Source organism: Parasteatoda tepidariorum, chromosome 10, assembly GCF_982258835.1.
Source record: "Parasteatoda tepidariorum strain Cologne lab strain chromosome 10, Ptep-v5.0, whole genome shotgun sequence".
Classification (NCBI taxonomy): Eukaryota; Metazoa; Arthropoda; class Arachnida; order Araneae; family Theridiidae; genus Parasteatoda; species Parasteatoda tepidariorum.
In genome coordinates this window covers 68157603-68229691 of record NC_141764.1, presented here as the reverse complement: position 1 = coordinate 68229691, position 72089 = coordinate 68157603, and the positions used below count along the sequence as shown (strand labels likewise).

Genomic DNA, 72089 nt, shown 5'->3' with positions numbered 1-72089 from the left:
GCGCATGCTGAACAGGACTTCAAAAGTTGCATCTGAAACTTTAGCGTCCAAATACTTGAAGGAATGGGGCTTCCATGGTCGAGCGGTATCGCCTGCCCAAAGCTGTGTGAAGCGCGAAGATAGCGGGTTCGAATCCCGCTGTTTCCCTGGATATTTCTCCATGCTCTCCTTTTCTGTATTGTGCTATCTCTACTTTTACTTGAAAAAGGTTCATAGGCCTTAATTGGGCACATGAGCCTGTAAATATGTGTTTTATCAATAAATAAATACATTAAGGAAGATGTAAATTACTTGGAAACATGTTATGATTGTACGCAATTCACAGAATATTTTCCGAAATTATTAGACAAATTCTGGAAAATCTTTGTCACACCTCGCATGAAATGAATAGTTGTTCCATGAGTAACTTACCAGTAATAAACCATACAAATTGAAAAACTTCGATGATATAAAAACAGATTAGTTTTGGCCAAAATATCAGGCACTTTTGAAGAATTCCAAATGACCCATAAACTATCAGGAAGATAGGAATGTATCGTTGAACAGGACAATCATGCATGAATATGATTCCTATAAATAAATAATCCAGTGAATTTTCCAGTTTAGAACATTGATTCCTAGAAATTCTGCTGCATTTTTCACTTACGACATTATCTGCTAAGTGCGCTGCACATACTTTTATTTATTACTAGCAGAATACTCTATTTCCGTCCACTGTTAAAATTTCCGCATCAAATTACAGTTTAAAATATTGGCACTCAAGGTGTCAATACATTTCATCGGGCAATCCATTCTCACAGTAAAAATTTATAAGAAATTCTGTCATACCATAATTTTTAGAGTAATATTTTCTGTCTAATCACTGAATCACTTTAATAAATTTTAATGGGAAAATTATAAAGTGAAATTTTTCAGTAAAAAATAATTTCACGGTAAAGGGAAATTTTCCCCATGCTGCCTTTAGGATGCCAGTACTTTTTACCATAATTTAATCTGGAATTTTTGACAGTGTTCTGGGGAAAAAAAGATATTATCACTGAATCGGTATTTATCAACACTGCGAAATCATGTAGAAATGTGGATTATATACGAAGAAAAGCAAGAATTTTAGCTTTACCTGTTTCTCCCAATTATTTTTAAAATTATTATTATCTTTCCTGACTATTGCTATTTCATGAAAAAAACACATAGATAGAAGGCTATCCCATCAAAGTTTAACTATACTTAGTACCTCTTGATAAATTGCTCAAAGACAAGAATCACGTTAGTTGAATTTTACTTCCACAATCAAGAAATTTGTTTCTTATCACTTTTGGGAAGCCATAAAAACTTATTACATCTGTAGTTACATACTTTTTTACTAATATCAAATATATTTTTTATTAATATTAAATATATTTATTAGTTTATTTTGTACTAGTCAAACAGCGTCATTTACAACAATACAAGCAGGACCTATTAGAAAAATTAATGAAGGGCCTTTGGCGTTAATAATAGTACTTAGATTTTTATTTTTTTTGCGATTCTCAGAAATAAAAAATACCTTTTCTCAATTAATTCCAATTTTTAGTACCTAATTATTTTCATATTTAACTCTAATTATATTATTATTGTTAATTTCAAATTATTTAATTTTATAAAAATACGCTTAAATGTCGTAACTTTAAAAAAAAATAATTAACAAAAAAATCATGAGTTTAGATAACTTTAGAAATGCAAGTTCGCAGATTCAGCAGCATATACTACCATATTTGTTTACATTTATTACTTAACTCGCATATAATAAATGTCAGCAAGCTAATAAAAAATATTAATTATCAAAAATCAACAGTGCAGTAAACTCCTCTTATGTTTAAATAGAGCTGCATCAGTGATGTTAACAAACAGGGCAAGCGTGACTGAAATTATCTTATAAATATTTGAATAGTCTATAGTTTAATTTATAACGACGGCTAATGCTAAATCAATGAGAAATATACATTTTTACACGTTTGTTCTGAACATGTGCATAAATTTATCATTACATATAGTTGCTAAAATTAGAACGAACACAAAACATTGTTATTTTCTTACCTACAGCTATCATTGCTAATTGTAGAATAAAAGGAAGGCAGATACATAAAATGTCTAAAAAAACAACTCCTAAAATTTAAGAGAAGCAGAAAAATGAAACATTAATTAATAATGTAATAATAATAATAATCGTTATCATGAGATGAACAAAGAATCATGATTTTATGTACAAAGAGTAGAATACAGGACAATGTACAAAGAGTAGAATACATGTACAAAGTGTATATGTACAAAGAATGTGTACAAATAGTAGAATACATGATATATTTGCGCATTTGAAATTGTTTAATATCCAAATTAAATTTTTTTTCCTGTATGCTTCCTTCCCTCCAAACCAAATGAGTACAAGTACAGGACAATGAGATTAATATTTTGAAGTTTGGACTATTTATATGTATGAAAATTACCGTATTTAACTTTGTACATATTTACACTTTACTCTAAACTAATTATCCTAGATCTTATTCAATTTAACGTGAAAAATAAGAATAAAGAAATAAGATATATAAAATTGTGTAAGTTACTTGTAAAGAACATGCCCGACATATTGATGCCATCTTTGCTTCTGATATTCACATGCATTCTATCTGCTCCTAAAAATTTATGAATACAATATATTCAAATAATGTATGTTTTTAAAAGCAAGACTGGTATAAAAAAGAAAACATTGGGCAGAAAATAAGAAATTAAAAAAAATGTGTTGACCTCATACTTATTTCTAATTTCTTGTTATTGTGCTAGAACATTTTCATATAGACACCATTTTAAAACTTTGATGTTTAAGTTTTGTTTGGTTGTAAACGTTACCGCAGAGCTACACTGATAAGCTAGTTTCCATAGTCAGATGTTCACCCTGTTTGATGATCGGAAAACAACATTGGACCAAGCACGTACAGTACCTGCCACATTTAATATCGAATGGTTCAGCCGGTAGTAATCAACCAGCCTCCGCACCTCGCTCTCCAACAACCAAACTATATGTGGACAATTCTGGTTCAGAAATCACCTTGGACATCATAATTGAATTCCAATCCAATAACGAGATTGTACTGGTTGTTCAAAAAAGACTTCCTATTTGAAAAATTAATAATGAAAACGGGGTGGTGGCTCAAAGTACATAACATTCGCCTCCCAATGAGATGACCCAGGTTCGAATAACATTGGTGACTGGTTGATACGAATACTGCTCCTGGTTCACACCGACCGCTGTGCTGACGTAAAATATCCTCACAGCCATAGACGAATCATAGGTTAGAATCCCCTTGCCAACAGATTAACCTTGGAGGTTTTTTCGTAGTTTTCCTCTCCATGCAGCGCATTTGTGACTTAGTTCCATTAATAAGTCTCTAAAGAAGGCTAGTTAGTCTCATTGCCTGATCTAGGGGTTTTCTTGCCTTCTGTGTCGGGTTACAAGGCTGCGGAATTAAGCATTGACAGTCGCAAACTAAGAATTGCGTACGCTGTTCAACACCGGTATAAAACAAGAAGAAAAAAAAATTAAAAAACGGAAAGATATATAAATACATTCGGTATACATTCGGGTACGTATTTGACATCGGAAACTAAATAGTTTATTCCTACTAAAGTTAAAAACTAGTTAAAAGTTTAACTATAGATAGTAAAGCTGCCTTGATTATTATAAAATAATACTTTCTGTTACACGCCAGACCATTTCCGCTGAATTGTTCTGGTATTTTTAAATTTATCCTCCAACTGAACTCCCCACATTCTTGAAATTATAGATATTTGGCAATTATTATTTTGTAGTTTTTACTATTGACATTGCCATCTATCAACGAACTTTTCAAATAATTTTGAAAAGTGTTCAGAAAGAATTTTTAGATACTTAAGCTAATATTTATCTTCTTCTGTTTTTCCACTTTAATTTCTACAAAGTTAATTGAAAATCGTCACTTTCGGTGAGATTAAGCTAAAAGTTCCGAAAGCGTTAATTCCAAGGACTAAATAAAATTATGTTTGGCGAATAGCATTTTTCAATGCATCGAAGAATTTAACACATCTGCTGATAAGTTTCCGGTCTGACATACAGATGGTGCCCTAAATGCAGAATTAGTATTTTGTTTAGCAAGTCCTAACCTTCAAATAAAAGGTGTCGAAATTTTATAATGATCTGCCGATTGATTTTAAAGTTACAGTGATTTTAATCGAATACCAATTTATATTATTGAAGCAATGCATAAAAAAGAACTTCATGTTCTTATTAAACATTGTTATTTGATGGGAAAAAACACGGTAGAAACTAAAGCTTGGCTCGATAAGTGTTATCCGGGTTCTTCACCAGAAAAATCGACCATTCTTGACTGGTTTGCTGATTTTAAACGTGGTCGTACAAATGTCGAAGATGCGCAACGCTCTGGATGCCCTAAAGATGTGGTTAATCCGAAAAACATATTAAAAGTCCACAAAATTGTTATAGAAAACCGCAAAGTGAAGTTGCATGACATAGCTGATGCTCTAAATATATCAAAAGAGCGTATAGGCTTCATTTTGCATGAACATTTGTTTGTGAGAAAGCTGTTTTTGAAGTGGATGCTGCGTGTGCTAACAGTTGTCCAAAATCAACAACGAATTGATGATTCCGAGAACTGCTTGACGTTGTGTCAGACACCCCCTATTCACCCGTATCCACCCTATTCACAAGATTTGGCTCCAAGTGACTTCTACTTGTTTGCAGACTTGAACAAAAATGCTCGCAGGTAAGGGATTCAGCACGAATGAGGAAGTGATTGCCGAAGCAAACGCCTATTTTGAGGCCAAAGATGGTTCTTTTTTTAAGAAAGGTATAGAGATGTCAGATAGGCGAAGGAGTGATTGTATATCTCTTAAAGGAGACTATGTTGATGAATAAATTTGAATTTTACTAAGAAAGTTGTGTTTACTTCATTAGACCGGGAACTTATCAGCTTACGTGTTATGTTCATTTACTGGATTACCTGAAAGTAACCTTCGTTGATGGATATGGACATAAAGTTTAAATTAAAAAGAAGAAAAAATACCTGTTTCAGGTTCCAGGGTCTTTGTTGATGGTGATAGTTCTATAATAATAGACGCATCACGACATACTGGGCAATCTTCTTGTCTAGTATCCTCGTTATTATTTGACATCATTGCTATTTTCGCTTTAAACAGAAATAAAAATATAACTACAACATAAGTGTTTTACTCTTTAAAAATAAACACACCTTCAAAAAGTTCGAATAATAAGAAAGAAATATACTCTTTTCTGGTTCCGTGGTCTCAGCTGAAGGGGGTAGATCTTTAACAATAGACTCATCACTAGACTGCAGGCTATCTTCTTCTTTTCTAAGATCATCTTCACTGTTAGACAAAAATTTCTATTTTTATTTTTAAAAATAAAAGGAATAAATATAACAAAAGCATTTCACACACTTTAATAATCTACCCACTTTCCATTACGAAAATTTAAATTAAAAAAAAAAGAAAATACCTCGTTGTAGATTCCGAGGTTTTAGTGGAAGAAGGTTGTTCTTCTTTAACAATAGATGCATCATAAGATCTTGAACTATCTTCTTCTTTTCCAAGAATTTCTTCACCGTTCAATATCATTGCTACTTTCATTTTTTTTTTAAAAAAATGGAAGGAATAAATATGAAAAAAATATGTTTTTACACCTTTTAGCAACATTTTTTTTAAAGTTTAAATAAAAAAGAAATGTACTTGTTTCTGGTCCCGATGTGTTATTATCAGGAGGATATTGTTCTTCATCATCACTAGATTGTGTACTATTTTCTTTTTCTTTTCTAAGATCATCGTCATTGTTTGACATCTTTGCTATTTTTATTGAAACAATAAACAAAAGTATATAAAATAAATAAAAATTCGAATTAAAATAAAAAAAATAACGTGCAAGATAAAGTTTAAAATGTACCCTTATGCTGCTGGATAAATTTTTTAAAACGTGGTTATTAGATAATGAGATGTTTACTGGGTCAGGTATTATCAATTTTTTAAACATGACGACTTTTTAAAAATCAATTCTACAGTCGAACCACCTCCAACTCGGCGCATTGAGTTTTTTATGCGACGAACATCATTTGCTTTTTTCTACTAAAGAGGTTATTATAAATTATTATTGAAGAAATAAATATGGAACTATTACAAATTTTTGAGGAATTTGGTACTGTGGCGTAACTACCACTACTATTATTAAACATCAATTCACTAGTATATAGCAGGGCTAAAGAGAATAGAAGGGCTGGTTCACTCCTTTGTAGTATCTCTTGCCGCGCCGATCCTCCGACGTCACTCTAGTGACGTCATTTTGGCGCAAAGCTCGCACTTTTACTTCAAGAACGGAGCGTTTGGCCTTACTAGCTCTAACTAATATTGGATCATTTCTTTTTGCGAGATATTCTAAGACATTTGTTATTTTCTATAATGACTTTCCTCAGTTTTCGCAGTGAATTTACAAGAATTTAAAACTATTATCGAAATGCCAGTTTGCGCGATTGCAACTTGCAAAAATTCTGATATAAAAACAAAAGGAAAAAGTATAATTTTTCGCGTGTTCCCTAAAGTAAATGAACAACTATGTAAAGAATGGATTCCGAAATGACGCAGCTAATATAAAACCGCAATACGTTTATTCTGTCGTAAAGAACTTTTATAAAAATTCATTATCTAAATAGAAACCGCCTCGCTACTTCATAAAGAAAGGCAGGTGAAAAGAATTAAAAAATAGATAAAGTCAAAGAAAATTAAAATGTAAGTAAAAAGTATAAATAAAATATATAGTATATAGTTGAAATTCTCCTAATTTCATAACATATTTTTTAATGTAGTTATTCTAAATATTTATGATTTTTTTTAAGAATTATATTCTCTTCAATTTAAATATCTATATATTATATCATCGTAAATTTAAATATCTGAAAACAATTGTAAAATTTCTAATGTCATTATGAACCTAAATTATTATTTTGTTTCAGTAATTAGCGTTTAAGGTTGATGTTTCCTAATGATTAAGTATGAACAAATTGCTATTAACGACATATTTTAAAATCAGGGATTCTAAATTTAACTTAACTTATCTTTATAAAAGAATATGTAGATAAAAAAAGTGTCGATATATGCCTTCATTTTTCTTAATAGTTAAAGTTAAAACTGAACTTTTTAAAATAAAGTATTTATCGTGTCATTTTCACCAACTAGCAAAACATTTTTTATAAGTTTAAAATGGTATTTTTTAAATATAATAACCAAGAAAGATTTTTTGAACTATGTTTATGAACGGAAATAATGTGTTAATTACGTAAAGTTTGAAGGCTAATAACCAGAAAAAGTCTAACTTATTTTTACAAGAGAAAGATGCAAAGTTATCATATCTTTGCTTGCGATCTCCGAGATCTGTAGACACAGTGACGTCATGAGGAGGGAAATCGTAGCTTCAGCTCTAAGAGCGGAGTGAACTAGCCCTTGTATTCTCTTTAGCCCTGAGTATATAGGACATGCTAACTTGATTCAATCTTGAGGTTTCTTTTGATAGATGAAGGTTGGCATTGTCTAATGGTCTTTTCCTCACATTGGTGACTTGCGGACGTGATATGATCACACCTACTTCGATGAATGGTCCACATTGAAAAGTTGTCTTGCTACTTGTGACTGCGTCATTCTCCTCCTCTCGCTGTTGCTTCTCAGTCACATTTACACACTACTGATTTCTGCACACACTCGACTGCTAATAGCAACACAGGAGTGCCCACACACACAACCATGAAATTAATATAGCTCTCCTGGCTAGAGCTCAAAATTCGGTGACCTTAATCCAGCTCTCCCGGTCTTTTACAAATACAGCAACTAGTGGTATCCGTTCATCAAATTCTGTCCCTTATAAAATTCCGATCGGGGAGTATTGTGGCGTAACTACCACTACTATTATTAAACATCAATTCACTAGTATATAGGACATGCTAACTTGATTCAATCTTGAGGTTTCTTTTTATAGAAACACGATCGGATCTAGTTCTTCCTCACTGACGATTATTTTTTGGTTGTCATCAGCATAAAATTAATAAAACTCTATTGAAGAGATATTGTTTTCAAATAAAAAAAATTTTATTCCTAATTTCAGGGAAATTACCTGCAGTATTCATTTTCCTTATTCATTTCTGCTATTCTTAAATCTTGAATTGTTTTCGAAAAAAAGGGCATAAAACTAAATGAGCCAAACAAGGAGTTATAAAAATCGCAATTCTATGATAGTAAATAATTACTCAACATTTTAAGAAAAAGTTTTTTGAATCGATATCTAAACTTTTTAACTTTTTACAGTTAGCATTATTTTTTATGTAAATTACATTAATATGATGTTATAAATCATCCTTAAGGAGATGTTATGTTACAGAACGTAGCGATTCGTTTCTTTTCTAATGTGATAATGCATGCAGAAATTGTATTTAATATATCCATTCGTTTGGTAAGCGAAAATATGAAATGACGGTTGTGAAGTAACCAAATTGTGTTTTAAATTAATAATAGGAAATCAAAAAAGTTTTTTTTCAAACATGAAGCATAAATAATTTTAATGATGTTACTCAAGCTTTTTTCTTCTCTAAAGAAAATAATCTACTTGTCATTAAATAAGTACCACTTATTTTCATAATTATTATCATCTTTATAATAATAATTTTTACTACCATTTCGATATTTTTTGAAGTCAATGAAGTTTTTAAAAATGTGTAATCAGCTTATATTTTTTAACTATCGAAGTACAAGGAAGTGATGGGTCGGTGGATAAAAACATTTAGCTGTTATTGGGAAGGGCTGAATTCGATTATCAATGCTGGCTTGAAGACAACTCGGCTTTAGATCTAAGGGTTACTTGGCTAGTCCCAGAAGAAAAATTGCCATCATGTGAAATAAAGCCCCTATTTTTCACTAAATACCCGTTAGTCTTAAATCGTGGAGTCTTTACATCTATGACCCTTTTAGCATAATACATGCTGCAGCAGTAATACTTTATTTACAAAACTGCTGATAAAATTCATATATTATTAGGTAAACGCGGGGAAAAGTTTACAACTTCTATAAATAATGGCGAAGAAAAATCACATAAACGGAATAAAGAAATATGGTAATTAAATAATAACAATAATAATATTTTACCTATGAAACTTTTAACAAGTTTATACACATTTGGTTTAACATTTTAACTCAGAGGGAATAGTTGAAGAAAACAACTTAATGTTTTTAAGGACATAGACAAATATAGCTGTTCCATTAATTTTGTGCTGATGATAGCTCAACAGAATAGTACTCGCTTGGCTTTCAGCATTTATTTTTGTTTTAAAGGGAAAATTTTGCACAAAAAATATTAAAAATAAACACGATTAGATATCGTGAATTATTCCACAATATTGAAAAGTTACATAATAAGTAACAAGCTCGCTCACTGTACAATGCGAATTCAAAATAGATTCGACTGTGGAAGGCTAGTTCTTTCTATTCATATTTCCCTTTACATTTATGATATTGCACTAGGTAAATAAATTTTTTGCTGCGTTTATACAAATGCTTAATTTTGTCTGATTCAATTCTGGGGATTTCACATCATAAATTAGTTTTGATCTGAATGCTAAAGATTTTGTTTTAACTGATGATTTATTCTATTTTTTACATGTTTAAAAAAGTTGTGGGGGAGTAGTTATCGACAATGTCATCCTTCATCTAACAAACCTCAGGATACCTCAAGATTGAATCGAGTTAGCATGTCTTATATACTAGTAAATTGATATTTAATAATTGTAGTGGTAGTTACGCCACAACGTTATATATAACTGAAGGTCACATAATTGTTGCGAGAAAATTTTAGGAGAGTTAGAGAACACCATCAGAATTGAAATTGCAAAGGAAAACCTGTCTTGAAATGCCATTGTACTTGCCTAGGGATGCTTATCCTACTCTAACCATTTCAGAAGAGCACCAAAAATATATCATGATAGGAAATATATCATGATATACGGGGTCCTTTGCGAGTTTAATCCTAATGACCCTATAGAAGTTTGTCGCAACATTTATGTGACCTTGTAAGGGAAGGTTTTCTATATTCCTACTATGTGCGATTTTGGATAAATAAAAACGAAGTAAATTGGAGACATCACAACATTTAATGTACACAGTTATTTACAAGTTAATATAAAATATATAAATCCATTAATACTTTTACATCCCAATGTCTGGAACGTCAATATAGTAATTATTATTATTGAGTTGTCTTAGCAACGTTGTTTTTATTTTTCATAAAACTAAATATAAATGCTTGTTATGTTATTGCTCTTGCGCACCACAGCACTCCCCCCCTAGTGAGGTACTCGAACGATGAAAAACCTCATGTGTAACGTGCTGGAATGCGCACTGTACGTCCAGATCTAGTCACTCTGGGTGGAATAACAAGCTTCACTCTTTTGTTTCCGTTGCCTTGCTCTGTAGCAGCTTTAGAAATTGTAGACGATGAAATAGGTCCACAATTCTTTTCAACCCGTAAAGGTGTTTCTGAAGTCTTTTCAGATTCTGTAGAAATGTCCGAAAAATAGGGCTTTATTCTATCTATAGATACATTAACTTCTTTTTGCTTCATTTCAACAGTGAAAATTTTATCGGTTCTCTTTAAAACTTTATATGGTCCATGATATGGTTGTTGCAAACTATGACGAACACTGTCAGTACGGACAAACACGTGTGAGCAAGTTTTTAAATCTTTGAATATAAATGGTTTCTGCTTCGAGTGATGACGAAATGGGACGGGTTTTAATTTTTCCATGGTGCTTTTTAAATTCTGAATGAATTCTGATTGCGCTTCAATGCTTGAATTTTCAAAAAAGTCATATGGTAGTTTTATATTTTCACCATACAAGAGTCCTGCTGGGGTGGCTTGACAGTCATCTCGCAAGGTTGTGCGTAAACCAAGTAGAATAATCGGAAGTGACTTTGTCCAGCTTAGATTTTCATGACACATTATGCTTGCTTTCAAAGTACGATGCCAACGTTCTACACAGCCATTAGCTTGTGGGTGATATGCAGTAGTTCTATTTCTTTTAAAACCAAGTAATTTCGAAAGTTCTTGGAACAATTGAGACTCAAATTGCGCACCCTGATCAGTTGTAATTACGTTTGGAATACCGTAGCGAGCGATCCAATTTTTCAACAAAGCATCAAAAACTGTGTCTGCTCGAATATCAGGTAGAGGAATGGCTTCTGCCCATCGCGTGTAGCGATCAATTATCGTAAGGCAATAACGAAATCCTTCTGATGATGGCAAAGGTCCAATCAGGTCTAGATTAATGTCTTGAAATCTTTGACCAACTATAGGATATTCTTGTAATGGAGAATGATTATGTTTAGAAATTTTGGATTTCTGGCATTTCAAACAACTCTTGGTCCAATCACGAATGTCTTTGTTTATTGATGGCCAAATAAATTTTGATGTAACTAATCGAACAGTCGCTTTAATTCCAGGATGTGAGAGATTGTGCACACTTTTGAATACTAGTTTTCTAAAGTTAATTGGAATAAATGGTCTTTTAATTTTTGTGGTTGTATCGCAATATAATGAATGATTAGAGCCAAAAATAGGAACTAGCTCAAATTTCAAAGAAGAGTTTTGAGATTTCATTAAATCTTTTAACTCATCGTCAATTTCTTGAGCTTTGGCTAGGGATTCAAAGTCAATTTCGGAAGTAATTCTTATTTTTTCCAATCTTGAAAGAGCGTCAGCAACCATGTTATCTTTTCCAGAAATGTGTTCAATTTCTAATGTGAATTGGCTAATGTACTCCAAATGTCTTTGTTGTCGGGGTGATGCTTTCTCCAAGTTTTGTTGGAAAGCGTATACCAGTGGCTTGTGATCAGTAAATAACGTAAATTCTCGACCCTCCAACATATATCGAAAATGCTTAATAGACGAATATGCAGCTAGCAGCTCACGATCATAGGTGCTATAACTCTTTTGTGTAGGTGTTAGTCGAACAGAAAAGAAACCTAGCGGTTGCCAATCGTTATTGACGAGTTGTTGCACCACTCCACCTATCGCTGTATTGGAAGCGTCTACCATAAGGGCAAGTTTAGCAGATGGCACTGGGTGAGACAAAATTGCTGCAGATTTTAACAATACTTTGGATTTCGTAAAAGCATTTGAAGCTTCGTCTGACCATTCGATAGTTCGATTATCATTCTTCTTGCTGTTTTTTAAATAATCATATAAGCAAGCTTGGTGTTGAGCCGCTTGAGGAATAAATCTTCTGTAGAAATTTATAATTCCCAAAAATCTTCTAAGTTGTTTGACTGTTTTGGGTTTATTGAAATCTTCAATGACTTTGACTTTTTCTTCTGTTGGACGAATTCCTTTTAGAGAAGCATTGTGGCCAACAAAATTCACCTCAGGCTTAGCGAAGTTGCATTTACTGAGATTCAATAATAATCCAAATTGTTGCAATCTCTCAAAAACTATTCTGAGATGCTGTAGATGTTCCTCTTTAGAGCGCGATGCAATTAATATGTCATCCAGATAGACGAAACAGAATTCTAGACCACGTAGAACGGCGTGCATAAATCTCTGGAATGTCTGCGCTGCGTTACGAAGTCCGAAAGTCATCAAAAGAAATTCGAACAGTCCGAATGGTGTACTACAGGGTAACAAAAAAATATAGGGATCATTTTTGAATGCTTTTATTTCCAAAATTTATTACAGAAATTCAGCGATGCTTCTCAATATGTCGACCTCCAGCATAATAGATTTGTTTACAACGCTTCGGCTATGATTTTAAAGCCCGCAAAATGATTTTCTGGGGGATTTTCTTCACCTCTTCTCTAATAGCTCTTTGAAGGTCTCTCAATGTAGAAATTCTTCTCTTATTCAGTTTGTTTTTCAGATGTCCCCATAGGAAATAGTCGCATGGTGTAGCATCAGGACTGTTTGGAATCCATTGTTCTGGTCTCAGGAATTGCACTTGCTGATCTGTTAGGAATTTCTGGGTGACCTTAGATGCATGCGATGGGGCAGAGTCCTGATGGAACACAGCATCACCATTAGGGTACAATCTGCAGTAATCATCCTTAAGAAAGGGCTTTAGTATCTTGTCTATGCAATACTCAGAATTTATTTTGGTCCCAGGTTTCAGAAACCGATGTTTGGTCACACCATGGGCGGATATGCCCATCCAAACCATTGCGCCTTTAGGATGAGACACCGTGGTTGATGGTGTCAAGTCTCGCCTGTTCTGCCCTCGGCTCAGTTATTGAACTTTAGACTTAGCATTGATATCAGATAGATAGATCCAAGCTTCATCAGTTGTTATGAACTTTCGCCATCTGTCCTTACAGAGAAGCTTGTAGAGGGGCCATAAACGTTGCCTCCTAATCTGCACCAATCTCTCACTTAAATGATGACATTTAGGTTTTTTATGGCATTTTTTCTTCAACTTTTGTTTTAGTTGATAGCTTACAACTTGCTGACTCACGTTAAGAGCTTTAGCCATGCTTGTCTGTGTTGGTGGATCCGGTTTTGATGTCATCTTATCAAGCTTCTGCAAATCTGATTTCTTCAATTTGCTTGGCGGTCCACTTCTTTTCGGGTTTGCATTATTTTGCATCGATCCAAGTTTTGAATTCTTGATGCGACTGATATGGCTGAGTGAAATCGCAATACCTTTCTCTTTAAAATGGGTTTGTATAATCCTGTGGCTCCATCGAAGTTCTAAAAATGCTTGTACTTGACCAATTAGCTTTTTGTCAAATTTCTTCAAAGGTATTTTTGCGATTTTATTAAATAGCATTGCAATTGAAAGTCCAATAGCAGAGCTTTATATCAGTATGCTATATATGTAAAAAGTTTTTAAAACTTTAGTGGTAGATAACCACAAAAGTGATCCCTATACTTTTTTGTTACCCTGTAATAGCTGTTTTTTCTATATCTGCTGGTTCCATGGGAATTTGATGATAAGCTCGATGAAGATCCAATGTGGAATATATAGTACAACCTTCTAATTGGTGTGTAAAATCATTCAGGTGTGGTATAGTCCATTACATCTGGTCAAGAAAAAAAATGGCGAATGGAGACCGTGCGGAGACTATCGTGCTTTAAATGCAGCCACATTACCGGATAGATATCCTATACCACAGCACTCCCCCCCTCGTCTCGTCTCGAACATTCACACAACGTCTACACTCTCAACGCCTGCATACTCTCGACCGCTAATGGCAACACAGGAGCGACCACGTCTGTGAAGTTAATACACCTCTCACATTCAGCACTCAAAAAATCCGGTGACTCTCTCCCGGTCTTTCACAAGTACATCAACTAGTGAGATCTGTTCATCGAATTATATCCCTGATAAAATTCTGGTGGGGGAGTACTGTGGCGTAACTACCACTACAAAAGTTTAACGTCATTCACTAGTATATAAGGCATGCTAACTTGATTCAATCAAGAGGTACCTTTTGATAGATGACGGTTGGCATGGTCGATTAACTCCTCCCCCACATCCTCTCCCAGTAAATGCAAGTGATTTGGTCAAGGCAGGTGTAGGAAGCTTATGTACATGGGAAGCCTTTTCTGATTAAATTTCGGTCCTCTTTTGGGTACCCAGACGGCACCCAAGAAGAACATAAATAATTGGGCCAAATACGGTTTTCAATAATATTTTCAGTGACATACAAAATGCTGCAGGCCTGTTTCCGTATTGCCGTGTACGAGGCTCAGTGAAAATCACATGACTGAATAAGCCCAATCAAATAGTTTCATTATTGACCAAACTCGTGTCTGTTTACTAACTGCAACTGTATCCATTGCTCAACAACACTTCGATTTGATATTTATTATTGTTATTTGATATTATTATTTGATATTATTATTTGATATTATTATTTGATATTATTATTATTATTATTTGATATTTGTACAGACTATCAACACGCGTTATTTGATGCTTATTATTCAAAATTAAAGGAAATCCTGTCAACAAAAGCTTGATACATTAGGGTAAGTAAAAATAAATATTTCCTTTTCTTTTTTTCTTCTTCAACAATCTCGTAATATTATTCGAATCAAATGCATCTAGCAAATTAATCTAGTCTTATATATTGCGGAATTATTATTTCTCATTTTTAAATTAATAGTAATATATCATGAACAGAACAATAGTTTAATTTGCATCTTCTTTCATAAGTTACAATTTATATACTTTTATAAATAATAAGGATAATTCCGCATCGTGATGCGTCTCGCCGACTACAATCGCCAAGGTGCCAATGAATAGTTAATTTTGAAAAATTGAAAATTGTTAAAATTTGATTGATAAAATTAATGATTTATTATTGCCCAATGACGGTTGTGTTAACAGAACCAAGCGCATTCGTTACACAGTCTAATGTCTAATGAATTCATCATGTTACCGTGGGTTATGAATATTGTATTAGATATATATATATATATATATATATATATATATATATATATGCGCCGACCGGCCTGTGTAAGGGGCGGGGAGCTGTCCTTGCATCAGAAAGGTCCTGGGTTCGAATCCCGGGCAATCCATGGATGTTTCTTTCTCTCTCTCTGTGTTCTATGTCCTCTCTCCTTTGTGTGTGAATGTGACCCGCCCTGTAAACGGGTTGTGGTTGTGTGAATGGCGTGGAAGAAGTCGAATTCCTGGGTATAAATGGCGCCACTGAAAAACAGGAACAATCGCACCCCCACTGCCTAAACAGGCATACAAAAAAAATTATATATATATATATATAGATAGATAGATAGATATACAGAGAGAGAGAGGTGCAACTTTTTATGTAACCTCTGTTATATTTAACGTTTTTAAACTTGCATATTTTGTCTTGCTTAAATACAGACTAAAAATGACAATTAAAAAAATTGTAGCTTGCAAAGAGTAACCGATTTCAGATTTGCATTTTGAGATGCGAAAGTATGAGATACGATCCGTTAAAAAAATCTCACGGAAAAGAAAAAAACACTGTTTCTTTAGTATTATTGTGGCGTAACTACCACTACGATTATTAAACATCAATTCACTAGTATATAAGACATGCTAACCTCATTCAATCTTGAGGTACCTTTAAATAGATGAAAGTTGGCATTGTCTACTAGTCTTTCCCCACATTATTAATTCATTTTATTAATTACAATTCATATACTCGATGTTTAGCCTTATTGCCTATCGTAATTATTTTAATCGTAATTATTTAACTATTTTCATAATTTGAAAATATATTAAATAAATATATATGGGATAAATATTATATCGTAGAGGATGCAGCAACTTAGAAAAACTTCAGAATCTCTGGTCTGATAAAATGTTGTAACAGATTTACTGTTGAAACACATTTAAAACTATGAGCGCTTTACATCAGAGTACTTTAAGGGGTCACTTAAGAACTGTTTTTTTTTCAATTTGACCAAAGCTGAAAGCTTATTATTCTGTTTCTGACCAAAAATATAATGTTAAAAGTTGTTTTTTTGTAGTAGTAGAAGTACTTTATTTACGTCGCACTTGAGCAGAAAATGGGTCATTGGTGACTGTGTGGGAAACGTACCCCAGTATGATTCGAAGATGTGCCATCACAATTTTGATCCACTGCAATGTAAATGGCTCTCAAGCTTTATTAGTATGACAAACTGAGCATGATGTCGAGTAGTTTATAGTAAAACAGTCAAACAAGGTTTGATACCTCTTACCATCATTCCTTTCGCAGGTTGATCAAAGTGGTCACCCACCTGTTCACTTATCTCAGCTTATGATGCTTGACTTTGGTGATCTAGTGGTTACCGTGTTTCGCAATAAGTATAATGTGAGTCAAGTGTAAGACCGTGATAGCCAGGCTGGTAGGGCATTGGGACCATTTATGAGAGGTCGTGAGTTCGATTCACACTGACCGAAGACTTTCCGTTTTCAAAATGGTGACTGGGGCTTGCTAAATCTGTCCAGGTCAAGAAGTCCTCCCAGTTCCCATAAGAGAGTAGTATCTCTGGAGGTACTGGATCGAAGATTGATAGTATTCTAGTTCAGTTCAAAATAACCATCTGTGGATTGATGGATGGCTTATGAATAAGCCTTTTCTGTGAAATGGGACGTGACGTATGCATGTTGTTTCCGGGGTTTTCTCAGGAATGTATCCCCAACAGTCGGGAATAGCCCGTAGTGTGATGCAAATGAAAGTACCATACCATGAGACGAGTGTTTTCTGGAAATTCTTCAGTAAAAAATTCTCAAAAATTCGTCTACTTAATTATTTCCTCGGAATTGATTTCAGAGTTTAACAACTTGCACTGAAATGAATGATATTAGTGAGCTCTGTGTCTTAGATAAAATTAACTACAAGAATTTTAAGAAAAGGCAACTAACGCAAAAATCTATTTGTAAGCTTGATTATCAGAAATATCATCAAAACTTAAATGTGTCAATGTTTTATTTTAAAGTTATTGTCATAAAATGCTATTATTCTTATAAATGCTGACTTATTTCCATATGAGTTTTTGTGTTACATTAAATTTTCATAGTATCTTGAAAATAACAAATAGCTCCTTCCAACAACGGTTTTTATGAGTGTTATATCAGTAATTTAACTTTTAACCATCTGTTTGGCCTCAACGTGTGGTCATTATTATGATTGATACATATATGGGTTCAACATAAGCTAATTTACAATCGAACGGCCTTTCTCGCTTTTTTGTTAGGATATTTTTTCTCTTGATTGTTGTTCGCAATTGTAATACCAAACTTTTATTTCTTTTAAAACCTGATACCTGATCCAAAAAAAATGTAAAAAATTATATTTTTCTCTATTTAAAAAAGCGCCAAGCGGAAGGAAGCGAGTTGTTAAGAGTTGCTGGATTGAAATATCACTTACCGCAAAGCTGAGAAATTCTTCAAACTTATCTAACATACTGAACTTGCTGCGGTGAGCAATATGGACAAGTTAATTGCAAATATTTCATGACTTTCGACACACCCACCATGCTTTTTTTTTAAAAAAAAGATAACAGTTTGTATATTTTTAATTAAAACTTTTTAACGTGATTTCCAACAAACTTAACGATGGGTTGAAACTATTTTTATGAGAATTGAACCTATTCTATACAAATTTCCACGTTTTCGTATATTTTGACTTGTCTTTATAATTAAATAAAATCCTTATAATCCTTATATATTATAAAATCATTATTACAACACTTACTGAACTATTGTACCATTTTACTTTTACGTGTTCAAAGATTTTAAGCAATATAAAATATTTTAGCAAATGAATTGATTCAGATTACTTTAAGCAACGAAAAATATACTTCAAAGTTATTTAATTGTTAAATAATTGATGAATTAATTGTGAAATGAATTGCAAAAATTTTTTTTATCTTAGTATTTGGTGGAAGCAATTTTTCGATTTGCGCAAAATCCACGCATTTTAATACTTGCATAATTTCAACATTCTAAATATTATTTTTAACTTAAGTACTTAACTTAATGTTCAGTGTTAGGCTACAGAAAACAGATAACAAATTGTACATTTTTAAACAAAGCTTTTTTCGCAGTTCTAAACAAACATGAGGGATTAAAACTATTTTTATGAAGAATCAAGCTATTCTATTCATATATAATGATTTCTCTAACAGTATTTTTACAATAACTTTTTGCAATAATTATTACTTATTATAACATATATTGGAGCATTATACCAGACAACTTTATGTGTTAAAATATTATGAACAAAATAAACGATTATAGTAAATGGATTTTTTTGGTTTACGCTAAGCAACAAAAAAAGTTATGTTATGGATGGTATATGACTGATTTATTTTTAAATTAATTGAATGAAAAATAAACATTTCGCGCAAAACGTAAATGTCACATTTAATTTTTTCTTGTTAAAAGTACTTTCTCAACTTGCACAAAATCTACGCATTTTAATATGTGAATATTTGTAACTTTCTAAACATTCTTTATAACTTATGAACCTTACCTACTGCTAAGTGCTATGCTGTCGAAAAAAAATATGTTCCTTTATTAGATTTTTTTCGTTCGAGGATGAAATAAAAAAAAAGTTTTCTTCTATGTCGACTCTATTTTAATTTTCTTCATAGTTGAAACTTCGATTTTTTATTTCACTCCGTCTCTGAAAACGGTGTACACAATAGAATTCCTGAAATTTAATTTTGAAAATTTTACTGTACACATACAACGCACTTTATCGAGAAGACTTGGACAATATTTTTTAAAGTACTCTTATGGAATAGAGAACAGGGCAGAGTTACTCAAAAGTGTAAAAAAAAATCTATTTTTCGGCAGAAAATATTTATTTCCAAGACATTTTTGCAGCTTATATTTGTCGCAGCTCTGAATTTCTTTATTCAAGGAAAAAATGTTATACTTTATTAAAAAGTAACTTAGCATTTCGTATTTTAAAGACAGTTATTAAATTAATTTTCTTCTTTTTTATTGTAAACTGATTGAAATACTTGTTTTGAAATTTTTAATTTTAGATCAGTTTTTATAAATTGTTCAGATAATTAAACAGTTCAAATAATTAACAGATAATTTTATTCATTTAATAAAGGCATATTACAATCTACAAGAAACAATCTATCAAAGTAAAGTAAAAACACATTAAAATTTCTAAAACTATTTACAATGTCCTTTATACAATATAGAAGAATTACCGCTTTTTATAGCTGTTTGTTTTTTGAAATTTATACATTTATATTTATTCAGATTTTAATTTAGACACTATGTTATGCCTAGGATATAGGCAATAACGAATAAATAGGTATGTGTTTTTAAAAGTATTAACTACTTTAATAAAAATGCCGTATATAAGTTTTTTTCTAAATATTTTTGTTTTCACTGCTTATTTTTTAATAATTATTCCAGAACAAAATAAAAATAGAGTGAAATTATACTGATATTTATTTTATTTTAGACAATGAATTTATATTTTTGATTGGTGTTTCTTGCACTATGGTTTAAGGGTGAAACAATTTTTCTGATTTTAAAAGAGTTTAATCTCAAATTCAATAAAATAATAATTTCGTTTTAAAATAGTGTTTATAATTTAACTTTCATAAATTCAGCTTATTTCAAAAAAAAAATTATAAAATTTTTTACTGTAATATTAAGTTAACTGCATACTTTTGAATGAAATAAAATTTAGTTCGATAAAATTACCATTTCTGCAATTATGCTTATTATTATAATATGAACTTGATTACTTTCTTTCTTTTTACGTTTTATTTTGTTTTATCTTTTGACCATACATTTTTAAACATATTAAATTTTAAAAAAAAGTCTAATGATTTCGTAATGACGGCAGTAAAATAGTTTCTTTTTTAGAAGTTTCAATAGTAAACATTTAAATCGTATCTAATTGTGTAAATACGCAACAAGAAATTTTAAAATACGCATCTTTTTTTTCTTCTTTTTTTCGGCTTTGTCGATTTTTTGAAATGTTTATTCATAAATTGATCAACTGTCCCTTTTATGCAATTTTGTCTAAAATATATATAATTTGTCTGTAATATATAGTTTTTTAATTTTTTTAAATATTTCATAATTCCAACTTTTATAATTTTATAATTTCTGACAAAAATGAAGTATGTACCCACTTTAGGTGTAAAAAAAGGGAGCAACAGCCATCTCGGAATACACGTGCTTTCATTTTCATGCTAAAAATACGTAAGTTTTGAGTATGTTTGTATCATTGTCCTAGTTCTATGTGTAGTCGTTTGTTATAATAATTATACTAGAACTTATTTTAACACGTTGATTACACGAAATGAACAATTATCTAAACATGAAATAAAAATCATGTGAACTTGACCAAAAAGTTTAATCCAAAGAACACTGATTGTGTAACTGATTAAGAAGGTTTCAAGTGAGAAATAATTTTGCTCATTGACGAAAATTCAAATATGAAACAGCTCTTATCGTTCGTTATTATTTTCTATTAATTTCACTATAAATATTATGATTTTAATCTGTCAACTCGTAATCTCTGTTTTTGCTACTTCTGAATCACATCTACTCCAGAGGAATTGCGCGAGGGAAAAATTTATTTTTCACAACAATGGATAAATAGTCAATATTTAGAGCAAAAAACTGAAAAAAGTCGCGGAAAAGAACTCAAATTTGTAATAATTTTCGAAGAATTTGAAATTTTGGAACAAAATTAGCGTTTACAAATAAGATTGGCTCTTTCAACTTTTTCACCACTTGTTTAACCCCTTCTCTGTCGGCTTCGCATCTCATACGTTCATCGTTTTCGTGACCGCATGGTCGGCTTCACATGCAAGGCGACGAAGAGAAAAATTGCATTATTGAAATTGAATTCGTCGCTACTTTCACGTCTTCTTAAATCCTGCGATTATTTTTGTATTCCTGAATATTGCTTAGAGATGGAAGCAATTAGTCCTCCGTTCTTCACAATTTTTGCAGTGAGATTTTCCGACTTGAATTGAAATCAAAATCACTTTGTACTTTCTGTATTTTCGCTATCATAAGTGTTAAAATTATTCGTTAATATTAGAATTGTTTCATTTCATTAGTATCAAAATTGATTATTATAAATATTAATTATTATCAATTATTTCATTAGTATTAAAGTAATTTTGCACACTATTTTTTGCCTAATTATAATAATTTTATGCAATATTTATCGTTTACACCTTAATAAATAGTTAATAAATATGCTATCACAGTGTAATTTTTACGATAAAACTTGGATGCATTGCATTGAAAATTGGAGATTTGTGGACGGGACATCACATATTTCGCCCCTAGTATGAACTGTTTGCTGCTAAAGCATTTTGCATTTTTGAATTTGGGATAGGGCATAGTTTAGTTTTCAGCAGTAAAATAATGCTTTTTTTATGGGTTGGAAATTCGGAAAAAAATCCAATAGAAAAGAGGTTTAACCCGTAGTTTCATCTTAGTGGGCTGAAAATTGACCAAACATGGTATTTTTCCCCACAAGTTGAACAGTTAATAATTCTTGAACTAACCATTGAATTCTTTTTTTTATTTCATTGTACCCCTTGTACTTTTTTCGGCATGCCTTTATAATTTCAATTTTCTTAATCTTATAGATTTTGGGCATCAAAACAAAATTCAATGTAAAACAGTGAAAAAATGATTAAAAAAAAACTTGCAAAAAAATCACTTTCAAACAAAATGGAATTTTGATAAATATTTTAAATTTATGAATAATCCTCTTTCAGCTTAATCAAATTTCTTGAAACATTCCTGTAGCCTATAAAGAGGCCCATTTGGTGTTTTGCTCAATTTGTTTTAAAGTTAAATATTCTCGAACTAGTTATTAAATGACAAATTTTTATTCCATTACACTCCCTGTACATTTTTCTACACACTTTAGTAGTTTTAAATTTTTAAATTTTACAGTTTTTGGCTACATAACAAAATCTAACGTTAAGTAGATCACTCGAAACCTCTTACTATTTTTCAATTCCAACTATTTGTTCACCCTCTCCCTATATCTTGTTCAAATTTTTAATTGTTAATGACATACTTTTTATTCATCCACTTAAGTTAAAATGAATTTTTTTGAAATTGTAGTGGATGACACTTGATGTTAACACAGTTTTTAAAAACATTAATTCATTCTTTAAATTTAATTAATTAATTAAAATTTCATATGGGAGGAGAAATTTTAATTATTTAATTAAAATGAACTAAAATAGAAATTTCCTTTGTTGACCTAAGTAAGAATTGACTTTAAATTTTTTTTAAATATTACTTGATTAATATGGGGAGACAATAGTTGTCACAAATAACGTAAGACAGTCACTAAATTTGCTCTTGAAACAAATACTGGCTGGAAAGGCAATATGCAGTTTATGCTAGGAACCGATGCAAGAACCAATAAGATAGAGTTTAATGTATGCGGAGAATGCGAGGACACTTTTCGCTGCTGCTGCGGAGGATTCATTAAAGTGATTTTTCGACTCATCGAGTTAAAGATTAACTGTTGGAAATGTACACAAGGTAAAAATGCAACTTTTAAACCGTAAGAAGGATTTACCTCAGAAAACGATAAACAATATAAATCTGCTGCTTTTATCAAGCTTATAACGTGAAAGAAATTAAAGAATTAAAGGCTTTTACTGTACTATAAAATTTCTCAACTTTCAAGATATGATTATTGAAGACCTTGCTGAATCAGTACGTAGTAAAAAGAATGGTAGGCAGGGAGGTAGGCACTTCATTTAAATCACATTAGAGTTGAACAATAGGCTATTGGCGATGGTCTGGAAAACATCCCTGAGAATGATTCGAAAGCATGCCCTCGCACTTTGGAGGCACTCTGCAGAGTGGATGGCTCCCCTGCTTTAGTGAGAATAATGAAGTCGAAACATTGAAAGATTAATACTCAACTGCAAAATCTGGCATCAACAAATGAAAAAAAGAAATTAATGTTTTCAAATATGAAATGTCAGTGGTGCAACAATACTCAATTCTTATACAGGGGCCTCTCTGGCCAAGTGGTATCGTCCGTCAAATGATGTGCGTAGCGTGAAGGTAGCGGGTTCGATCCCGCAGTTACCCTGGATTTATCTTCGTGCTGACTTTCTCTGTTTTCTGCGATTTGCCTTTCTACTTGGAAAAGGTTCATAAGTCTTAATGTGAACCCAAGTATTCAAATGTATGTCGTACCAATAAATAAGTACATATACACACATAGAAATTGCGGGGCCTCCTTGGACGAGCGGTAAAGCCGACAAACGCTGTTCGAAGCGTTGAGATGGCAGGGTCGAATCCTGCCTTAACTCTGGATGCGTTCTGCGTGATATCTTTCTTCGTTACAAATGTTTATGAGTCTATATAAATTAGCACAGAAACCCGCAAATGTATGTAATTTCAATAATAACGTAGAAGTTGATGACATAGCAGAAACAGAGAACTGAGATCAAGATAAATAGTAAATTCAGTTTTTAAGTTTCGATGTAAACTACTCCTACAAAATTATCGGTGAAGATTTTTCGTTGCATCAATTCACAATCAACGCACATAAGACAATACGTAAGCCGATCGTTGTACAATTCACAGCAAAGTGCGAGCTATATCTTTATTAAGTAACAGCAAAAAGAAAACATCTACTGGCCTCGGAAAGGTTGTTAAGATTTGACACACTTCCGATCTATTTTGACGAGCATTTAGCCCCAGGTAAGAAATTTTTTTCATCTCCTTCAGAACAATTTAAATGTGAATGTTCGTCAAAACAAAAACTCGTACAATTTAGAGTTACTTGATTATAGAATCTCCTAAATAATTTTAGAATCGCTTGATTATAACTTTGACAATTTTCCTAATTTTAGACATTCCAGATAGATTAAAAATGTTCCTGTGCCCTATAATAATAATTCATAATTCGTCACTATTATTCGTATTTAAATAATGAGAATTGTATTGAATTTACACGAACTCATTGTGATTTTATGTGATTTCTTAACTTCATTGATACTATCATTTATTCAAAACCTTGTTGTCCAAAAATAAAATCGATCTTTTCAGAACTAATACTTATACGTTTTTTTATTGTTGGAGAAGTTATGATAGATCTGGAGGTGTTTTAGTTAAGTTCCAATCGTGTCTCAAAAAATAGCATATACAAATGACTTCTGCTGAATTGATTTTCAGGCAAAATGATCTCAACTTGTTAATTGTATCCTTGTATGTATCACATTTATACGCAATATAATATTTTAGTTCAGACATTAGCATATCTTTGAATCAACTGACCGATAAAAATGAGTTAATTATCGGTGACATTGATTTATTGAAATTAAATATACATAGTAACAAGATTTTAGTTCTATAAACTGAGAATGGTTTTATCCCTCCAAAGTCGGCTATACTTGTCTCGACCACGATTTTAATCGTAACTTCTCCATGGAAACAAAACAAATTTTACTTCATTAAATAATAAATAAGCATTTAATAAATAATTATTTAATAAATAATTATTTAATAAATAATTTTTTAATAGATTTATTTATAAATATATTTAATACATTAATTTAATAAATAGTGTAAGCAATCACGATCCTATTATTAGTAAATTAAAGATACATGTTGTACGAATATAGAATGGAAGTTAAATTTCGAGGTAAATAACAAAAGCAAATTTATTAATTACGAATAGACGGAAAAATCTTAACCAATAGCGATTATATTTTCGAGTCTGGTGCTCTTTTTCTTTATTGTTCTAAAAGTAAATTAAAAAAATTTCTTTTCCAGTTCCTTAATCTAACAAAATTATTTGGACAACATCTAAAAATCTTCAAATAAATAAAACTAAAAACAAGAATTTTTAAGAAAGTTTTTCAATTACCTGGCGCATAATTTTTAAATGCAACTTTATTAAAAAGCAGTCAAAGTTCTGAAAAGTGCAATTAGACTACTTAATTTTTTTGGGGGAAAATTTAACTACTGCCATATCAACAAAATGCAATTAAAGTTAAACAAAATTTTACATGAAGTGAAAAAAAAATCCAAAAATTAAGGATTTCTTATTCTCAGCCAACACTATGAATTTAATTATTTTACTTTAATTATTTTCCAATTCTTATTAAAGCCATAACTGTCTAAAAAGGAATTTCCCCAAATATATTATAAAATACGTTTACTCATGTCAATGTTTGAGAATCAGAAAGTAGAATAAGTTTTTAAATAGAATCTTTAAATGTCTAGACTAAACGGAAAAAAAGATTCAGCTGGGATGAAATTAAGGCAAATATTAAAAAAAAATATGTACCGGAAAAAATTATCTACTTATTTTAAAAATTATTACGAAAAAGTATTTTAACTTTTTAATTTGAAAACTTAATAGATGCCAGCGCTTTTTAAACCCGACTAAAAACTGTAATTATTTCTCTAATACTTAGGAAAGGCAAAACAAGCGATTTTTCAAATTTCAGACCAACATCTGGGTTACCTCAACTTTCCAAGATATGTAAAAATAATTTTCAAGATGAATTTTTTTTCTATCTTCAATCATTTTTTTCTTCTTTCTAGAGCAGAATTTTACTGAGAAAGCGTTGCTTCTGTAATTTTATGTACAATATTGTAGATAAAAATACACTGGTGTAAACAATTACGGGAAAAAATGTTTTTTTTTGTATTAAAAGGAACAAAAAAAAGGTAAAAACAAATATTGTCAAAATATCATCCGATATATGATTTATATATGAGATAACAAAATGGACGCAAAATGTTCTACCCTAAATAAAGAAACTGATCACTAGTCCAGCAGAGCAGCTCCAACACTCTGTCAGTCAGAGAAAAGCATGTCTAGTTGGGCAGATGATAGGTTATAACAGCTACACAGCTCTCACATTGGTTTATCATACAGCTTTCCAGAATCCTTATCTATCCATGTGGCAACCAAACCCACTCTTCCATCACTTCACCCTTGATATCATCGATGGCCATTAGAGCTTAACTTCGAGCTGCAATTCAGCATATGAGGGCGTCCCATGCGTATTCTATGGGATTAAGGTCAGGAAATATCACAATCCATTCTACTTGTTGAATATCCTCCGATTGGAGGTATTCATCCACCAATTTAGCCCAAAGTGAACGGGAGTTATCTTTCATGAAATTGAATTTTGGTCAGAGGATGGAGGGCTCGCTTTCCAATGAGGTGAACAGGGTTTGAATCCCAGAATGGCTGATCGATTCGAATTTCACACCGTTCCCGCGTTGACCACAGTGCTGACCTAAATCATCCTCAGTGGTAGACGGATCATGGGTTAGAGTCCTCTTGCCGTCAAGATAACCGTAGGAGTTTTTCATTTTCCTCTCCTTGAAACTCAAATGCAGGTTAGCTTCATTGAAAAAGTCCTCGACAAAGGCAAATTTCTTCCATCACTTGATCCAGGAGTTCCCTTGTCTTCTGGATTAAGTTTAAAATTACAAGGATACAGAGTTGCGCATTGGTAGTCATAAACTCGAAATCGGGTCATCTGTTCAACGATGATCATAAAATAAAAGAGGCATACTGAAATTAAATCAGGCATTTATATTTTAACACAGGTACTTTTTAAATGTATGTTTTTCTCAGTGACTTTAGTGTAAAATGCTAAGATAAATACATAGATTCTATGATAGCACCAATTATCTTATTATTATGTTCTATATATTGTATTGAACATGCACAATAAACGAAAAACTGTATATTAATACATTAACTATATATTAATATATCAAAATTATATACTTAATAGGAATTCCAATTATAATTTAGTACATTATGTCTTAGTTAATCCCTTAGCAAAAATTTTCTTTACTATTTCTGGTTTTAATATTTATATTAATTCCATAGAAATATAATTTTCTCTTTTAAAAATGTCGCAGATGAATTATGCTCATTTATATTTAACACAGCTTCATTCTAAATATTCAGCTGTGCCATTGTTTTACAAAGGAAAAATGAGTAATTAAAGAAATGAATACAAAGAATAATTTCAATTTGAAAAGGCGATTACGAATAAAGATTTTTTGATCTATAAATTAGATAATGCATGTAAAGGCAATGCTGTGCTTATTTTATTCATCCTTTTTTTCCCCCAACTTGTTAAAGAGGTTTTCGCCAAATTGGTGACATAATTATTTTTATTGCATTTCAACGAAAAGAATCGTGGTGACACAAATTAAAGTGGGAAATATTTCACTCTTTCATTAAAAATAAATCAACCTCATTTACAGTGAAAGTTGCTTGGAAAACAAATCCGTAAACACGTGCTTTTAATGGAAAATTCTTTTGATCTTTCTGCTTTTTTCGCCCTCTTAAGCTTTCACTCATCGCCAAAGGGTGAGAAAAACAAAAAGAAATAAATTCTTAGATGTGAGAAAATAGCTCGGAAAAGGGTAAGTGTAAATTGAAAAATCCCTATTATCTCAGGGCCGTAATGGAAGCTATATTTCAAGAAATCAAAATTGATTCTATACAGCGCCAACTCCTTGGCGCTAAATGTGAAAATTCTTTATTTTCTTCCACCTTTTATTTTTACTAGTAACTATTTGGCGCCTGTAGAGTTTTATTGATACGAATTTAAGACCAATATTTTATTTAATTGCGAAATTTTGTTTTTTGTATAGAGAAGATTTTAAAGTAATTCTAGAAAATGTAAGGAATAGAATTTCAGTTTTTGTATCATTTGTGAACATTCTGCTATCATATTATGTCATGTATATCAAGAGTAAAAAGCAACGAAATTTTATGAAATAAATTTTATTGAAATGCCAAGTTGAGGTAGAAAAATGCATTTATTCTGATTTGACGTTGTTCTGTTCGCGAAGCGGTGGAAGAAAAACTCATTTTCCCGTTTCAGGCGTTTGGCGTTACAAAAATGAATTAACAAAAATAAGAAAATAAAAAAACGGCTTATTATAACTTTTGAAACATGATTTATATGCTAAATATATTACAATGTAATATTTTTTTGAAAATATTCCTCAATTTGTTTCAAATTTATTTTTTGTAGTTGGCATGAGTTTTATTGATTCTTTATTCTGTTATATTTTTCTGTAGATAGATTAGAGAAAATGTCAACATGTAAATTGTAGGTTACTATTAATAATCCCTGTTTATCTTAAAAATAATCAGATTCATTAAGATAATGACCAGAGTACACAATAATTAGAGGAACATTTGTTTAGAAATTTTTGATAAATATTTGATTAATGAAAATATTATTAGGCATGATTGGATTAATATATGCAATGTAAACATTATTGAATCTTTTCTAATTAAGGGCATTGGTTTTTACAAGCATATTCAAGGTATTTCAATGGGAAATTGTTATTCAAGTGTATTGCTTACATTTATATGAATATAAATTTTTACAACATAATTTATTAATTGGGTGTAGATTTATTGATGATTTGATTGTTTTTTATCGTAATAATTTTGATTTAATTAAAGATATTTATCCCAAAGAATTTAAATTAATAAAGACTAATTCAGATGTTTAAGACGCCATTTTTTTAGACCTTGAAATTAAACTTCGTCATCGTATTTGAATTATAGTAAAAAAGGAGAGGATTTAAGTATAATATTATTAGTTTAATACATTTTTATTTCACTTTAAGTAAATATAAGGATTTATATATTTAAAAAAAAATTGAATGGTCAAATTCTTAGGTTTAAATTTATTTGTAATTATAAAGCAAATTTTCTTTCAGCTGTTAAGAATTACAAAATTATTTTAGAGAATAATAACTTTCCTTTTAATTATTGTAATTAAAAATTTTTAATTATAATTTTTTAATTCAATGTGTTTATAAAGTAGTTCAATTTATTAATCAATATTGAAGCCCGCATAAACAGGGCTATGCGAAGAAATTAAGGATTTTTTGTTCCTTAAGAATAAAATGGCAGAATTTTATTGGATATTTTATTTTTATCATTAAATGTTCAACTCTCTTTCAAGTTTTTCGAAAGGGGTTATCACTATATTTTTTTTAATTTGCAAAGATTCAGCAATATATTTTGTTTGGTTATTTTAAGTATAATTTTATATTTCATGTGTGTAGACGTGTCCTTATTAGTGTACTTTTGAATTGTGTTTTTTGTGCATTATTGGATTTTCATTTTTATTTCAATATTTGAATTTCTGAGGTATTGCCTTTTCCTATTTAGTTTTTCCATTTTGGGATCAGAGCACAGTAAACTTTTAGTTTAACCACTATGATATTTATTGATATATTATTATATCTTTTGATATATTATTATATTATTTACTGATATATTATATCTTTATTATAACATTAATTGATATATTATTATATCAATTTCATATCAGGCTCCTGTACTTTAGAAGATAGTGTGTCCCCTGATGAAGTTCTGTTTTTGCTATCATATATATCTTTAAAATTTCGCTTTGCATATTTTTGCTTTCTAAGTTTTTATTTAAATTATTCAAGTGCCATTGCCCGATACTTTGGCCCGGTAGTTCCTTCAGTGATTTTTTTTAAGTTTGAAAATGACTCTTCCCGATTATATACTTACGTAGTATTTCCTACACATATCTATATAATAATGTATAAACTTTTATACTTATACTTATAGAAGAGTATAGACTTTTATACTTATTATAGACTTTTATACTTATAGAAGAGTATGAATCTTTTTCTAGAATATAACTTCAAAATGTGAAAACGTCATTCACCTTACTCTTTTCAACAACATAATCTAAAAATAAACATTTATTCCCTTTTCTAAGTGTTGCTTAATTTATTCCCAAAATATCTCAAATAACTTGCAAAATGAATATCGTCTTCAACCTAAATTCATCGTCAAATTAATGTTCCTTGTGAAAATATTCATTGCCCATTATATATTTATTCATCTATATCTTAAACTTGCATAAATATGTGTCGAATATTTCGGCCACATCGACTATGCTCGGCTGTGATGAGAGTTGCAGCAGCTGGTATGAGAAGCTGGTAGCGAAGTGTTAGTAGTTTGAATATATTCACCACTTTTGCTCATCTATCCTAATCCTCCAACATAACAATAACGATTTTATTTTTCACCCTTAATGGTCTTGGTTGATGATAAGCACCTTTTTTTCCCTTTGAGGTTAAATTTTGGTAGTCTAGACAAGACAGCTTTGCTGCTGTTAGATAGCATTAAATAATCTTACAATACTGGTACTAGAGCAATAGATTAAAATACAAATATATAATAGTTTATAATGCATATATTACGCTTGAAAAGCTTACTAGAAGAACATTTTTTAAAATTGATTTCCAAATTCTTTTAAAATTGATTTTTAAAATTGCATTTTGAAATTCTAGTGCTTAGTGGAGAAATACCTTTCAAGAAAAGTGCTGTGGAAAAATTGATTAAATCTACTTATAAATTAGTTTTCAAAGAGGCAAAAAACAAACTTACCACCCAGAATAACTTTCGACCCAATGATCGGATCTTCACGGTTTAGGACTAGTCGAACTTTTGAAATTCAATTTTTCGGGAACTATTCGTATTTTTCCATTTAAAATTGCATTCTTTAAAATGATGCAAGAAATTTTATACCTTACAATTCAAAAGTTTTTCGAGTACTATTAAAGGAAATAAGGATAACTAATTAATATACATTTAAAATATATTTTGTACGGAATTAATCTTTAGAGAAACAAATTTTATAGTTGCAAGCAAAAAAACTTTAGATTCGTTTAAAAAGTTATCGAAAAAACGTGAAATACACAGAAAAAGATTATCATTAAAGGGTCCAAAGTTTGAACAGCTTTCCTGTTCAAACTATTGGGACAATATTTACCGCATCGTGCGGTAAATATTCCTCCTATATTTTGAGAGTCAGAAATCGAATTCGATCAAAAAATATATATTTTTATACAGAGAAAGTACATTTTTGTCTGTTTTCGTAAATTAAAATAACGGCTGCACAAATTAATTAATATATTTAAGGTCACCACCTATAACCATTAAGATTGAATCCTAAAACGTTAAGATCTGATCATTTGATCAAAGGATATTCAGGATGGTCCCTTTTTTTAATTTTCTGCACTGTAAATTTCAATAAAAAAACTCCAAAGAAGAATATCTTCCAAAATCGGTAGAATAATTGATTAAATCTAATTATAATTAGTTTTTTTGCCACATTAAACTGCATCCCTTAAAATGATATAAAAATTGTATGCCCAAAAGTTTACGTATACGTATTTTTTTCATTTATTATTAATTAAATTATCAAAAAATAATGAATATTCATTAAACTGTATTTTTTGCATGGAATTTTTTTTTGGATAAATGATTTTTAGTGGATGCAAAATGCTCTCAATTCGCTTAAGCTCTTAAGATATGGCTAAATGAGTGAAAATTGAAATTGCCATTAAGAGATCCTAATTTTAAACTGCTCTTCTGATCAAATTATTGAGCCCATGTTTCCCAGTATATGGCTAGCTCTTATATGAGGGTCAGAAATCGAAATCTGTTCAAAAAAGGTGTGTTTATTCAGAAAAAATATTAGAGTCTAATTTCGTAAATTGAAATATCGTGTGTACTAATTAATCTGCATATTTGAGGTCACCCCTTAAAACAATTAATATTGAGTCTTAGAACATGAAGAGATTATTAGTTCAAAAATTATTCTGGGTGATCCTTTTTGAGCAATTTGCATATAGCATTTGAAGAACATGTTTAAAAGCATCAAATTTAAGGAGCATTTTCGAAAAGATGATACGGTGCACAATTCTGGTATTTGTTCCTCCAGAAATATGCATATACTTTTAAAAAAAAGTTAATTAGATATTTTTTTAAAAAATTTTTATTATAAGCAAATTTAAAAATATTTATTTAATTGAAAATTTTGAATTTATTTGGAAATATTTATTATTTATTTATAGGGCGAGAATTCCTTGATAAAAATCACAAGAACAAATCTCATTTATATTCCTAAAAAGTATTTTTTATTAGCCGGGCATAAGTTCTCAGAAAAATTAGATCAATGAAATAAAAAATGCATATAAATGAAGATTTAAATGAGTGGTAGGTTTAGATAAAATTTTCAGTTTTGGCTCACAACTAAAATGTTTAAAGAAAATGTTATGGCCCAATGGAAAAAAAAAACGTGACTAAAAACTTCTGAAATTAAATATTTTTTAATTGTTTTAGAATTGTTGGGAACTGTGCTTAATAGTTAATGAAGTACTTTCGTAATATAGCCCTTTTAAAGCTCTCTTTTGAAGTTTGTAAAAATCAATTAAATTCAAAATGTGATCAGTACAAATATTTAAACTTAAATAATGCTTTTTACCTTCCTCTTTCCCTTGCATTTCTTATTTGTAATGTTCAACAGAAAGAAAAAAATGTCCCGCAGTGGACTGATCGTTAAGACTGCATCCCTTAAAATGATATAAAAATTGTATACCTAAAAGTTTACGTATACGTTACGTTACGTATACGTACCCAGCAGATCACCGAAGTCATGCATCACTGGTTACGGTCAGTGTTCGGGTGGATGACCACTTGGCTCAGCCTGCGTAGGGACCGAGGGTGTACGATATTGGTCCTCGTTAAACTGTTCTACCGTAAAGTGCTCGACTTCGCGTGCAGGACGTCGGGCTACCGAAGCAGGGGTCCCATCCCCTCTACAGAGGATCAAAATTGCGATGGCATGTCTTCGGATCATCCTCATGGATGTTTCCCAGACCGTCACCAATAGCCCATTGTGTTGCTCCAGTGCGACGTAAATGAACAACAACAACATCAACAGAAAAATATTTTGTAATATTCGATTATAGAAATTCCGGTTCATCGGATTTGTAGAACATATCACCTACAATGAAGCAAAGAAAAAATTTGAAATTAATAATCTAAAAATTGCAATGTTAATTTCTATGAAATATTTTGTCTCTTTTTTTTGCACGTACTAGAAAACTTTTGGCAGTGGATATTTTTTCCTGCAAGACTAAAAGTTACAATTGCTTCACGAAGTAACTACGCGGCAAAATGGCTTTTAAACGTTCGCACTACTTGAACCTAAGTAGTATTGCTTGTTTATAGAAAGAAACATCTTTAAAGGTGTAGTCATATTGACCATTGAAACGTTGCAAAATAGTTTACTCTTTTACAAGATTTTAGTTGCTTAAAGTGATTTCGGGATAAATTATGAATTGCTAGCTGAAAGATTTATGGACTTGACCTGAATTAAAGCCTAAAATGAAAAATGTTTTCTTAATATTAAAATGAAATGAAATGCTAGTAAAATGAAATAAAATGTAAATTTTAAAGACTGCGTTTTTCGTTTTCACTCAAACTGTAAATGAGCTAGCAATTTTCTGTTTGTCAACACTAAATCGAAAATCGTAAAGCCCATCGCTTCTAGGAACGTGGAAATATTTTTTGATCATAAAATAATTTTATTACAAAATTTATGTGCCTTGGACTTTCCGTAATCTGTATGATACAAATAATTATTTCTTGTTTTTTATTTTTTAATATTAATCGTACTTTTAAATCTCAAAGTTTAAAACTTTTTAATTTATTTTTTTCTTTTCTTGAGTTCCTTGATTGTTAGTTATCAGTTGAAAACTGGACGCAACTACGAATAGCGATAAAATAGTGCTAAATTTTAATTACAGCGTTTATAAAACAATTGTACTTTGTACAAACATCAGATACAATCAAATTCAGTTGAATAGTGAGAAATCTAGCTATTTGGAAAAAAAAATTGAAATTTCAATTGGAGATAGAGTTAGGTCATAAACTGGTGATATAGTGGCCAGGAGAAAAAATAAAACTTGTATTATATATCTCTATCCGGTTTTATACACTTTAATTAGTCATTAAGTGGTTAAAATAGCAATTTACTATAAATTTAGATTTGTGATAATATGGTGATGTTACTATGCGTCTAGCATTAAGAAAAAATAGTGAAATCTATGCTGTCATTTAACACTGAGAATTCAATCACTATTTCAAATTATGATAAATTTAATTTGACTATAAATTCTATGAAAAGAGAAAACTGCTTGAAGTGGAGAAGAAATTATTGAAGCTTGTATTTTAGCTCACAGAGCTCCAATAGAGTTTTGCGTGATACGTCGCTGATCAGAATCAGTAAGAATTTTGAGTGCACGATTCTATTCACTTAAATACGAAAGCTAGTAATAAAAAAGAAAGCCAAATGATAAACACATTTTTAGATTATTATTATTATAAAAGAACTCAATATAACATTTACTTTATTGATATTGATTAGTTCGTTTATCATTTTTATTTTAAAAAGCATATTAAATAAAATTCGAATTCGCATTGCACCCCTTATATAAATATTCTTTCGTATTCCCACTTTCATCGTTTACTCTTAAATCTTTTGCTTTCAAGACCTAATAGATGGCGCTAATACCTCTCATTTCTTTAAACTTAGTAATCCAGCAATTCAAAAGCATTGTTGCATAAAGATTCTTGCAAAATAATTAAAAGGATTAAAATCCTCAATTTTTAACACAGAAAAACACAGAAGAGATTAACCCCTTATTTTTTAAGCCACTATTATATTTGTCAATATCAGAAATAGAACTTCTATCTCGAAAATATCTAAGCTTGAAAAAAGAATTATGTTTTTGAAACAACTTTCACTTCAATATTGAAATTATACACTTATAGTATGTTAAACAAGATGAATATGTTAGCGTATAACTGAGTTTGTTTCCATGAAATTATTTTCACGTAATATTTTTATTCAAAAAGTTCTATTGCATTAATGTGCGTATCTATTAATTGAAATAAAGTTACATATTTTTTAAAGAACAATTTCTGCATGAGAATTGTTCAATATTTTGCTTTATTTTAAATATTCCTGTTTTGTTCCGTTCCTTATTATAATTTTCTGTTATTTGTTGTTAGTATAATTTCAGATAAAAAAGTTAATGTTCACATTAAACCATTAAATTTAGAGTTATAAACTTTTTTTAATATACCATTGTCTGAAGATTATAAAATTGTTTTAAGGTTGTCATTTTAATAGAAGTTACAAAAATAATTTTTTAAATCTAATTCTAATAATTTTTAATTTAAATTTATTAATTGTTTCAAACTACGAATTTAAAAACATTTTATGTAAGCATATAAATATCAATTATTATAAAAAAAAGCAATGAAATTCTCTAAATTAAATTAATTAAAATTATGTCACTGATATTTTTAAAGTGCGAAACGCATCTTTATTTTATAATTATAATATGATAATGATATACTACAATTTATAAATAAAAATGCTCCTTTGTTTTTTTTCCTGCAAACAACCACATTAAAACTCATTTTTAGTCCAAATTTTAACTGATTCAAATATCTGATATCTTTCCCCCAGAAAGTTGTACATATTATTATAAAAATGGATTTAACTCAATTTTTTTAAACAAAGAAATGCTGTTTACATATATTGCTATCTGAGATATGCAATTATCATTTGAAGCAAATACACCATCATGTCCATTAAGATAAAATGTTACACTTAAGAAATAAAATTACTATTTGACTGCGAGAAATGTCCATATTTATGATAAGAATATCATAATTAAATTATATTTCTTTCAAATAATGTATTTTCTGGTCTTCAAAGTCTGGAAAATTGACGCTTAAGAATTCGCATGACGCAACGAGATAGTGTAATTCGTGTTTGATTTACAAATCAAATTTTCAACAGTTTAGTGTAATGTATAATGATTTTTCTCACTGTCAGAAAAAAGTATTAAAGTTAATGAAGTTGCGAGAAAATTTTTTGTAACTTCAAATTAATTATCTCATTTCAATTAAAAACAATAGGATTTAAGAAAAAAAACACGATATAAATTGCGAACCAATACTAACAAATAAATTTGATTAACATTTTATTTTTAACTAGTTTCTTAAAGGTTGACCAAACAAATATATTGATGATAATTGATTTTTTCTGTGACCTAGTTTAAATTTTTGTTTGCTCTATGATTGATTTTCACAAATAAAATATTTGTAACTATACACAGTTGTTTTTATTAAACAAATAGTAAAATTACGTTTCTTTCAAATGCTCAAAATTACGTAGTTTTTGTTAGAATATTTTTTCTTTTACTTAATTTTGATGCAATACTATATAATTTCAATTTTCACGCAATATCATTTCGAAAAGTATATTTTATTATTTTATCTTGTAACCATCGTTGAACAGCCGAACTTATTTTTGAGTTTACGACTGTCAATGTTCAACCCCGCAGCCTTGTAACTTTGAAAAAAATCCAGAAGATAAGAGAACTCCTGGATCAAGTATTGGGATAAATTTACCTTCGTGGAGGTTTTTTTATTGAACTACCTGCATGTGCGTTACATGGTGAGGAAAACCATGAAAATCACTCACGGTTAGCCTGACTGCAAGGGGACCCTAGCCCATGATCCATCTACCACTGAAGAAGATCTATTACGTCAGCACTGCGGTTGGTGCTGGCCGGGTGTGGAATTCAAATCAACCAGCCATGGCTGAAATTTGAACCCAGTTCACCTCATTGGAAGGCGAACGCTCTATCCCGGGGGATTCCAACTTACATGAGGCCGGGGGCTGCAATTAAAAATATCAGTCAAATGGCTGGACGCAACTTCATCAAAATTTTATATAGGACTCTTTTATGTTTGAAGGAACATTAAATATTACTGTCAGAATTTTATCAAGTGGTGCAAAACAAAAGTATTGAATTACAAATTAAAATAAGAAGTAAATTTTTACCTGAGAAAATTTTTTTTTTGCGCCGTTGATATGTTAAATTTCACAGAAATGAAGAAATTAGGATTTTTTTTAACGAAGAAAAAGTACTTTAAACCCATATAGTTTTTTGCTAAAATTGTCTACAAAAAATGACAACTAATATATTTTAGTTCGCGGGCCACAAAAAAAAGCTTCGCTGGCCGCCAGTTCGTAACCACTGTTCTATCCCCTTCGTCACCGTGGCTCAGGGGATAGAGCGTATATTAAAAAAAAATCCTTGCATAAAAGAAAGAAAAAACTGGCCGCCTGCTGCGATCATTTAGTTTGCCAGCACAAACTCTCAAATTTACGGTTAGTTCAATTTTTTCCCCGCCTTTATGAAGTCAGAACTTTGCTGTTCCATGTTAATTCGGCTGTATTCACCATCACTTTTCTGATTCTATGGCATTAGTATTTTACAAATTGAGGAAATGGGGTAAAAAAAATCATGTACCGAATCACCGCTTTGATGCCTTCTCTTTATAATCACTGACATTAATTCTCCTCTTGACAACTCCAAATTATATCTGTTGTCTTTGAGAGCATTTATATTTTATACATTTATATGAAGAAAAAGTAGGTATACTTTACATTATACGGAAGGTTTTTTTTAAGGTCATTCGGTAGACCTACTTTTATGGACACTCGACATTGTTAGTCCTTTATTTACGTCGCATTAGATTAGCAAAATGGCTATTGGCAACACTCTGAAAAACTTCACTGATGATGATCCAAAGACATGCCATCGCAATTTTGATCCTCTGTGGAGGATTGACATTCCACTTTGGTAGCCCAAAAATCAGAGCGCGATGTTAAATACTAGGTAGAACAGTTAAACAAAAACTTATGTCAAACATTTATTTTTCAAATGTAATCAAAGTGGTCACCCACCCGCTCACTCTTCACTGTTAACTGTTACTTGGCTTCCGTGATCCACTGATAACCTTATTATCAGTCTTACAAATAGTTCGTTGTCGAACGGAGATTTAATAGACTGTTAGAACAAAATGTCCATCCAATTTTTTTTAGTAAGTTTATTATTGCAATACATTACTAGTTCAAAATAATAGCTTTAAACTTAAATTTGTGCTATAAATTTTTTAAACATCGTTCCTGATATTTTTCTAAATATCTAAGAAGGTAAACATCTAAAATCTAATATCTAAATATCTTTCTTGATATCTAAATATCTTTCTTGATATCTAAATATCTTTCTTGATATCTAAATATCTTTCTTGATATCTAAATATCTTTCTAAGTATCTTTCTTGATATCTAAATATATTTCTAAATATCTTTCTTGATATCTAAATATCGTTCTAAATATTTTTCTTGATATCTAAATATCTCTCTTGATATTTGAGTAAATATGTAGAAAAAGGTTTATTGAACTTATTTTAAAAGCAGTGAAAAATTTAAGAATTTTTGAACCAATTTGTGAAAGGTAACGATAATTTAAATTCCAAAAGAAATCCATTATTTGGAAGGGGGTTCAGTGTGTGTTTAACACATTGCCATGGGGGTCACCGGTGACCGGCACTGCGTTTGTTCGTAACGCCAAGGGGGTCATCGGTGTCCGGCGAAGCCAAGATTATTAGAAACACATAATTCGAGTAACTTTTTGATTTTTTTACATTATTAACCTTACTGAAATGGTTTGTAGAAATTAATGCAATATAGAACACACACAAAAAAGTTTTATTTATATACACAGAGATGCCAACTTGCTCCGGACAGCGAATAAACATTCTCAAGTGGTTGTTTATTAACTGTGATTCTTGGTTTAAAAAAATTCAAATTAGTAGATTTTCCTCCACCACTATTTCTTAACAATTCGTAGGCTTATATAATTAACCACTTTTTCAGATACGTCATGTTAAACCTCTTAAAAAACTAGCAAAATCAGTCTAATCTTTTCAAATTTAGTTTGAAGTTATTTACCGTGTGGCCAGACGGGCAATTCATGTAAAGTTAGCGTGGCATTCAATGTATTAGTTAAGATCTAGTATAGGTCCGAGAAAAGTCGACTATTAATATTTTGCAGATGTTTAGCATGACAAGTTTACAAGTCTGCAATTTGTAATTTGAAATCAAGAAATTGTTACAATCAATAGGATATAACAATGTCTAGATTATTATATACCATTTGTTATATTCAATGAGAATAAAAATTACAATTGGAAAAGCAAAAATTACCTGACTGAAGTAATAGCACTGAGATATAAAGTGCAAGGGAGTAAAACGCAAAGTACTCTGAAAGGCATCATTCCGTTTTTTTCCCTACAAAATTCCGTTTTCATTGTAAAAAATAAAAATAAACTATCAGAAAAACGTTTTTAGACATTTTTTTTAATCTCAAAACAAGTCTTTATAAATTTCATTTAATTATGTTTCAGTTTTAAATTAAATTGCACTTTTGCTTTAAATATTAGGTTTGCTATACTGAAAATATTTGATCATTATCCAAGCGAATATTTAATTAGAACATTTGACTAAATTTCTTGTTTTTACTTTTTCCAGAAGTCTTATTTATCACTTACTCATGTTCTCTGCCTTTCAATTAAATTACAATTAGCAAAGTTATATTTTTAAATTTTGATCACAAATTGTTTAAGAATGCAATTATTTATGATTAAGTAATTTAAAAAGTAATATTTTTTTTCGTGGAAAATTAATGGTGCTTCCATACTCCGAAAAGTTTTATGAATTTTTTTCCGTAGGTGTATTAACATTTTCTTCATAAGACAAAACTCGAAGCTTATTACAAAGTTATTTAATTTACTTATTCGCGAAAGCAATTTCGCTACTTAATTACTTTTCATCTTCTTCAAAATAATAAAAAAAAAAGATAATGAAGGTATAAAAAATTCATCTGGTGAATTGAAACAAGTAAAAAAAAAATTAACCTTTACTGAATTTAATTTTACGAAAAAGTTTTCCCTCGGTATGGTAAAATATTTGCAACTAAACGAACGCTGATTGCGTTCGCGGTGTAAAATATTGATCTTGAATTACATTTATTATTTTTATCTAATTTTATAAGTAAATTAAAAAAAAAAACTCCTGCATATTTTCTCTATTTAATTTAATATTTCGGAAATAATTTAAAAATTTCACGCTACAGAAAAGCCAGAAGCAACTAGTTTTAATAATTCTTTAGTTTATTATATTTTGAATTACTGCATTCAAATCAACCTTCAAATTTGTTATAAATGTAATTAAGATGATTATTTCTTAATGAAGATTGACTTGATTTCTTAGACCTCAGACGCAGAACTGCTATTAAATATACTTTTCCTCCTCTTTTTTATTATTTTGTATTAATATAGGCTAAAATAAGTAAATAATATTATATAAAGCATATTAATATTTCATAATTACAAAATACTGCATGAAATACGTTGGCTTTCTCTGCTTAAAAGGTAAAATCTTTGAAAACAGTAGTTTTTTAATTTGAGCTTATTTTCAGTTATTTAGATCTAAGAGAAACAGTTATTCATCATTGAATTTTTTTTTAATTTACTAAATCAATTATTGATATATTTTTTAATTTAATAAAAATAATCAAACTATTTTTTGGGAGCATTTTATATTTTAGTACAAAGATAATTCAAATGATGAAATGGATTTTTTTTAAAGTAACTGTTAGACCGTATTTCTTATAATTTAAAGATGCCATACTTATAATCAGAGTGCCAGAAAAAGCATATAGAAGGGACAACAGTGTCACATCTGCGTCCAAAGATTAATGACTTAATTTCTATAGATTTTTCTTAAATAATATTTTTATAAAACAAATGTAAAACTTTTATATGAAGTTTAAAAGTGATATTATGATGCGTGAATTTTAGATCTTAGAATTTACACATTTTACTTTGTTTTATAATCGTTACTCAAATGTGTGATCATAAGTGGAAACGCATGATAGCGTCAGAAATACAGAAGTCATAGCAAACAGTCATAGCATTTCAGTTCTGTAAAAGATGGTAAAAAGAATGTTCATCAGCATTGTTTCCAGATAGGTTTTTAATACAAATTTCTACAATTCCCACTTAATAGCGTGATCCACAACTGTGTAGTAGCACGGTTGTGTAATATCACAGTACGAAATGGTATTTTTTCGCCATAAACTCCAAATTTAAAAATGTGTCCCTCTTATGTGTCTTATTTAATTCATACATTTTTCTTGGACATCTCTAAACTGAACTTATTTAAATAATCCTTTAAAACAGTCGTTTCAGCTTTTCATATATTTAAGCGAGATATTTTTGTATTATATTTCCGAAATAAGAAAAAAAATAAACATTCGCTTAAGTTTTGCTCTCATCACGTTAATCACACGTTAATTAGTACTAATTGGAAACGAGAAGCTTAAGCGGTTTATTTGTAATTCAGCTCTCGCGGCCGATTAACATTAACCCTAACCGACAATGCAGCATTCTAAATTAGCGAATACACCACTTCTCTCCCGTCAACAACCTTAAGCGATTTTGTGGCGAAACTCTAAGCCACTAATGTTGGAATGTCAAGAAAATCCGCCTAATAGAATACCGGAACCTGAGGGGTGGATGAAACATGATTTGTAGGGCGAAGCATTGGCGTCAGGCCAAGGGTCTGAACCCAGAAGGGTGTTAAATATCCTTCGGCGGCAGAGGCGGCCATTTTAAAGAGCTGATAGTGTCAAATGTACGTCACGAGCAAAAATTTAAATTCTTTAATTCCAGCAACGGCTGTTGGCTCTTATACGGCTGATCTTTAACAAAGAAAATTTTGAATAGTTCTAAAAAAATTTAAAATGTCAAGATCTATGTAAAAAACGGCGAGTTTAAGGATTTTAACTGATTATACAAAACAATAAGTGATTTTAAAAATAAAAATATAAAAATTATCTCTCAGGCCTACACTGTTAAAATTTTCATTCTAAAATTATGGTAAAATAACAGGCAGCTGTCTGTCCATCCGATAAACCGTAAAGTTTACAGTAAAGAACCTTTTTTATTCCTTTATGGTTTTGAAACTACTTACAAAAAGTATGGTTATAAAACAATGAATACAAAACTATACGGTTTTTTAACCATTTACAACTAGCATTTTTCAAAAACGTAAAATTTTTTTTTATTTAACTAGACATAGGAGCTCGACTTTTCATTGGGCATTGGAGAGTGCCGGATAGTGGAAATTCTTGATGTGTTGAAGGGAATGGGGAAAGTATTGTGGTGTCAACACTTGGACTCGAACTCCTGCCGGTCATGAGATTCACAGCTAAGCCCCCCGCTCGTCTATGATATGTACGCAGTTGCAAAGAACTAAGTAGCTTCATAAGGTAGTTCTAGCTGGTGGGATAAAATTCTGGTTGTCTAACCGTATAAGGTGAAAGTATAGTTAATAAACAGTTTGATTAATATTTTATTTATGGTTATTTGACTCCCTTGATTGAATATGATAAAATAACCACTCAATAAATTGTTATTTAACCATTCCTTCTGAGAAATTTCCAACAGTGTACTCAATATTTCATTTTGAATTACCGTTTTACTTCTGATCGATTGCTTGTAGATATGTGTGGATGCCCGGGGAGTAAAATTGTAAAATAACATGACGGCTAGTCGTTCAATTCCAAGCTGCCTCTCTATGGGAACTTAATTATTGCCTTCCCTTCGCACGTTTAAAAAGTTAAAAAACACATCACTTATCTATCACTGATTTTTCTAAGCAAAGTATTATTTTCCATGGTACACTTGCCCGATATTCCTTACAGTAATACTCTTTTTTTTTTAATTGTAAGGGCCATTGTCCGGCATTTTCTACTCTGAATTTTTTTCTAATATAGTTATCTGAAATTTGTAGCCAGCACCAAACAAAAAATATTCCAAATTCTGAAGCAAAATAAATGAATTTAATAATATGGCAATAAAGTGAAATTCAGCGTATTCTTTTTGGGATTTGACAAATGCTTTTGAATGCATTTTGTTACTGAAAAGGCAATATTTTACTTTCCACCTCTAAAATAAATTTTTTCTCATGTATCTGCATCAGGCAAAATGAAATCATGCATCTCCTGACTTCTACTATGAAAAAAATGGAACTGTTCAATTCCATAAAGAGGAGCTTGGCTTTGAAGCTTTACATACTTGTTGTTTTGTAATCTAGCACCAGTGGCAAGCGTCTCGATTAAATGCCTTTGAAAAGTGCTTTATAATCACTTGAATATCCTATTTTTTTTAAAAAAAACAAACAAACAAGTAGTGGAATAAAATATATAATTTAAAAATGCAAGTGTGAATTATTTCATGGTAAAAATGAATTATTTGCAGCAAAATAATACTCTTAATATTTTTCGAAAATATCAAGAATATTTTAATTTTACCGGAAACATTTCTCTTTATTTAATAACCCAGAAAACTTCATAGCAAAGCTTTTAATAAAATTACATAGTATTCTCCAAGTACTTTCCTTGAACCAAATATTTATCTACAAATACATTTATTCAAATAAATTTATTTCGCTACTTGTAACGAAAGTAAAATTAAAAAGTACGTACTTGTTCTTCATTACTTTTTAAATTTAGTACTTTTACCTGCTTTTTGTTATTTTTTGGAGGATAAAGCAGAAGCATTTGTAGCGAGAATGTCGAAAGAAATCATGACATTTTTCTGAAATTTTCTAAACATTTTCCTTTTCAAAAAATTTTTTTTCTTCAAAATTTACTTATTTTCAATTACGAAAATTAATGTATTATATATCCTTTAACAGCTAATTTATTTTACCAAACATCTTTAAGGATTGCAATTTCCCGAAAGGGAGAGGGGGGCTGGTGGGAGGGAACGTGAAATCCTTACTTTAATGGATTTTATTGATTTAATGAAATTTACCTGCATATGAATAAAACTTCTTTAAATAAAAAATATAATTTTATCGAATTTGTTCAACAAAGTAATTTTCCACTAAAATTTCTGAAAGTTAAAGCAAAAATTATAAAGATTTAACAGTTTTAAAATAAGCAAAATATAAAATTTCTTTTTATATGCAAAAATTGAATTTTGATTTCTCGGTTAACTTCTTTGAACGTTCACTATTTCAATAGAATTTTGTAACATTTTCCTACATTTTAAATTTTTATACCTTTAAATTAAAATTTACAATTTGATTTTAAATAAATTTTTTTAATGAAATTTTCGATTTCTTTGAAATATACTTCAAAATAGTATTTTTTGTTTTATATCTGTACTTTTGCTTGCATTTTTTATTAGTTACTTTTTTAAAATCTGATTTTTTTTTTAACTTTTAAACTCGTTAATCATGGTAAAAGTACTTATAACTTTATTCGTTACTTTATAAAAGTAACGTCGCCATCTATAATAGTAACCCATGTTCGGAAATGTCGTCATACGCGGCTCGGATATTCATGGAGAAGCATTTCATACTAGGTAAATCCCCCTTTACTCCTGATGATGTGTCCTAATTCCCCTAGAAGTTCGTCGTAACATTTATGTGACCTCCTGTTATTTATAACGTTTTTAAACTTGACTAAATATTAAAAAAAAATAGGCTAAAGATGTCATTGAAAAAACTCTATCTGGGAGATATAAAATGGTAACTGATTTAAAATCAGCGATTTAAGTTCTGTTAAAAAGTCTCATACATCAGAAAAAGAAAAATAGTTCTCTAGTGCAATTCATAAGAAAAAGATTAAAAATCAGCTCATTAGAAATTGAGATATAAGTAAAAAAAAATTATCTCTTTAAGTCTAGCAAATAATTAGTTTGAAATTAATATATGAATTATTAAACTTCGTTATGCTTAATTAATAATAAATAATGCTTAATTAATAATAAATGATGCTTAATTAATTAATAAATAATGCTTTAATTGTCTTCCATAGTCAGTTTGAGGCACAATCAGTTTGCTTTCCTGCATAGAGAACCTTTTTTTTCTTCTCCGAGTGTTATTTTATGGAGATACTTATTTGGCAGAGAAATTTGAGGGGGGGGGGGTGCAAACGTCAAATTCGTTACAACGTTTCTGTCTGCATGATTAATTGACAAAGTTTCGTTTTTTCACAGCAAAATGACGAAAATTCGTTATTTGTATATTGCAGTAAATAATTGGTCATCAAAAAATGCTGACATCTAGTCAATAACAATGACGGGACAAAAAATACCAGGTGAAAATATGTTCAGAAGAATTGCTCTCTTTCGAATTATTGTTACTGGTCTAAGTAATAACACCATGGTCGATTACTACTACAAAGAAATTTTCATATGTTTTATTTATTAAATTTTTTCTTACATTTTGTTTCCAAGCTTAAAAATAATTAATAATAAAATGAACTTAAAATTCTTTTAAATAATTGTTATTGAACTAAGTAGCAACTGACATCATGACCTATTACTAGGACCGAGAAAGTTCCATACGCTTTATTTCTGAAATTATTTCTTTCATCTTATGTATAAACTTAAAAAACAGATTGTATTAAAACGACGTTTCAAAAAATTATGTTTCATAAGTAGATCATACTATCTTATATATTACATTTTTAAGAAAATAATATCATGCGTGAATTATTAAAAAACGAATGAAAGCACGCAATGCAAAACAAATATATATAATTTGGAGAAGATTATTTTGTTGTGAAAGAATATTTTTAACTAAGTCATTAAAATAAATTTGAATTCAAATAAAGACTCATTGACTGAGACTCATTTTTCAATGAATAACTAATAACAATAATAAAACAAGTAAATTCATGATATAAATCAAAAATCGTCAAATAAATTCGCAATATATAAATTCGTGAAAAAAAGCGCTTTCGACAAAATACTGAAATAGAGATCTATCGACAAAGACTACTCACTTCTGCCTAACCTAATAGTATGAGAATGCCGCGGCTGAAGTGTTATTTCAGTTTCCGTTTTTGAAAGCGCTATATGTTGAGCCACTTCAGCTAGATTTGGCATATGACGTTTTTCGCGGCAATCATTGGTCGATTTTCCAGCGTTGCCATTCGGGGAGTTGTAATGAGGCTTTTTTTTTTGTCTCCGTGTAAAAGAAATATATATATATATATAGATTGCTGCATTCATGTAATTTTAAAGTTAAACGTTTTATAAGACTTTTAAAAGGTTTATATTATAAATAATTCTTTTATAATACTTTTATTTTACTAAATTTGCTTAAAATATAAATGAATTAATGTATGCACACCAAACATTATTAATATACGCATTTTAAACACGAAAATCATTATTATTTTTCTAAATAGCTCTAAATACTTCTATAAAAAATAATATCCACAATTTTTTATTGATTTTAAACTTCATACGGAATAACCAGTTATCAAATTAGATTTATGGCTTTTTCTGCAAAAAAAAAAATGATAAATATATTTTTCTATGATTTCAAAATTCTATTTCACATCCATTTTTCAATGAATCCTATTATCTACCACTTTGGAGATTTGATTACAATATTGCTGTAATTTATCTTATATGACCAGAAGAATATTTATTATATAAGTTTCACCAAAAAATGTGTTTCTCTTGACAAAGAAGTATAACATAAATCACTCGCATTTTAAAATATCCAGTTCGTATAAGCTTATTCTAGATGCGACGAAAATTCATCATTAATTCTCATATGCGGGATCATAGGAATTGTCAGCGGAATACTAAGCAATTTCTTAACTATCAAGATTTTTTTAGTTTATTAAGTTTTCCTTTTTTGCTTTAAACTATTTCTTCTCGAAACTAGGAAAATAAACTTTAAAATATAAGTCTTAAAAAGAAAGAAAAAAAATACAACTAAAACTACTTTTGTGTTTTTAGATTATGCCGAAAACTGAGATTTTCTAGGGGGAATTTGGAATTGAACTAGAGATTTTCATATTAATAAGATTCTATCATTCAACCTAAGGATGTATTTATAATATTTTTATTATTCAAATTGTGGTATATACTGAAAACGAATTTGTTGTATTAAATGTCTGTTTATTGTTACGTAAAATATTTACAAAATTTTTGTTGCTCTAAGAAATCAGGCTTCCTTCACTTTAATAAGACATTTATGCTTGCGTAAAGAAACATTTAAAAATTTGAAAAAATAATACTTTTTAATATGAAAAGCAATGCTAGATATTTATTTCATTGCGTTGATATTTTTCTTGAAAACGTATGGTTGTGGCAGTTTTTTAACTTCTGTTGGTTTTTCCACAGAATAAATATAACTTGCGCTTGACAGAAATTCATATGATTTAGCAGGCAATATATTTTTGATATATTTTCATATAAAATTATACACGCGAAAGGATTTTAAGAAGCCTCTGTTAAGGATATTTTAAATTTATTTAAATTCTTTTAGCATTTAATTTTTTTTTAACAATTTTAGTATGATAAAAATTGCTCTAAAATTTGTTTGAAATAGAAATATTCTGTTATTTCTAGTTAAGGTTAAAAAAAGCTTGGTGAATTTATTAATTAGAATTTAATTTATGTTCAAATTTCTTTGAAAATTTATATTTTTCTAGGAATGAATAGTTGGACTGTAATAGATAGAATAATTAACTTTTAAATTGCTAAAAGCTTCTGTTAAAAAAATTATAAGTTCTCCCTGTTCATTAATAATAATTATTTAAGAAATATGTTACTATTTAATATATTATTTTAATTAATAACTTTCTAAGTTTTTATTAATATTTCTAAGTTCTCGAAAATATATAGAAGAAATTTATTTAAAAACATCTTTTTTCTAAGTTTAAATTCTGAGAATTTCAGAATTTAAGTCTTTTTTTTTATTCTAAAGTATTTTGACTTAATAGAGATTTGTAATCTTTTTATGGAGCTTTCTTATTTCATATAAATGCTCAATTTTGTTCAAATTATCTCGTCATTTTTGTATTTACATTACAACATATTTTAAGTACGATTTCTCCAAAAAATTAGGAAAAACTTTCTTACACAAATTATTTTTTTAAATTTAATAGACATAAGTTATGAGCAAATTTGAGAAGAATCTCAAAACTGAGACTAAAGCATAAAACTTACTTGATGAATGTGCTTAATATTCCATGTCACTTTCGTTTGCCTTAAGAAGTTGCAATGCAAAATTTTTTTTAATCAAACTGTTTCAAATTTCTAATTTTACTCGAAGTTACAATGTTCTAAAGCTTTAATGTGCACACCATTTTATAAGTAGTTACTAAATTAAGAACTATAATTGTATATTTGTTTCCAGTTACATGTATGCGAAAATATATTTTCTACTAAAAAAGAGACTTTTTTTTTATACTAAACGAATTTTTATTTATTTTCAAGAAAAATTAAAAAAATTAGTGCGATTATTACATTAATGTAGCTGAAATTAACTTTTTGAGAAATTTAAGTCCAATTTTATTTATTTTTGTATTCTTTTGTGTTTTTTTGTGTTTGTTTTTAGTGAGAAAACAGTGTGTCGGTGAACTTTTAAATTTGGATATAGCATGAAATGCGTTTCTTTTGAAAATGGACATGTACAATCGAAGTATATTCGGAATATGTATGTAATATGGTTTAGATAGAATGTTCTTACAATGCATATACTTATATTGTAAATGCGTACATACATACAGTAGACATACATATATAAGTGAATAATAAAAAACGGTCCACCTTAAATAACTTTTGAATCTAATGATCGGATCTTTATGTTCTAGGACTTAATTCTTCGGGGGGGGGGGGGGGGAGTAAGCTCAAACATGCAAATTACTTTGCGCAGACGATATTTTAAATTACGAAATCTGAAACAAAAACGTCTTTTCTCTGAATAAACAAACTGTTTTTTTGACGGATTTGCACTTCTGATCCCTAAAATACCGATAATATGAGATAATCCCGTGCAAAAAACGACTTTCATTAAATATATATTTTTTTAATTTCTTAATTGTCGAAAAAAATTTAATTACAAGATACACAAATTTTTGCATCATTTTAAAGGAATTTGAGGAATATGATTCCAATTGTTTTGTCAAGAAAGCGTTCCAAAGTTTACAAAGTCCCTTAATGTTAATTTTACTTTCTGCGTATATCGTAATATCTCGAGAAATTTATAAAGAAATGGAAAAATTTTTGCACATAATTATAAAATTAGTTTATCCAAAGATAGTTCCACGCAAAAATAACTTTTCTTAAATATTTATTATTTTTTATTACTTTATTTCATAATTGTAAAAAAAAAATTAAATATAAGATAAAATTTTTTTGCATCATTTTAAAGGCTGTAATTTTGCATAGCAGAATTTGAATTTCGAGTGACATCGGTCAATAAGTTTTTGTGAAATTGAATTTTAAAGAAGCCGTATATTTAAAATTCGATTTCTTACAAACTAATTGATTTATTTTGCTGAAAATCTGAATTTGCCAAGTAAAATTACATTCTTTAAAATGATGTAAAAATGTGTATGGCTTACACTTCAAAATGTTTTCGACTATTATTTTATAAAATAATAAATATTTATTAGAAGTTATTTTCTGCATGTAGTCATTTTTGGATAAATGAATTGTATATTTTAGTTAAAAAAATATTTAATATTAAGGCCTCCAAACTTTGGACCGCACTCTTGACCAAACTATGTGGGGACCCTAGATTACGGCTACGCCCTATATCTTAGGAGTCAGAAATCGAAAGCATGTATTTCAGTCTGATTTCCTAACTTAAATTTTTGTCAACACTAATGAATTATTATATCTGACATTAACACCTCGAACTATTGAGATAAAGTACTAAAACGTTAAGATCTGATTATTAGATCAAAATGTATTCTGGGTGGTCCGTCTTTTGTTTGCGCATTGTACATACGTTACAATGTTTATATATGCTCTCCATCTACATACTTTTAATGTATGTCCTATCATGCATCTCACAATTGGAATTAATAATAATTTGGTAACTTGTAATCAAGATTACGTGTAGTCATGATTACCTGTACGAACATAGTTTAATTACTTGAAATCATAATTACATATAATCATATGTTTTTATTAATTGCAATCATAATTACCTGAAATCGTTTCTTGATGTGATTGCAATGATTCATGAGAATATATATACGAATTACCTGTAATTATCACTGGATCCATGATTACTTCTAATCGTAATTACCAGTAATTACGATAACCTATAATTGCAATTACAAGCTACAAGCAGTAACTAATCATACTAGACCTAGTAATATATATCTCTGCATATTTGCAGATGTAATCGAACACTGTTATCGAATTAAATGTTATGTCAATTTTATTTACGCTAGTTTTTAACTATGTTGATTTTTGTAATTATTTATGTCCATTTTCGAAAACACTCATTTCGAAGTGAACTCCGCAAACGTACATTTCGAACTGTGTCCATTTTAGTAAACATGCATTTTGAGCCGTGTCCATTTTCGAAAGCGCACATTTCTAGCTGTGTCCATTTTAGCAAATATGTATTTTGAGCAGTGCCCATTTTCGTAAACTCGCATTTCGAGATATGTCCAAATTTAAAAACTCACCGACTAGTGGCAAGTGCTGCTTCCTTTTTAATATATTTGCCAGCAAAATTTTACATATTTTAACCATCAAATCAATTAACTTTGCTAATACTTTTCCTCAAAGCAGTGTCATTTGATTGAAAGCTAAAGTTTTGAAAAAGCAATATTCAACACAAACAAAATTTTCAAATTATGTCTTAATTATTAATTATGTCTTAACCTTAAATTTTGTCTTTTTCTACAAGTCAAGTATTGCTAGACGGATACATTAAAAAATGTTTTTGCAAAATGCTTTTGTGATAAGCTCTTATTTTGATCCAGTTTCAGAAAAGTTTTAAGTGAATTTTTTCCATAAACCATTTATCATTTTTTTGAAAAAATGTTCTTTATACATTTAATATAATACAATATCACTTTCAACAATCAGCAATGAAGCAAAGTAACAAAAATCGAGAAATTTATTTAAAGTATTCCTTCTTAATGGAAATATTTACGCAAAATGACTATGAAAACTTCACAAAAGGCTCTGTCAACATCAACGCGCAAGATGTAGCGAAACTTATTAATCTTTCAAACTTAAACCTTATCCCATTTTTCTCGGCTGATACGAAAACTATCAAGAAGTCTCATTTTAAACACTCCATACCTGCGTCTGAAACTGCTAAATCGGGATATCTCAAATTAGATAGAAAGATCTGAAAACTTAATTATAAAGCGACGATTTTCTTATTCTTCTTTCTTCAACTAGGTGACTCTCTTTTCCTATTAAACTTTCCCTCTCGGGGGAAGCCTAATTATTTCACGTCTTACAATTTTCATCCCAAGAAATGTTCCTAGTCGCATTTATCACTAAAGAAATGCGATTCCTTTCTAAGAAAGCTGTGATGTCAGCTTCCGCTGAGACTAAAAGTACTTGTTCTATGTTAGCAAGTAGTGTGATGTTACAAAATAAAGAATATTTTTCAGCCCTAAGAATTACAGGATCCGTAATCCATGGGGGAATGTTAATTTCCATTTTTGCTCCCCCGTTTCTATTCATTACATTCAGATGAGGAAGGGGGATTTTCAGTCAACAAAGGCAAATAAACGCAAACAGTGCATCCATCAAATATTTTGTTGGCAAAGTAAAGTGCAAAGTTTGATAGTAGAGTGTAAATGAGCTAGAAAATGCTTCGGGTTGAGATTTGATAATAGTATTTAGTTTTCATCCCTCTCATTGATAATAAATCAACAAATAAAAATTCGGAATTCGGAAATCCTTTCAATTTAGTTGGATATCTTTTCAAATGTTAAAATTTAAAGTTGTCTCTTGTTTCGTCTTGTTTTAAAGGAATATAAGTCTTGATGTTGAAAGCAATGACATTTTATAAAACTAAGCAGAATAAATATAAAAATGTTTGTACACATGCGTTATAAAAGCACGAAATTTTTTTTTTTACTTTATCTACTTGTGAATATAATTTAATTTGACATAAAAGGGTATCTAGTGGTCCCTGAACATTATTATAATGGTAAATGAATTTTGGCTATGAAATGCATTTTAGGTTTTTAAAAAGTTATCATAAAACGTTCTTGATCGCCCCAATAATTTGATAACTCAAATACAGATATAGAATTATTTAATGGATCTTGTTAAAATCGATAGCATTTAAGTGGTTGCTGAGCCAGGTGAATTTTCACTGATTTGATGATACTTAATCTACTACTTTAGCAGTTTTAAGGAACCACGGGACATCTGCATATGACTAACCGGCAAATATAGCACTCGACTGGTTGTTAAACCAGGTGAGTTTTCACTGCTTTGAAGTTAAGTAATCTACTACAATTATAGTTTTGATGGGTAACAGGGCCGCCTACGTATGATTACTCTAGACTAACCTGAATGCATATACTGCAAAAGAAGTAAATTTTTTCATAAAATTAAATTATAAATTTCAGGAGGTGAGAAAATGTATTAGGGATTTTTATAAAGCACTTCTTTTTACAATAAAATGGAAAACATTGAAGTTTTTCTTAAATAATACCGCTTCATTTCTTTTCAAAATTAAGCATGAAATAATTATGCGCATATTTTTCTTATCATTTTTGTGCAAAATCTGATTAAATTTAACACCCTTTATTTTAGACTAACGAAGCAGTTTATTTAACTTCCATTTTTTTAAAATTCTTGTTCATTTCATTCAACGTTGATTTTACACATTCGGTTCCAAACTCCTTTTAAAATTAACTTTAAACTTAAGCCAAAAATTTGTGTGATGAAAAATATATGCTCTGTCACATGACAATGCCGCAAGCATCATATGTTCACTTTTAACCATTTTGCCGTTTTAAATTTCGGGAAATCATCAAACTTATGTATATCAATATGTAGATCCGCTCAGGTTCTTGTAAAATCAAGATATTGAGTACATATGTAAATCCCAAGCAACTTTTGTAGTTGTACTTTATTTACATCACGCTAGAGTTGCACAATGGGCTCTTGGTCGTGGTCTGGGAAACATCCCCGAGGATAATCTGAAGACATGTCATCCCAATTTTGATCATCACAATTTATGTTTATTTTATATTAAACATTTGAAGGAAGTTCTCTTTTGAAAGAGAAAATCTATAATAAATCGTCGTAAGCTTCAATGACTTTTTTTAGTAAGAAATAAACTAATAAATCTTATGCAAATTTTTCGCTCATACATTTATTGGAAAAATACTTTGTATTGTTACACCCCTTCTTTTTTCATAAATACAGATATTGCATCAATCCAAAGTATTGTACTTAGGGGATTATTTTATTTCCTATTATCCATATTGTAGTAAGATATTTGAATAAAAAAAAGTTTTTCTACGAATTATTTTCTTGTGTTCCACCTTTTAGTTGAAGTATGTCTATAAAGATTTGTGATTTTGGTGAAAGGCTGGCTGATTTATTGGTTATAGAAAACTTTTAAGGAATTAATTTTTTTTACTCCATCGACTTTTCATTGAAATTCTATTTTTACATCAAATGCATTTTTTATTGCTTACAAAAATAACGGAAACTATAGCAAAATAGTCTTTATTTGATCCAAAAAAAAATTTTTTTTTTGAAAACAGAACAACTTTTCTATGGTACTGCACGAAAAAGTAAGATATGAAATATTGGAGGTAATATAAAAGAATCCAGTTGATAAAGACTCAGTCATAAATCCAGATATTATGTTTTTTTGTATAAAATATATCTTAAAATGTGTTCGAACAACTTCTTATGAAACTTTCAACGAAAGCGGATAAAAAATCAATAGTTTATTTGATGCAATTAATTTTTTTAAACATCACAAACTTCTGCTTTCTTTACCAAATTTACAAGAAATGCTTTCAACTCATATTAAGATAAATTTCATTTAAGATAAGCACATTATTTTGAGACCTGTATAGCATGGTTGGTAGGACTTTGGGCTCGTATTCGTGAGGATGTGAGTTTGAATTCCGGTTGTCAAAGATTTCCCGTGTATTAAATGGTGACTGGTGCACGTTAAATCTGTTCAGGTCACAAAGTCAGGTAACTTCCCACAACAAATCAATGCCTCTGGAGATAATGATTTGGCAAAATTGAAGGTTCTCTGTATCTGGTCAAAATTACAATCTATGGATGACTATAAGACGGGTTGAGATGTGTGTGCGTGTGTGTGTGGCTGAAGTCATATTCATGGTCATAGATGGTCCCACTAAAAAAAAAACACGAAACACGTCCTCTGCCTTACAAATTTACTCGATTCACAAGCATGCTTGCTGATCTTTACAAATAGCATAAGGCTATATCAACTCGATTCTTAAATTCAATTTTAGGTTACACTAAACACTTTATTTCGAACTTTTCCTCACTATTTTTTACACCAAATATTTACTTACGGGCAAAACCATAGAAAAGCTTTATTTATTTATTTTTTTAAATTATTTTATTTTGTATTTTTTTATCTTAAAACTTATTAACTCTAGAAAAAATTGCGCTTTATATTATCCCATTTTTTCATCATTCTAAATTTGTTATTAATCAATGAACATCGATTAGATTAGTTAGAGATATTTGCATTACGTATAATTTCAGAGAAGAGATTTTATATTTTTTTATATAAATAATATTTGATAATAATTATTTAAGTAATCAGTAAAATAATGCTTAAATGAACCTTAATAATATATTTCCCATTTTTATCGATGCACATATCGGGATGGAACCTACTACCTTCACGTTCTTAGTAAAACTTTTTAAGCAATTGACCCAGTAGGTCTTGCTTGCAAAATGGTTGATTCAAATATAAAATAATGCCTGTGACGGAACTTCCAGATGACATAGAGGACGAATAAAAATACTCATTAATCAAGAAATTTAAAGTGAAAAAAAAAGCTTTTGTACTTATCAAAATGAGCTTCGTAAGCCTCATAAAGGCAGTTCTTGAATGAATAGCGAAAATGTTCTTTTACGTTTCTTTTACTTACTTACTTTTTCTTTATCTATTTAATATTTTTTTCGTAATAAATAATTTTAAAGTGAAGGTTTACTTAAAAAAAATCATTCATTTTCTGCACCCGATTTATTCAAAAGTATTATACTTACAAATGTTCTATGTGTACCTCTTTGGTTCACACGACACACGTCCAGGAGGTAGTTCAATTCATTTCACATATTTTGTGCGTGCTTCTGCCAATGCTCATCAATACATCACTGATCCGTTTCTTTAGCTCTTCTATCGTTTTTGGTAGTGGGGGTACATAAACAATGTTTAAAGGAAGAAGGCACACTGCGTTAAATCCGGCGCCCCGGGAGTCCAGGCTGAGAAAGCGAGGCCATTATCACCAACACGGGCAATTCAGCAATGCGGGATTTCATCATTCAGGTAAGCACGAACATTGATGAGGAGTTACCCCATCTATTTGGTAAACAAAATTAATGGAGTCTTCGATAGTTTCGGGAACAACTATGACTGCAGCATTTCTATGTAAAATGAACTATTCACTGTCTTCTCAATAAAGAAAATTGGCTAATAGATATTTGTTTTTGAAATTGTACAGAAAATATTGACCTTTGGTGAATCTCTTTTAATTGTCAGAATTGCACGTGGATTTTCAGTACCCCAGAATCACACAATGTGGCGATTTACTTTTTAGGTTCATCGCTGAATATCAACTTGTCGGCAAAATCGTCATCCTGTAATGCTTCCAGCATTCTGATGCAAAATTCCAATCGATTGATATTATCTTCCGTTTTTAAGTGTCGCAAGAGCTGCACACGATACGGTTTAAATTGTAACCGTCGTCGCAGAATCTTCCAAATAGTTTGCTGAGGTACACCAAGTTCGCGACTTGCTCGGCTCGTTGATTTCTTTGGAGAACTCACGAAACTATCCCCCATTCTTTCCACTGTTTCGTCTGACACATTAGTGGTCGTTTGTGATTTTACCTTAACATTTCATTGCCGATACCATCGCAAAATGCTTTGTTCACAAGGCTATCATTTTTTTGGTCATTTTTGCGTTACTCGGTATGAGAGTGGAACTTCGAAGTTAAAAAAAAATTGAAGTCAACAGTAGTTGCAAGAGTAGTAATTATCATGTTTTAAAATAATTTGTTTAAAAAAATTCCTTTGGTGATTTCTGGTAACCGCTGTTACAGAACATGTCGCTGCTTTGGAAACTGATTAATACGATTAATATTTACCTCGTATTAACATTTTGAAATTAATACTTAATACATCTCTCTGCATGGAGAAAATGTGTTATTTCAAATTACGCAATAAGCGAAACTTTGCCTAATAGAAAAAGCTTCATAGCTCCATCTAGAAAATGTGTAGTGAATAATTAATTACAACCTGCGACAATAAATAATTACCAAAAAGTGCCGGCATTTGGTCAACGAAAGTGCAAATATTGCCTAACGGTTTTGTGCTTTATATACAATAGAATATATTTACATAAATACTGATCGAAACGTCTAATTTTATGCATGTGTGAAATAATATCCGAAGAATTTATTAAAATATGATGTACTAGTTTCTGTAGTTTTTTTTTATCCTTTTGTTATGTAGAGGCTTTAATGAAAAGTCATTTCACAATCTTACGGATTAAAAAAGCTAACATTCATCTGGCATGCCCGAGGCAAAAGAAAATCGAATGAAAAGCAGAAGTGCAACTATAGCCAAAGTATAGGTATTCTTTCTTATATTTGCGAAAAGATCTTAAAGAACTGGTATATGCCTAAGTAACCCAAAAGAATTCAGTCTTTCAGCTGAGTTAAATAATGAAATATTATAAGATTCTTTTTTTTTAAATTAATTGAACTACGAATAATTGAGCGATAATTGAGTTACGAATAACGTAAAAAAATCTTGAAGCATGAATAAACGAATTTGTTAGTGAAAATTTGCGTGGGAAAAAAATGAAAATAAAAGCAGTGATTGGACTAAAACATTTCAATAAAATAAATATCAAAGTTTCAAATGAAAATTCTATGAAAGAAATATCAAAGTTCTAAATATTTCAAGTAGGAATTGAAAACACCCCGAAACAAATTGAAACTGCTGTAGTTACATGCTGGAAAATAACTAGTTTATGGTATGAAAACTAAATTGCTACCTATCGTGTTCCTGGTTTCGATAATAAGAAACCCGACCAATAGTTTATTCACGTAAGATCAAAATCTGAGCTAAACGAACATTTATACCAACTAAAAAATCGTGCATTAAAGCAAGTCATCTTAAAAGCAGGTTTGTTGAACTACTTGTATATTTCTACGATCATCTAACGCACAAAAACTCCTTTATCACTTATGGTACTAAGGTTGAAAAAAATTGAAATATTGTTGGCTATGAGAGAACAAGATTTCCCTAGGAAATGATTAATCTTCCGACTAATTTATGGTATCCATAAAAATTAGTGATTGGAATAATCGATTCTGAAACTGGTGAAATAAAGCGGGTGCTAAAAACTACCACGCAATCGAAGATTTGAATGATTTTAAAGTTTCCCTATGTTCACTTGTAAGTGGTTATTAATGTTGTTCACTTGTAAGTCAAGTATTACTATGCTATTCGGAAATATTAGGTGCTTATAATATTACATGCAAATATTAAACTAAATATTAGCTGAAAATATTAGATTTATTCCTCGATGCAAATATTAGTAGCAGGTGCCAACTTTGGCATCTTGCGTTCTCTCTTTTCGCATCTAATTCATAATATAGCTAGAATTATTTTATTGGATGCTTAGATTTAGAATAAAGTAACATGTTTAACTTCAATTAATGTATTTTATTTATTTATTTTTTGTTGTTGTAGAAATAGCATTCTTTTCTATTGTCGTTTTTCCTAGAAAAAATCTGGACGTGTTTGTAAGTTAGATATTTCAGCTGAAACTATATTTTTCCGTTGTAAATATTTAAACCCTTTCATATTGTTGATTTATTGAGCTTGTGGTCTTACTGTTGATAGCTGAGTTGATAACTGCGTCGATTGTTAACGCTGAATAAAAACATACCATAATTCTTATGGGTAACTATAATATTCACATTTTATGTAATGATTGCGTTACCATGAATGACCGAAATTAAGAGAATGTCGACTTTCACCGGTGAATGTCAACAATCATATAGTCGCTTTGGCAAAAGCCCGAAATATTTGTTGCCGATTTGATATTATTCTATTCATTCAATATTCTAATGTCTGCTAAGGATTGTGAAGGAGAAACATTAGTGATCGGTGCACCGGTTAAATGTATACCTGGCAGGGTATTTAACTTTAAAACATCAGTGTAGTAGGGTATACCGGGCAAATGTATACTGGACAGTGACACTTAACAAGACCTAGTATATATTTCGAACATTTACCAAACTGACTATGTGATTGTCAACAATCAACGTTGTAAATCAACAACCACCAATTTCGGTCATTCACAGAAGCAATTGTACTCATGAATAAGCACAAGTATGTTAGTTTTCTGCATGAAATCGGGTTGAAAAATTAGATTTACTAACTCATGAAAGTCAGTTCTTCATCCATTTGCATTGGTTATGTTTTTGTTAAAACTAAAACACCAGTGCAATCACGAATCTTTATAAATTATTTAAGTGATAACAATTCAGTTAATTGAGATTTTCGAAATAATGAACTAACTAAGACTGATTGAAAAAACAATACTAAACTATAACAAGATTTACGGTTACATAAACATTAGCAAATTTAATTGCAGAAATTAAAATATTCTAGATCAGTAATATCAGGATATTATTTTGAAACTTAATAATATGGAAATTATTTTAAAATACTCAAGTAAGTGAAAGGGAAAACTAAAATAAGTTATCGAAGAATAATTAATGCAACTATAAATAGTTTATTATTTATCCAAATGAGAAGATTATTTAAAAAGACGCGAAAAAACCCACGGGACAAAATTTATAAAACTCTTTATTATACTACTGCTTATGAAGAATATCATTAAAGATGAGAAGTAAAAATACTTTAAAAATAGTTTTAAATTTAAGCCTGAACAATAACCTGTATACCCAGGGTAGCTGAGATCTGCTCTTACTGCAGTATTACTATTTATTTATTTTTGTAAATAAACTAATTTCATTAAACAAAAAAGAAAATAGATAAGTTCGCAAATAATTAAACTAAGCATTCATTACCAAAAGAACATATCTTTTCTAAGTGATTATGAATAAATATGCACAAATTTAAAAAGAGTAAGCATAAAAATAAAATGAGAAAATTAAGAATTACCAAATATTTCTATGATACACATAATGCACGTATTGAAACTTGTTCATTCACAAATTAGAAAACTAATATACGCCACACAATCCCCTCTCTCCTTATCTCTCTCCCTCTCTTTATATATATATACATATATATATATATATATATATATATATATATATATATATATATATATATATATATATATATATATATATATATATATATATATATATATATATATATAAATGAAATTTACCATCTCTTGATGTAAATATTGTTCAAAGTTACAAAAACATAATAATAAAAATAAGAGTATTAAAATAATTTTGAGGGAGACTTTGAGGAAAATATAGCTTCATCTATTAATCAGTTCGTATCGCTTCAAAAATAATCTTACCAAAAGCTATTTTGCCTAACTCAAATTTGGATAACATTATTACATATTATTTAGAATTAGAACTTTTCCTTAAAGAGGTATTTATTCATTTTATTTCCAGAATTTTAACACCTTACGTACTTTGTATCTATAGTCGAAAAAATCGAAATTTTATCCTCTACTCATATTACTTTTGAAAGCCGTCATTTGGTATTCAACAAAATTCTAGACAATTTATCAATAAGATGACATAAAAGATGATGAATTCAAAGCGAAGAATTTGAACTCAAAAATCCATGATACAGTTTTCCTATTATTAGTATAAATTAGAATATAAAATAAGTTTATAAGCGATATATTTATGTTATTTACCAGTTCATTTAACCAAAATTAAAGTTGATGCAAAACTGTTATTGAAATATTAAGAGTTGCTCTTTAACCCTTTTACGCAGGTGGAACACCGGTGCCCTTTATATATATATATATATATATATATATATATATATATATATATATATATATATATATATATATATATATATATATATATATATATATATATATATATACATACACTGGTGTGCAAAACTTAAGCAACAAGGGTGTTTTTTGTCATAACTCTACAAGAAATCATCCGATTGACATGAAATTTGAATATGATGTACATTATTTTGTACTTACACGATGGTAAAAGAATAATGGCGCAGAAATGAATATAAAGCTTAAAGTAGGGTATGGAACAAAAAAAGGCTTTATTTGACATATAGTGGCGTTACACATGATTGTCTGAAGAAGCGTAAGTACAATTGGCAGATGTTCCCTAGTAGGGGATATGCCCTCCCCTTACTGTAATTGTTGATTGGCATCGTCTCTCCATGCTAAGCACCAGATTATCCAGGAGTTCTTGGGGTAAACTTCTCCATTCCTCCTTTAACGCATCTTTCAGCTGATGGGTGCTACCAGGAGGATACTTTCGCGTCGGAAGACGTCTCCCTAATGCATCCCATACATGCTCTATGGGATTTAGATCTGGAGAGTAAGCTGGCCAATCCATTCGTGTGATATCTTCACTTTCCAGTAGCTCTTGAACATTGGCAGTACGGTTCGGCCGGGCATTGTCATCCATAAAAATGAAGTCTGGTCCAATGGCCCCTCGGAACAGACGATGATGGGGTAGGATTACCTCATTGCAGTAGCGGTCTCCAGTTGCAGAACCTCGGTCGAAGATCTGAAGCTCAGTTCGCCCGTTCAACATAATGCCACTACAGACGACAACTCCAGGACCACCGTAACGATCTCTTTCCGCGATGTTATTGGGATGAAATCGAGCTCCAACCTCTCTCCAGATCAACTGACGTTGAGAATCGCTTGTAGCACTAAACTGACTCTCATCTGTGAAGAGGACGCCACTCCATTGATGAGGTGCCCAGGTTTCGTGTTCTCTGCACCACTCTAAACGGTGCCGCCGATGGCTAACTTTTAAAGGTATGCAGAGTTCAGGACGTCTAGCAAATAAGCCACCTTTGTGGAGGCGTCTGGCCACTGTAAATCTTAATACTTGTCGTCCTGTGGCTGTACACAGTTGCTGAGATATGGCACTCGCTGACAGAAAATGGTTTCTTTTCGCCTGGAGGACAATGTAACGGTCATCTGTTGGTGTTGTTTTCCTTGGACGGCCACCACCAACCTTCCGAAGAGCTGTACCAGTATTTTTAAAGGCATTCCAAGCGCGTGAAACTACACTTTTGTTGATCCCGAACTCTTTGGTGACACTGGTCACACTACGCCCCTCCTCAAGCTTCCCAATCATTCTTCATCGAGTAAAGTCGTCTAAATAATTTCTTGAAGGCATGTTTCACAAAACAGCGAATGTCCTTAACTACGGTGTTCTTCATCCTTTTATCACAGCTTTGACCTGCGCGTGCCGACCCACAAGGTTTACATACACTTACATCACCTACGATGCTTTATTTCAAAAATTTGCATACAAAAAATCTTTCTACTGAACTACGTGCATATTATACTGCAATTTCATGGCTATCTTATACTTTGTAGGGGAGCTGTGGCCGAAAAAACACTTGTTGCTTAAGTTTTGCACACCAGTATATATATATATATATATATATATATATATATATATATATATATATATATATATATATATATATATATATATATATATATATATATATATATATATATATATATATATATATATATATGTGTATATATATATATATATATATATATATGTATATATATATATATATATATATATATATATATATATATATATATTCTCTGACACTCTATTAACAAACAAAAATGTATTTTCTTTGCTTTTTTTAATTATAAAAAAAACTAAAAAACAACGGCCTATTAGTTACTAAAAAGATTTTTTGGATTATCGGTTTTTAATTTGCACTAAAATTGAAATACAAAGAAAAGGCAGTTAGGGTTTTTTTTTAACAACTTACTCTAACAAACTTATATCTAATAAACTTTGCAATTAAGAGAACATTTGAAAAGTTATTGTTTGGATGTGAGCCGTGCTTGGAATAATTTACCTTTTACGCAGAAAAAAAAAGACACCAATGATTCTTTCAAGCTGTATTTGATAACCATAAACTCTTAAATTATTAAATAAAACAATTTTCACTTATTTTGATCTAAATTAATATAAAAATTTTATTAAAACTATTGCATAGATGGATTAAGGTGCTAAATGAATTTAAAATGTTTTATAGTAATATCTTTTTGCTGTTTATGTCATCATTTGAACTATATATTCAGTTATGAAATGATAATAAATGATGTACAATGACTACAAAGTACAGAAGTATTATCTTTACTTTTGTTCGTCAGACTTAATTATGACATGTTTCGCTTATATAATCTTAGTTATATTGCTTTTCAATGCCGTTATTTTTATAGATATTGGATATAGAGCTCGTAGACAACGTACTATTCACTGTAAGTATTGTTATACTTCAATTGTTTTGTAATATGATAAAAGTGTTGGAAAAATTTATTTCAACTTTTATGTTGATATTAAATAAAATAATTTTTTTCTTCTCATTTCTTCATGTCTTCAATCATACTGTTTCATAAATCTATTTTGACAACCTTAAATTGTAAAAATATTAATATATATTACGTAAAATGAATACCCTTTGTCAGAGAGGGATTTATTCATTTTTCTTCGCAGAATTTTTACTGCCTACTTACTTCATACCCATATTTCTTATGAATAAACCAAAATTATATCCCCTATCCGTCTTGCTTTTCAGAACACTCGCCATTTTGTGTGCTACAAAATTCTAGACTATTTGCCAACAAGGTGCCATGGACGATGATAAATATAAAAGGAAGAAATTCAACTCCACTTTTCCGGGATAAAATATTCCTGTTCCCCGAGATGAATTAGAATATGCAAGTAAGTACAATAGCTCTCTTTTTCTTTTCTTGAAATTTTTTATTTACATTTTCTTCATTTCGTGATGTGTATTCGACAATTGAGTTAGAAAAAAATGATAAATGGCTGTCCTGACGATAGAAGAGGAAGGACGAACTCTTTTCGATGTCTTAATTACATTTTATGGTTGGACGGACACGAACATGACTTCAGGACTTTATTGAAAACTGACTATTAATAACTGAGTAGAAGATTAACCTTGCGTGCTTTTGAATAATTAATTTAGGAAAATGTTACAAGCGTCAGGTTATGACAACGTAGTTTCATTGTTTTTCATTTTTGTCCAATAATTCTGCTTTTGATATTACGTGGGATAACGAATAATTGAAGTTCTACTCGAGCGTCTTCAGCAATAAAGCAATAAGAATGTGTTGTTTCATTTTTGTCCAATAATTCTCGTTACTAACTATAAAATCATAAGAATTGTAAGAATATAATGCTTCTTGTTTCGTCCTGAAATCTGGTTTTGGTTTAGCATGAAATAGATAATAAGTGAAGTCTTAACAGAGCATCTTTAACAGTAAAATAATAATAAAAATAATAATAATCATAATATACACATATATATATATATATATATATATATATATATATATATATATATATATATATATATATATATATATATATATATATATATATATATATATAGTAAAATAAAATAAAATAATATAAAGAAAAAACTATAAATGGTAAAAAACCAATAGTCTTCCTCAAGACACATCTATTAGTGTAGTTTAATGCGATATTTCTGAATGAAGAATAATTACCCTAAGATAAAAATTATTCTATATATGGGTCGATATCGCAAATTTTGTTCAAAAAGAGCATGAAGTAAAAGAAAGCAGTAAACAAACTAACCGGCGTGTAGCAAAATGCAGTTTAGATTTAAAGTAAAATAATATATATGTGTGTGTTTAGTAATTCTCGCCTTCAACAACTGAAACTGTAGGAATATATTGATACATTACTTTTAATTTTTTCAAATATTTATGCTTATAATCTAACATGAAATAGCGAATAATTGAAGTTTTATTAATGCCTTTACAGCAATAAGACAGCGAAAGTATAATCATCCACCTAAAAATTTCTGCTAAGCATTGAGAACAGAATAACAAATTAGGTTAAATTACGTAAGTTTTTGTTAAAACACATGAAAATGTGGTCCAATTAACGATCGAGGTCTCATTACGGGGAATATATCATGTGCTACCAGCATATTTCTATAAAATGTCTTCCTTTCAGTTGTTTTAGCGCATTTATTTATTTCACAAATAAATAGCCTCGCATTCGGAGTAGTTTCTAGATCAGGGGTTTCCAACTTACATGAGGCCTGGGGCCACAATTAAAAACACAAATCAAATGGCGGGGCGCAACTTTTTCTTAATTTTATGTAGGACTCTTTTATGTTTGAAAGAACATTAAATATTAATGGCAGAATTTTACCAAGTTGTACCAAACAAAAGTATTGAATTGCGAATTAAAATAAGAAGTAGATTTTTAAAAAAATATTTAATTGTTATTAATAATATTCTTAAAAATATTAAATAAATAATAAAATTTCGGGCTACAATAACTTTAACGTGCACCTATGTATTAAACAATTAATGTGCAACAGATAAAGAGCGATAATAATTTTTAAATGATTTAAATATATCTATTTTAGGAAAGTTGGCAAAAAAGGCAGTTTTTGAAAATTGCCAGTTCTTAGTATCCAACTATAAGTATAAGTATCTCATAGTTGGTACTAAATATGTTCCATAAATATCCAACTATGCCAGGTACCATCTCCTAATGACACCTGGTATAGTTAAATACTTATTATAAACGCAAATAAATAAAAAATAATTTCATAACATAAATATAATTTGATTCAGAGGTAGATTTATTAGTACTTAAATTAAAAGGATTTTTTTTTATTTTCAAAATTGACTTTTTAAAGGTTTATTTTCGTTTTAATGCATATATTCTTCGATATAAATGTCTTGTTTTAAATCCATAGCTTTTACAGTTTAGTGTGCGGTCATGTATACTGTCCTTTCATGAATACTATTTGAATGAAAGGAACTCTAGATGTAAACATATTATCAACTCAATAGATGTGCAAATTTAGAAACAATATCAACGAAACTTATATTCATTGCATCCAACTTCGTGAATAACGTCGTCTGAATTGTGTCACATTTGTACGTGCATTAAATAGAATTAAACTTGCAACATTCTAACAAAACATTCGAAGCTGCGTGGTCTGATTACGGTGAGTAACGCTCTCTCTTGCAGTCGAATAGTAAAACATTTTACTACGCATTTGATAGAGAATCAAGTGTAAAATGTATGTTTCCCTGGGAAATACACGTTGTATCACTCTAGGTCGGTAAATTCTATAACTGGACTCTGGAATTACTGTATAACTCGATACATCTGAATAACTGTCCATAGAAATGATATTTCGAATTGCATAGTATATGCGGTTTATTTTCGGAACAATGTTTAAGAGTATTTTGCGACGTTTTAGTGAATATCAACAATTTAAGTAAACCATTTTTGAGGTTTAAAACAGTTTTTAATACATTAAAAAACCCTTTAAGACTTGCTTTGATTATTTTTTTCCTTGTTTTTTCAATTTTTTTCTCTGCTTCTGAATATTTAATTTTTAAAGTATTAAAACTCCAATTGTGCAGCTTGTAGGTTTTTCATTGCGTTCAAAAACTGCTTGCTAAATTATTTTCTATGAATTCCCATGTTAAAAATTCGTTCATAATTTTGTTCAAAGTTTCGTTCATAATTTTACTAAGCATACAAAATTATGAACGATACAGTTTAAAATTTTTTCTAAAATTTAAGACGTCCAGCATAACGAAGAAGGTTTGCCTTGTGCTTCAATAAAAATAAAACAAAAATAGGTATCATACCAGTTAAGTGATCTGCATGTGCAATAAATAGAAATTTCACTTTTTTTAATAGTTGAGATGTTTTCCCCCCTCTTTTTTCAAGTTTCGCTCGTTTAGTACCACTACAATGTATATATTTGCCCCTTATACCAAATAGTACACGTAGTCGAAGAAGGCTAACTTCTATAGACATAACGTAAACCCGTCCCCAAAGGTTCGGTGCATTTCCTGCATATAAAGGGAAAAACAGCATTTAGGGGTAGAGCAGCAGAGGTTCTTAAAACGGGTTTGTACCCTCATTTCCACTTACCGCACAGGTGTTGGGGAAGAGAAGAAAAGTTCTCTCTTCTTATTGTTTGCTTTTTTCTTTATTTTTAGCCTATTGAAAAACAGTACTCTACTTTTAATTAAAATATTTCTTTTCGAATACGTTTATATCATCCATGTTGATTAAATCTGCTGACACAGTTTGACATAGAAAGAAATAATTACATGGTGGTTGGCGGGAGTACGCAAACCATGCTGACTTGTCCAGCAACCGGTTCACAGGTGACGTAACTCCTGACATTCACTTTACTTCGCATGAGCTGGATCTCAGTACGTGTGCTAAATTTGAGCATGTTCCTTACTTTGTAAGTTGTTTTTCTGACATAGCCTGCAGCATCGAGCAGTATCCCGAGTTAGTTACGTATTCGAAGAGCTGCACTTCTCCTTCTAGTGTTCTTTGCTTATATCCTACAGTAATGTTTTTTTCTCTTTTTTTTCAGATTGAGTACCATTGCCTGGTATATTCTTCCATACTATTTCATAATAGCTCCATCTATTGATTCGTAAAGTAACTGCGCGTGTAGATCGAATTTTGGATCAACATCAAAAAATATCTCGAGTATTTAATTAAATGCAATACTGGCGGGAAGTTTAAGTGAAAACGGCAAGTTCAGTGTGTTTATTTTCTAGCTTAATTGTCAGAAAAATAAACCGAAAAACTGAATGCAATCACAATGAATTTTACTAAAATTATTATTATATTAGAAAAAGATTGCCTTTTTAATTTTCTTTCACTTGAGTGTTTGTACTAATTTAAATACTCGTAAAGATTGAGCAAATTTCTTTATTTTCTTTCAAATAAATGTTTATTTTCAAGTTATAGCTAAAATTTAACTTTTGAGCAGTCAGTTTTTTGGCCTTAATATTTTTCATATAGTTGGGCACAATGTCTTAAATTCTGTAGCTAGTAACCTATGCAAACCTATATAACAAACCTATGATATTTGCAAGTCCATATATAAGACATCTTAGTAATATTTTGAGCTGAGATTTTATACGTTATTTGGAAGTCTGAGCTGAGTTCTCAATAAGGTTGCTGCATTTAATTCAGGAGCCTATCTTATGACATCAAGACTATAAAAACGTGCTCTACTGTCTGATTTATACTACATTCTGATAGCAAAACTATAGAATAGTGTTTTGCTGTAAGGATTATACCAAACTTGAGTGTCTGACAATCCCGAGATGTGTTCTGAATGAGATTGCTTTCAGCTATGTCGAAAACTCATCTTGTGATAGCAGGGCTATAGAATTGTCCTTTACTGTCTGATTTATATCAAATCTCGATAGCAGGACTATAGAATAGCGTTTAACTTTATGATTTTAATCAAATTCAAATAGCAGGACTATTAAATTGTGCTTTTATGTCTGATTTATGTCAAATTAGAGTGTCTGGCAATCCCGAGATGTGTTCTGAATAAGATTGCTTTCATCTATGTCGGCAGCTCATCTCGTGATAGCAAGGCTAGAGAATTGTTCTTTACTGTCTGCTTTATGCTACATTCTAATAGCTAAACTATAGAATAGTGCTTTACTGTTAGGATTATATCAAATTAGAGTGTCCGCCAATCCCGAGATGTTGGGGTTGATTTCATTTAGGCTCAGAAATCATCTCGTGATAGCAAGGTTATAAAATTGTGTTTTACTGTTTGATTTATATTAAATAACGGAACGATTTTTATCGACATAGTATGCTTTATTTGCACTTTTTGGCACTAAGTTTCAAAATAAAGAAACCAACAGAATCAGATAGGCACTTATTAATTTATTCTCAATGTTCCGCTTAATTCCAATTTATTCTGAATGAAAAATATTGGCTGGGCCGATATTTTATGTGTAAATACATTAAAATAATATCAAGCTAATGAGCATTTGCTCAAATGTCGTATTAAACTCAGTTTAAAATGACTAAGAAATAAATCTTCCAAAGCAACTTTTTTTTCTGTTGTAAAATGTAAATTTTGAGTCACAGCACCGGAAATTAATGCCATATTAACAATATTTGCTTTCTAATACTGTTTGAAACTGTTCCATTTTTTAAATATCACGGAAGATTAGAAACAGCCATGTAATTATTTTAGGTTAAAAATTTCAATTTATAAAATTTTCCACAAAATTCATTATTGATTACATATTGAATTTACATAAGCACATTTTCAGTTAATTCCCGCTTTATATATGGAATAAACTTACAGTCTAATAAATAAAACAATCAGTCAAAAAATAGAAACAAACACCAAAATAAGTAAAATAAGGGAAAACTTGTGGACATACTTCTGAATAATGCGTATATGAAGAGATCCAACAGAAACAATTACTTTTATTTCAGCAATGTCCCGAAGAAAATATTTCTTGATGGAAAAAAATAACTTAATTTATCAAAACTAAGCCATGCATAATGTGTTGAACTCATTCAGAAAACCGAATTATATTCAGCTGAACTTTCTCTTTAAAAATGTGTTTTTTTTCTTCTTTTAACTCCTGCGAAAATGCGCATAAAAAAGGACTCGAAAATATTTAATCAACTCTCACAGATGAGCATTTTAAAACAACATCAGCAAGGAAAAAGAAACGATGAAAAACTTAATTTATGAAAAGTCATTATTTTGTTTACAGAAACTAAAAGTTTAGAAAATTCAACTAATGTGTCTGGTTTTTTTTTCGTTTTATTTTTATAAAAACATTGAATTTGCAAGTTAAACTTCACTTTGGGTAGAAGGAAATTAATATGCTAATTTGCATTTGGGTTATATTTCGGAAACTTACATATCATATTTATCACTTCAAAGAAAATTACTTGCTCGTATTAATGTTTAGTTAATTACTAATTAAACATTTTTTGATTAAAATCACCTTGAGAATAATAGTGTTTATTTTGAAAAACAACTCGTATTTAATTGGGGTTTATGCATTTGTTTGAAGATTTGGATGTACTTTTCCTATTATTTCCATTATATTTTTTATTAACTCCAATTAGGAAGACAGTAACGTGATTAGATTTTAAAATCATAAAGTAAATGAGTTTTAAAAGAGAGAAAGGCATTTTTAATACGAAAGCCTATTTAAAACACACCCCCACTCTTACTCGGAAAATTAATTGTCGACATATTGGAAATAATTGTCGACGTATTTCAAGCACTGAAAAATAGGTGCACATATTCAAGACTTGGCAGGTGTGAATGGGAAGAAACGGGAGTGATTTTAACGTAAAGTAGCGAAACAAACGTAACGCTGCCAACGAAAAATGAAAAATTAAAGGTGAGAAGCAATCCTTACAAAACTTTAAAGTGTTTTTGAGGTTTATTTGAGGCTATTTTGAGATGTTAAGATTGATTTGAGGTTTATTTGAAGTAGACTTGAAAAAAAAACTTCAAAGATAAACCTCCCGAGGTGTTTTAAGGTGAAGTTGTTTTTTTCACACTTGTGATTGTTATTAGGTTGACGGAAATCTACTTCAGAACAACCAGTTTAGAGAGGTTATTGTTGAGGTATACAGGTTATTTTTCTACACCTCAAGCAAAAAAAATATAGTTGAGGTGTGAATAATTTCACCCAATTCTCAACAAATAGTATCGCTGAGTTATATATGAAGTTGATTTTATGAGGTTTAAATGAGGTTGGTTTTATGAGATTTAAATGAGGTTGATTTTATAAGATTTAAATGAGGTTGAAATTGAGGTTTATTAATTAGGTTATTTTTGGCCCAAAACACAACCTCATTTTTTATCTCAGGTGTTTTTTTTTACACGTGTCAACCTCACAACAGCCTAAAAAACACCATATATTTTTGAAAGGAAAAACTAAACGTGCCTGCTGTGATGTAACCGGCGATAGGGTGGAAGCCCATGAGAGAACCGCAGCGCGGAAGGGAAACTAGAAAAACCACAGGCCTTTCAACCTTTAATTTCCCTTTTTCCGTTGGCAACACTACGTTTTATATTTCAATTCATTTTTGTTTCTTCACATTCCCGCCTGGCAAGTCTTGAAAATGGGTGCCTATTTTTAAACGCGTGAAACGCGTTGGTTCTCATTTCCAGTTTGTACATTTTTTTTAGCGAATGAAGTTAATAATCAAGTATTAAAGTAATGACTTACTGCTCCCTTTTCTTGGGATTATTTATTTAATCTTAAACTCATTGATGATAATAAGATCGACCTAAAATTGGGTCGACTGTTAAATGACTATTACGAAAAAAATAAGATCCCTATGTATTCTTCCAGATTTTATAGCAGTCTCTACCTGTTCCAAGAAAGCATCTACGTACTCTGAAAACAATTTTTATCTGACATCTTTGATGAAACAAGTAACCATTCACACTCAGAATTTTAGGTAATTTTATACAACCAATTACATAATTCTAACACGCCAATTTTAGCTGCAAAAAGGCTATGTGCAAACAGCTTTTTCATTCCTCAATGAAATAGATATCCCACGAACGAAAATTTGTAAGCAGCGAATCACTTGTGGTTGCCCCCTTTTACATGATACCTACTACAGGAACCCTACTACAGGACGGGGGCTTGGACATAAAGAGGACCACTCGTAGGGTCAGCAGAGTGAGAAGCGAAAAAGTGGTTGCCCCCTTATACATGGCGGGCCCTAAGGGACTCGGGCATCGAAAGAAACACCCGTAGGATCAGCAAAGGGGGATATAAGGACTGTTGGAAGCCTTATCTTAATAATTTGTTCTTGAGGGAAATAACATTTCTTTCAATTTCTTTTTGTGGTGTTTCTATTTAATTCAGGAACGAAAAAGCTGTTTGTGCGTAGAGTTGTCGTTGATGTCAAATCTTATCCACCACAGTTTCGGCGCCAACGGAGTTATGTTGGCGTTTCGATTGGCATTATGCGCCACGGATTTTTGTTGTTTGTCCTCGACAAATTGGTACCCACCAAAAGGAAGAAAAAAAACAGTGACAGCAGCAAGTTTCAAACAGTAACAAATCATAATAATAGGACGTGGATATATATATAACATCTAAACCCGTTTGATTACCTGTCAAGACATGAAGATGTTAGTAATAATAATTTTTTAACACCCCAAGGTATTCTTCATTTTTTTCGTACATTCGCTTTCTTAAATTGCCATTTTTTATTATTTTTTTACTGCCTAAAATATTAGTTTGTAACTTTATTATGTATACTTTATTTTTGAGTAGGATTCTAATAATATACATTTAGGGTGGTCTTTATCGAATACCTCAGATACACGCAATAGTTTTATTATACGTTAGATATATGATTAAATCTGTGTAAGTATTTCAATGATTATACGGATAAAAATAGCCTTGGTGACTCAGAGAATACCTCACTAGCCTCCAAATGAAGTGATTCGGTTTCAAATCCTAGCGAGAGCAGGTCGAAATGAATTTCACACCAGGTACGCACCAACCACAGAGCTGACATAAAATATCCTTAGTGGTTGGAT

At 30.2% G+C, this 72089-nt stretch overlaps 1 long non-coding RNA gene across 2 annotated transcripts; it reads left to right on the top strand.

Moving 5' to 3' along the window:
- The first annotated feature begins 23606 nt into the window (after nucleotides 1–23606).
- Nucleotides 23607–68395, top strand: LOC107454904 (uncharacterized). Of its 2 annotated transcripts, XR_006224802.3 has the most exons (4): nucleotides 23607–24290; nucleotides 62902–62940; nucleotides 63258–63403; nucleotides 67101–68395. It is a non-coding gene; the product is annotated as an uncharacterized LOC107454904 (long non-coding RNA). The 2 variants fall into 2 exon arrangements; XR_015429876.1 differs by lacking the exon at nucleotides 62902–62940 and having other exon boundaries at nucleotides 23617–24290.
- Nucleotides 68396–72089: the final 3694 nt, after the last annotated feature.